Genomic DNA, 70,731 nt, shown 5'->3' with positions numbered 1-70,731 from the left:
GTTCACTGCCAGAAGTATGGCCCTATAGGTGCAAGCAGAATAACGCGTCTCATGAAAAACTGAATGATGCCCTGAAGAAATTCAAAGGTGCGGTGCTTATGCTAGGAAAGTGAACGTAGGCGCCGACCGTTGGATAATAGTACCTGATTCCCGGCGGCGTATGGGTATCGTTGTCATACTTGATAGCTAAGGATCGTCGATGGTGCTCGTGTTGCGGTTGAGTTTGGGCCGGCTGTCGCCGTCGCTGAAGCGGCTCTGGTACTACGGTTGTGGCGCCTGTCGACATACCAGAAAGCTCATCTGTGGTAAGTGAACAGTTGCACGATAAAGAGAAAAACCGAAGGAGTACAAATCAAAATAACCTAATGAGGCTACGGCATCGGTAAAGCAGGGCCGGTGGAGTTGAATATGGCGTCCGTGGAGCGGGTCCGGTGCAGTGGACGAAGGCTTCGGCGGGCGCGTTGTATAGTGCTTTCGGTGAGGTGGATCTGTTGCGGCAGACAAGGGCTTGTATGAAGGGCCATCGAAGGGGTGGACGAGGGAGTCAGTGAAGGGCCTACGCTGTGGTGGACGAGGGCGCCGGTTAAAAAGATCCGGTGTGGTGGACCATGATGGCGGTCAAGGAGATCTGGAGCGGTGGACAAGCCATTCGCTGAAGCGGCTCCGGTGAAGTGGTGAGTTGGCAGTTGGGGGTTCCAAGGTGCGGAAGGTAGATCCGGCGGGGTGTGAGGTCCATCGCTGCGGTGGAGGACTAGATTCGGCGGCTTGCCGTTGTTTGGGGGTCGGGGAGGGTAAGGGGAGGGGCTCTGGGGAAGAATGTTGGGGGCAAAGAGGGGAAAACAATGGAGTTACCAAAGCAGACCTTTTCCGTTTAGGTGGCAAGGGTAAAACAGGAATATTGTAGGGCTAAACTTTCGAGCGCGTGATATTTCGATGTGAGCGGGAAGTTTGAAAGCTTTTGGCGCCTAAAATTATAAGTATTCTGCTCTCGTACGGCCGACTATGATATCATGGCCGACAATTTGTTTGTTTTGCACGCAAAAAAATGTGCAAGTTTTGAAAATCAATGTCTCCAACTCGAAACTTAGATTGTTCATTCAATTCAAATATGGATCATTGAGCTACTATAAGCAAATACCATCATATGGTCCAATTCAAATGAAATTCCAAATGTGTTTATCCTAAATATGATGACAAAAGCAAAAATGTGTATGTGTATGAATAAAGTGGATGATTATAAAGTTTGAACATGCCCGTATGTGTATATCTCTAGGTTTGATATATGAATTTGAAATCACGAAATCTCGGCTTAAAAAATGTACCTTCGTTTAAATGAATTACAAAAGCTAATGATGGAGTCGAATTCCAAAATTCCAATATTAGGTTTGTAATTCTGGTACATCAAGGTGTATCACGCATGTTCAAAAGTATCGTTATCTCATAGTACAAACTGTGAAACAAATTGATCGACCATGAGTACACAATATCTCAATTATGCTAAAGTCCCTCAAATATAGACACCTCACTCTTTATCTGAAGTCAAGCTCCCCCCCCCCACCACCACCACACACACACACACATAGAGAGAAGTCGTTCTCTCCCTCAAACACCAACACACGAGCACATTAACACCCCTCTCTCTTGTAAAGTCCGGACCCCAACATAGGTCTCTATCACTTTGTCTCTCGGGCATGCACACATCTCTTCCCTCACTCTCTAGGTCTCCCGCTATATCTCTTACCCAAGCACACGCACTATGTAGAGTGTATATTTCCCATACACACAAAACGTCGCCCCCAAACGTCTATCTCCCTAGTTATGTGGTTCTCGCACACTCACCTCACACACCACCCCCACTGCAAACAAGCACACTTTGTCTCCTTGTGCACCACTCTCCTCTTTCTATCTCTCCCACATGCGGACCCGCCCCACCACCTTCCCTGTATACATATATGTCGTGACTCTTTGCGTAGCTCCCTAATGTATAATCGTTCTTGATTTCGCACATTGTTCTCTACACCATCTATTCTATATCTCTCATGAAGTCCCTATCACACACACGATGACTCGCTTCCCTTGCGTCTCCGTTCATAAGCCAATTTCGGACAACATCAACATTGTCTCCCTATCTATACGCCATTTATGGACACAAACGACCCCTCTCGCCCCCTCTCTTCCTCTCTCTCTCTCTCCGTCGCTAGCTCTCTCTTTCTCTCACTCTCACACCCCTCTCCCACACACACACTCGATGTCTCTTCCAAATAGTCTGCTCCCCCCGCCCGCACCCGTGCTATCTCACTACTACACATGTCACACCATTCCCCTTCCCTTATACTAGGTTTACATCATCAGTGGTCTCTCTACTCCACATAAACTCTCTCCCTCTCACACACAAACGCGTGCACAAACACACACAGACACGCACAAACACCCATTTATCTGGATCCTCATCTCCCCTCATGTCCGCATGTGTATCTCACACACTCACTCTCTAATTATGTATATGTGTCTCCATGTTACACAACACAAAGCCCCATGTACATGTCTCTCTATCCTCCACACACATAGACACAAAGAATCTATTATCATTGCCTCAGTCTCTAACATATCACACACGCACTCTCTCTCTCTCTCTCGCAAACACGCTCAACAAGGGTTTCCCCGTGAATAACTTACTGTCTATTCATCAACAGTCGTGGCAGTACGGCAAACACGAGACGTGAAAAAGAATAAATCTACACGTGCTTAGACCACCTAGTATGACTACTAGGACTAGAGCAAGCCAAAAAGTGCGCCGCCGTCACCCCCTCCTTGTCGGCGACGGGAAAATCTTTGTTTTACACAGTCGAGAAGTCATTGTGCTAAGGCCCCACATGCCGAGGCATTGAATAGAATGTAGATGCTATTTTGCGGAAGCAAGTATCGATAATACGTTTGTATCTCCATACTTATATTTCTTCTCTTATAAAAAACTGAGTTGGTGATGATGGTACGTGTGCCATCTTGCAATATAGACCATCCGATCTATATATGACGGATGGAAATTAAACTAAAAGATACCCGCACCCCTCTCCATATTTGCAGACAAGGCCTTCCCTCATTCATGCTTATCTCCAACAAACCTCATTGTTGAGCAATTAAGAAAGGAAGCCTCTGGAACAAACTGGCCTGGTGGCCGCTGTCGGCGTCGTCAATCCTCATGCCTCCGCTCAGTCCAACCACCACCACACCCCACTCCTCTTCACCTTATCTCATATTTCTCGAGATATCATTAGTTTTTACACATGGGATTACTCCCGCAAGGGTCAATCACAACAAGTGTTTTATAAAAGAAAAACTTACATCCAGGATAAAAGAAAAACTTACGTAACATAGATTGTTCCGTACGTCCAAAAAAGGCATCTGACACGTTCAAGGTAGTTGTATACAAAAAAAACTTTGATCTGTTGTCTCCAGAAAGAAAAATGAAAAAGGCTAACAAAAAGGGAAAGAAATCAATGTGGAAAATTGTATCTCACGAAACGTGGGGATGTTGGAATCTCACGTAATTATTCACAAATACAATCCCATAACTTACCCCTAAGATATCTCCACGAACTACTCCCTCGGTGACTCGACAACCAAAATCCCCATGCCCAACCTCTGATTGCCTTTTTGTTCCAGCGAACATGCCCAGGCGCCGGCTACCCGGACGAGGGACTTCTCTACGTGGGTGATTTCCTATTGGTCTAGGCTGATGAGGCTCACATGATGGAGACTGAGAAGATGGGGCTGCGCTAGAGGCTGGAGGGAGAGTACCAACGGCCCTTCCGTTGTGGAACCAGGGCGTACCGCATGCATCCTGCTGAAGTCTGGTGAGAGAGAGGTTGTCAAGATGGTGAAGAAGTAGGGAACGTGAGCACCAGGTTGCTACAGATAGATCAGGGACCATGTGCAGAGGTGCACTATGATGAGGGATTATATCTGTGTGCAGGAAGATGGTCATCATTGGGAATCAAGATGCCAGGGAGATCGCTGAGGGAGAGGTTTAGTTCCAAGACAAGCTTGACAATGTCGTTTAGGGGAACACCTAATTACAACATGGCCCTACCCAGCAGGTATACGTACTGGAACCAGAAACACTAATTTAGTAGCTACGTGAAACAAATATACAACATGCAGCTACCAGTTTAATTAGTTTGTGTTCGACTCTGATTTTCTGCTTCTCGGTAGACGCAATAAAATTATGAATGCATTTGATATGATGCATCTAACTCAGATTTGTAATCTCAAGGATGATACGGTGTGGTGTGGATCAAGTTGTTTAATTTGCTTTCCTTTTAATTACTAATTTCCTCTTGCAGGATTATTCACATGTGGTCTGCTAAATAATAAAGAATATTTGTGGATCTATGGAGTTCTCGCTATTCCATAAAATAGAATAAAAAGGAATATATACCAGTAAATATCGACGAAAACATCTATTGTGTTGTATTTTCAACACACAGATTCTGTTGTTTCTTTCAATTTCAAAGAATGTGTCTACCTGGAAATATTGTCCGGCTTATGTGTGCGACATGCACGCCAACAGCAGAACTCCACAATAACTAACAAACTTATGCTAAGTTACAAGTTCAACCTTATTCGATTGGCAAAAAAATTAGTTCTACATACTCACATTTAGGACCACAAAGTTGTAGGTAACGTCTCCCTTCTTTTGCGGGTACCCTTTTTTGCATGGATAAGGTAACACTACTCTGTCAATAAAATGGAAGTTAATCTAGATCTTTCAATTGACAAATTCTTTAGGATACCTCTGAAGTTGGGACTTATATACACTAATTCTCCAATAATTCCGTAGTTACATGGTTTGCTTAATTTTTGAACTCCCAATACTTTATTAAGTGGTTGATGAAAATATGGATTGTCATTTATATTAAAAGATGGGTTGATCTTATGGTATTTTTGTGGTGGACTAGCATTACCTCTCGCATGTTCATCCCGTATTGCCACTGGCTGCATACTGCTATAAGGTATTTTACATTTGAACTGATCGGTTTTAATATATTTGCACAAGAATGACCAGTACTAGAAAATCATTCTGCCCACTTGCTTATATGGGTGTGATTGTTATTGCAACTATCTTCTAATGTCACACATAATTTCAGCTATTAGATGCATCTGAAACCAAATGATCCTCAACTTTCAGTTGTATCAATCTCATGATAATTTTTTGTTTCTGATTTATATTTTCTTATCTACAGCCGTTGGATAAGCTACTTTAAGAGTCCTAGGCTGTTATCCCACATGTATCTCTTTAAGCCAAAAAACACTCGGCTGTTGTTCCACGTGCAACTCTTTTAGCAAATAAAGTAAAAAAATTCCTTGCATTGTAGACTTCTTCCTCCGTCAATCCCGTCCACCGAGCAACAGAACCCTAGCGCTCCTCTTCCTCCTCCTCCTCCTCCTCAGCATATTTGCATCATCCATGCCATCCTAAACTTCTAAGCTCCATTGACGCTGGATTATGTGAAGAAAATCCATGACCCTCTCTCTTTCCCCACAAAAAAAACAAGATCCATTCAGCTTCTCCTAGATCACTTCCTCTCAAACCTTTGAATCTTGAAAGCTTCAAGTTCGTGCAGCACCTCCATGCATGGTTCATCCAAGCAGCAGCAGCAAGATGAGCTTAACCTCACCGTCTTAAGGATGTGTTCTTGAGAAAGTTCGCAAGATGTTCTCCTTTTTACTAATATTTTTTTAGTTACATGTATAAAACTGATTGATAGAATCTCGGCGTTTGAAAGAAGAAATCATTTTGTTTTGAGCAGGCCAAGTTAGTATTTGTAGGACTGTATGAATCAATTGGTCATGGAATTTTTCCTTTCACTATGCCAGCGGCAAGGCTCTATCGTCCACTACATCAACCCCATCAACATTATTGCATGCATATACGTGCAATGTTAACCATGAGTTTAGATGCTTCTACATGATTAAATGAGTTCACACTGTTATTTTGGTGAGTAATTTTGTACTAAATTGTTTTGGTGTTTTTCCTGATAGATTACAAATCAAAATGCATCCGAGAAGAAAAAAGAAAGCCAACTTAGTAAAAAAAATGAGTAGGTGTACACTTTATTCTATTTCTTGCCTTTATATGAGAATTATTATAATTGTATATACCTATTTTGTTAACAAAGTGATCCTTCCTTGCAAATATATATTAGCCTGATGGTATATATTCTTCATTTACGAATTGGAATGTAAAACTAAAGAAATAGGCAATGGAGCATTAAAACTCTGCGTATTAATCAATGGTTTGGTTCAAATTCAGATAATGGTCACTATTTCAAATCTATTGAGATTTATTGTTCGTATTCCAAGTTTGATAAAAAAAACTTTGGTGCTGATATAAACTTCACTGTCTTTTCTATTTGAAACAAAGAATCATGTGATACTGATGAGGGAAAAATATTGAAATATATGACACCTTTTGTAATATTTTGATTTCAGATGTTTCTTTCCGCACTATATATTTGGACAACACCATAATGTTGAAACTATGTAAAAATCCCTAGCCCGTGCATATGCACGAGATGATGACTAGTTATTCTAATTATGATTCGTTACAACGGACATGAACATTGCTAGTATTTCCAACCATGCATTTTTTTCCTAGTATTCCATAGTTTCGAGTTTTTCATCAAGATATTATTCACTCATGGTTGATATTTACTTTCAATCATGTACACATATGCACTATGTAACTAGCCTTGCTTATTGGCTTCCAAAGCTTAACTTTCACTCCTACTTACAATATGTAGAGTATTTAACAAAAATACTACCACTTTCAACCAGCCCTAGGAAGAATCTATTGTACAAAAAATAGCAAAAACATACACAAAATTTCCTAATCCACGCCAAAAACTACCTAGTACTCCTACCGATTAGGTTCATTTAAACCCATTTATGATAGGGTTGGCCCACACGTCCGTGCTGACGAGGCAGCTTAAACCAACACATTTTGTTTGACCGTTGACACGAGGGACCCACATCTGACCTTCTATCCTGTTATTCCCCCTTAAATCATTATTTTTCATGAACATTACTTCAAACAGTATTGATGTGTGTTCGTCGGTGGCGCTGGTGATGAACGAGTTGGCCGCTGCTCCACCGGACGGGCCGGACGCCACGCTGGCCTCCGCACGGGTTGGCAGGCTGGCCCGAGCGTGACTCACGAGCGAGCAAGCCGCCGCGTTGGCCTTCGCTCGAGCCAGATGGCTGGCCTTAGCGCGGCGCGCGCGAGCAAGCCGCCGTGCTGCCGTGCCAATCTAGCTAGCAAACCTTATAGACAAGCAGCTGGACGAAGCTATCTTGGCTACCTAGTGGCCGCGAGCGCCGGACGGAGCTGGCATCCGGGCTTCCGCAACATGGGCTCCGCACGGCCGGTGGTTTTGACCTGGCCTTCTGCCGGCGGTGGTAGCTGCGTCCCATGGCCGAGGATGACTAGGTGGACGGGCCGGAGGTAGGAGGTCACTCGAGGATTTTTGTTGGTAAGAGCATGTACAATGGTTGATAAGGTAGTCTTATCTTAAGTCTGCCACGTATGCAAGTGGTAGTAGTTTCTTGGCATTTTAGTGGTTTCTTGCATTATTAGAGCAAGTACAATAGAGCTGAGTCAGCGGGCTATAAGAAATAAACTAGTATATTTCTGCTTAGTTGGAGGAAAGAGAAGAGGAGAGAGAAGGTAAGCGGGCTCTTCGTGAAGAGCCAGCTCTAGCACGTGCTCCTAGGAACTTTGTGAGAATGAGAAGTGGGCCATATAATAAAAAAGTAGTACACTCTTTTGATCTATTATCGTACATGTTGGCTATAAGATGGGCTGTAGATGACATGGCACTGGCTTATAGCCAGCAGCAGATGATAGGGGTTTCTTGTAAGGAACAATGTACGTACTACTAGCGACAAAAGGCGATTCTAGGTTGCATTGTACTCCAACGAGTACTACTAGTGGTCGCGGGAGTGTATACCTCGTTTTGTGGGTTCGATCCCGGCCGAACGCACGGCGGTCTTTTTTTTAAAATAGTACTACTACACTTCGCTGCGAGCCAATATTTTACATGGATAGTTTGAGTTTTGAAGTCAAACGGACGTGCGGCCCCACAATCTGGGTGCACTGGACAGCCTAGCCACGTGAACGGGTTTTTCTTCCTAGCATCCCGTGGCTCGCGTGCTCGCCCTAGCCGCACCTCGCTTGCACCTTCCTCATTAGCTAGTAGCATATTTAAACTAGCGCCTCCTAATTAAGTCCGAGGAGCCGGAAAAGTCTGGCGGGGCATTGGGAACTGTGCAATATGGCTCTGTACGTAAAGTGCTCTACTACTACTCTATAGCTTGTGGCGTTGCACACATGGACTTCACTCCATTATCGGCTCTACTATAAAAGAAATTCCTCATGACGTGTTTTTTAAACGGAGGCAAAAGCTTTGCTTCATCTCATTCATAAAGAAGGAACTACTAACAAAGTTCCACAAGATCCATTACACCTCCACAAATGGAAGCGAAAAGTCTAGTCTCGTTGTATCAAATAACTCAAATGGTCTGCCCCCGCAGTAACCATCGCTGATAAATAGGTTGCTAGTGTGTGCGTGAGAGGAGCGGCTGAGTAGGCCAGCTATGTGAGAGGAGCGGCTGAATAGAGCACCGAGAGTACCCACTAGGCCACTACGCAGGTGTACTTCCCCTGCATTAATAGTACAGCGATGGTTCTAGAGAACAGTAATACCCTCCACTTCCAACTGTAGCTCCTTGGCCTGAGATTCAAGAGTTCAAAACTGGTGCACTATACTAGACTAGACTAGAAGTACAGTACATCGCACTACTAGTTGAGAAAAGTAGTACTAGTACTGCTATAGTACGAGTACGTACTCCTCCGTCACATAATGTAAGACGTTTTTTGACACTAGTTGGCGTGTACAAAAAATGGCAAAAACATACCCAAAATTTCTTAATCCACGCCAAAAACTACTACCTAGTGTCAAAAATTTCTTACTAGTGCTATTATTTACAGTATAATGCAATCCCATAACGTTCCATAATGCTAGTACTCCCTCTGTCCAGGTGCATAAGGCACCTAAGAGAATTTAGGATTTTCAAGTATATTAGTCACCCTTCATTAGTTAGCACTAATGACTCGTATGCCTACCCCAATGCACTTAGCGTTTTCAGCTTCACATTTATCTCTCTTCCATATGCAAACCAATCAGCCGCCTCTACCATTTACTTTTTCTTTGCATGCATGCAAGCTGGACCTAAAGAATTGTAACATCCCAAATTTTCAATTTGGAATGTTATACACTAGATCATCATGCATATAATATTTTATTTTGCATTTTGGTTGATCCTAGAAATTCTACACAACTCAATGACCCACGGAGAGAGTTGGGGATTTCGTTATTTTCATATTTGAGTTCTCTCAAATTTTGAGATTAGGATCATTTGATTTTATTTATTTTATCATCAATTATTTCTATTACAAAATATGAGAGAGGGAATAAAATGACTTTCCCAAAATAAAGAAATATTGAGGATTTAATAAAAAATCAAATAAGATTTTATTTCGGAGTTTTTCGGTATTTTATTTGAATTTAGGAAAAATGTGCGTTTTTCAAAATAGCATTTAGGGCCCAAATAAATGTTCACCTTGTGCGGCTTGATTTTAGAAGCCCATGAAAATTTATTTCGGAATTTTTGGAGTCCGTTTAGTATTTCTTTTTATTTTCCTTCCGAGCGGAATAATAAAAAAACGAACCGACTTCGGGCCGTACCCGAGCGGGACACCGCCCGGGGGCAGCCTTTAAATAGCGTCGCCCCGAGCCGCCCCAGCCCATCAGCCCCGCCTCGATCCACGGGCGCCGCCGCCGCCGCCGCCGACGATCCCGCCGCCCGAGGTTCGTCGCGCCTTGTTTTCCGTGCCGAAAAAAAAATCGGTGTTCGTCGTTTTTCTTTTTCTCGGATTAAATCCGCGATTTTTCTGATCACGATTCCTGATCCGATTTTCGTTTTAGTTTAACTTTTCGCTCGTTTATCGGAATCAAGTGATTCAAGCGCCTAGAGTTTCGTCTCGAAACCCTCTTTTCATTTAACCAACTTAAACAAGATTTTGCTACTGTAAAATTTGCCCTAGATCCAAATTACTAGAACGAAGTTGTTTTATTTCGTCGTTTGATTTTCGTTGCTTCGTTCGATTTGATTCTTTTTGCCAACCGGAGTTCTTAAGTTGAACCTTCTGGTTAGATCTCTTATTTGAGTTTTACCTGTGCATTAGATGAGTACTTATTGTATATTTGTTTGTTTGTCTGCGATAGAATACCCGGAGTGCGCCGCCTGTTACTTCGAATCATTAGGTTTCGCGGATCATCAGCAAGGCAAGTAACACTTTGATCATACATTTTCTACTACCCAGTTTTATTGCATTAGATCAATCCTCACGCATTGCATGACTAGGATCTAATTAAATTGTGGGATGGGAAGTAGATGAGGTAGTACCTATTACCTGTTTATTTTCAAACCTTTGGGAGTTACTTCTACGTTTGCCATTATGCCATGCTATGCTAGTAGACGTGGATTGGGTGAGTGATATCCATGACAGATGTGAGTTTTGTTAATTAATGGTTTATCTAAGGTGGCCACTTAAACACACATCTGGGTGGATTGAGGCACCTGGGTATTCCAGGACTTGCCTATTTTTCTTTTGGACCGCCACCCAGGCTCAAAGGGATCATGAGACTATTCATGCTAGAAACTTCCGTGTGCATCCACAAGCTATTATGGGCTCTAGCATAGTTGAGTAAGTTGTGCAAACTCTTACAGTGGTAGACTAGCAGATGTAGGGGATGTAGGTGGTACGGTTTACTCGATCGTAAGGTGCTAGCGCTTCTGAAAGACTATGTCTCGGTCATCCGTCTTCTCAAACACCATGTAGTGCGAGAAACCAAACGGAGGCGATCGAGTCTTGTGGGGAAAAGTGTGCAAACCTCTGCAGAGTGTAATAAACTAATCATGGTTAGCCGTGTCCCCGGTTATGGACATCTTGAGTATCTAGTACTTGGATTTTCATGTGAATCTCAACATGTTACCCTAAATTAATTTTGTTGGGTTATGTTTAATGATGATGCTTAATTGGGATTGAGAATGCTGTCAACCATTCTCAATGTTTAACAACCACCATGATAGTAATTAAATTTTATTCCTTTGAAATGGGGAAAATTGGCTTTACGCAAAACTGTAACCATAGAGCTTTCCACTAGCCAAATATGCATATAGTATAGCTGTTTCATTCCATTACTCTCTATGTGTTACCTTGCCAGCATATTCCATGTGCTGACCCGTTTCGGGCTGCAACATTAATGTTGCAGACTTTTCAGACAACGATTAAGGAGTTTTTAGGTCGTGGTTCAATACTCAGTGATTCCGTTGGAGTTGATGGACTCACTTATCTTCCAAGCCTTCCGCTGTTATCGTTATTAGATGGCCTTAAGCCATACTTATTGTAATAAGTTCTCTTTTGAGACACTCGATGTAATAAGTGTGTGATTGCTACTTTGTTATAAATCCTCCGAGTACCGTGTGGTGTCAGCATTACTGATCCAGGGATGACACCGGAGCACAGAGAACAGACTGTTTGAGGTCTGGTCGCTACAAGAATTGTGTGAAACAATCCATTAGCCTATGCATGGTTAGTCCTACCTTCATTACACTTAATGCGGGATTAACTAGAGGGAGAGAAAAACATGATGAGTGTCCAATCAACATATGCCTAGTTCACGGTGCCATTTCTTAGGTGCCCTATGCACCTGGACGGAGGGAGTACTAGTAGTAAATAATAGCCTCACCCCTTCGCTGAGGAACGATCTACAGTTGGAAGGGACGAGGCCTTGCGGTTACTACGCTCTTATCTCCTCCTCGCCAGTTCCCCTCCACCCGAAGAGAAGGCAGTTCATCGCTGCTCTCATGGATTCGCCAGGTGGTTCTCCTCCTCATCGGGGCTGGGAGACCTTGGACGACGATCCTGTGGGAGAAATCACACGTCGCTCCGACGTCCTCACCGCCGCAAGACTTGGTGCTTCCTGCACCAACTTTTTCAAGATGCTACTTAAACAGGCCATGCTTGTTGGTCTTCCATGCGTCCTCGAGGAGAAGGTTCTTCTATGGGACAATCCTTCGAACAGTCCACCGCTCCCTGGTCATGGTTGCGCGTTGACTCCGCTAGAGTTGCCGACGTTGAGAGGTAGTCGGATTTTGTCCGATGAGCAGGTCAGTAATGGATTTTGATCATGTAGTACTCAGTTATTCCATTTCCATCCCGTAATTTCTCCACTGCCCACCGTCTTATATATAGGTCCGGGTCGGTGCCAACAAAGATTGGCTTGCATACCTCCGGCCGGATACCACCATCATTTTGCACAACATCCACAGCAGTGCGGCCGTTCTGGTAGACCCCTTCTCCACCATTGGGGTCGGCCTTCCGGACTGGCTGGGCTTGAATACGTATGATGATGCCTACATGAGATTGAAGAAGATAGCAATTGCGAACCCGCCGACAAAGCGACGCGGCTACGACAATTACTATCGCATCACAGTGTTCGACATAAGGATTTCCATCAATGCAAGAGGCAGTAATGGCAGAGGCTGGCGCATGTTGGCGGCGGCAGATTTGTACCCCTACACGTTCGAAGACACCGTGCGCCATCTAGGCCGCGTCTTCGCGGTGACAAGCCAGGGGACTTGTTTCATCTAGTTGCCATCCTACGGTACGGGAGATTACAAACGGAATGCACAAACCATCATTTGCATCCTTAACGGTACTCCATTATTTTGCAGGGACCAGTCATCCCCCGATCAAAATAAGATCGCCGATCCTGGATGTGCATTTGCATCCGCGATTCGGTCTAACATGGAACCTTGTAGCTGACTTTGGCATATTGGGATCAACTATCTTAGCAGTCGTTACCCATGGTACCACTGATGTGCAACATGGTCACACAATCTACCATGATCGGACCGTCACCATCTACCCAGGTATTCCATTTTTTAACTCTCTCGCCTTCTCTTTCATTGTTGTACTAGTAGTATACTTTGTAGTACTGGTAGGAGTACTTTTTACCTTGGAGGACGCGTATAGCTAGCTAGTCCCTTGAAGACTTGAACCCACTAGCTGCCACCATTTTTTTCCATGTCTTACTATCTCATCCATGTAGCCAAGAGTGGCTATATATAATAAGCCGGTTATTTTACTTCCTCTATACCGGAGTAGTACTATTTGCTGCACAGTATTACTGACCGCCATATTTGAGCACAACATTATTATGCATGGACCTTGACTATGTACGTCACCATGTGTCCAGATCTGGGATGTCGCGTGTACCAGATGAACGGTGCCGAGTTCGACCCCCGTGATGCTACATGGGTGCCGAGGAACACTCTTGGAGAGTACTCGCTTTTCATCGGGGACAGCTACCCCATTGTGAAGCGGATGCCACCTTTCGTGCACGACATGGAAGGCCTGCCGTTCATGAAGCATGGTTGTGTCTTCAGTGCGCACCGCCGGATGAACGACATGCTGGGACACGCTATCCCTGATTTATGCGGCTTCAGCTTGGATGAGTCTCCATCGTGTGGAACCGGACTAGAAAGCTGTGACAATGAATCCCGTTGCCCACCGCTATGGATCGTGTCATCCATGAAGAACACCTGGGACTGGAACCTGGAGGAGTACATGTAGCCCATCTATAACGTGTAAGTGGAGTACGGTAATTGTGAACGGTAGCGCTGTGAATATATGTAGACTAGTCATGCACAAATTAATCACATGAATTGGAGATGAACTTGTGTGGCATACTGGCATTTGTCCTTTAGAATTTATTACTAGTAAATGTGTTATGTGTACATGCAACTTGTGTGGTTTTTGCACGGGCTCCAACACGCTCTTTGAGAAAAAAAAGGTGGCACAGTTTTGGATATACGTGACGTGGCGGCATCATACAGTAGCATCGTTCGCTATAGTTGTAGTACACTCCTACTAGGACGACAACTTCTATAAAACCTTGCGCTTGGCTCTTTGCCTCTTCGGGAGGTTCAACAGTGCGTACTCTTGTGAACCTTGCACTTGGCTCTTCGCCTCTTCGGAAGGTCCAACAATGATGATACTACAGTACAATATGCTTCTGGCAATCTGACACCGATTGAACTGCTGCACGTCCACCGCGAGGGCGAGGGCGAGGGAGAGGGAGAGGGAGAAGGCGCTGTAGTCAAAACCCTCTCCTCGTCCTGCGAACCACCGCGCGCGTGGGCGGGGGAGAGGCGTAGTAAGCAAGCTTCTCCTCATTCGGCGAGTTGACGGGACACATCAAAGCAGTACTAGTAGTAGTAGTAGTAGTCCATACTATGTCCTTGCCGATTAATATGGCTTAATTTGAAACGAGAAAATACACTGGCGGTCAACGTATGTAACAATACGCTCTTTACGGTCATTATATATAGTTTTGCGACGATTATAGATCACTAGCTCATCGTAGAGCACCTTATTGCACCCTACTGACCGTCCACATAGTCGACGTGGCACTTTGTTGACTGATTAAATTGTCACCTGGTTTCTGGGTCCCACCTGTCAGTTGGCAGAGCAAAGAAATCAGTTAAATAAAACTTTACGCAGGCGCGACACGAGTCCAACCCTTGCGCGTGAACCGCCCTGGCTGTGTATGTGAGTGCATGCACGTGTCCTCCCTCGGTCTTCCAACAAATAGTGTACATCGGCTATAAAACAAAGAGTGTAGTACATGATGTACATCTACACTTCCAATGCATTTAGCCTTTAATCTAAATCGATATTGATTGACTAATGCACCAACTTGTGCTGTAGGTATAGGCTACATATCTATCCTTAATTACAGCATGCAACGGCTTTCATTTAATCTTCTTATCTCAATGGTCGCATGCACACATAAGTCTGCTACTTTTGGGCGTTAATTATGCCCTGGTCAATGTGTAAATCTCTAAATGTACAGTCTTTCACGGACGTAGGGAGTAGGTTGAGCACTTGAGCGTGAGCGTGTGTGTTGCATCGTGTGCTGTGTGCCGCATGGGTGCGTGAGTGTTGCGTGCGTCCATGTGTACTTGTGAGTGTTGCATGTTGCATGCATGCATGCATGCATGGGGCTTACTCCCTCCCATTGACATGTTCATATTTCAAGTTTCCTCTGTTCCCTCCATATGGTGATACTCCCTCTGTTCCCAAATAGTACGGAGTAAAAGCCTCCCTCTATTCCCAAAATTTGTCTTTCTACATATTTCAACAAGTGACTAGGTACGGAGCAAAATGAGTGAAGTGAGCATAGAGGCATAGGGATACTGTAGAAAGGAAGTCCTCGCGATCCATTATTCCCCATCTCGGTCAGAGAGAACTATTCAACTAGTCTTCGCAATGAAGTGACAATACACGCTGCAGCAGATGGGACACGTAATTAATAAGCTGAACCAGCGTGTTGGTGTTACTAAATCAGCCTTACCCAGTACTGCCATCTCTTCTTCTTCCTCCTCTCTTCTTCTTCCTCCTCTCTTCCCCATCGTCGGCCGCACACCATTTACCCCCGCTCACTGCTCACCCGCCCGCGCCATCTTCCTTGGTAGCTCGCGCGTACCATATCCCCCCGCTAACTGCTCGGCCACACGAGGAGAAGCTTCTTCGCTCGCCCGCCCGAATCCACTTCCCCGCTGGCTCATAGGCACCGAAAACCCCAATGGCAGAACCAACTGACACGCAGAGCCACGATTGGAATTCCCTCCCCGATGTTCTCTTGGAGCAGATCTGTAGTCGTATGGACCTACTCAGCACCGTCCGTCTGGCCGCATGCTCGGTGTCTTTGTACCGTCTAGTTGTCTGCAACCGGCCGGCTCTTTTCAAGACACCCTGCTTGCTGATGCCCGATCCTCGCAGGTGGCCCAGACACTGACTTGACGATCCTACGGAGGTTGTTGTGGTGCCCCTCGACATGCTACCACTACCCGTCCACCTGTCCTTCATGTGCGGCCACTACTGGGCGGGCATGAAGGCCAACTGGATTGTCCTCATCCACCACACCGGTAGTCCGTGGCGTCTCCTGGATATCTACACCCAGCGAGAGATCACCCTTCCATCATCGGATACCGCCGCCATCGAGCCTCGCGGCCCGCCGGACACTCCTGCCTACTACGCATGAGACGCGTCAAGCTTTTAGCTCGACCTCTATTTGCATAAAGTTGTAATCTGCGAAGTGCCCACACCATCAGAAGACTACATGGATTACAAGCTCATTGCCTTATTCAACATGGGATTAGTCTATCTGGAATCCGGTCACCATACATGGTTATGGCTCATCATCAATCCTGTTGAGGCAACATTTCTGTCTGATGCTATAGTGCACGATGGCATCGTTTACGCGGTCGATGCACAGATTGGCTGCCTATACTGGTGGAATCTATCGTCGTGTAATTGTTCTATCCCATCTCATCTTTACCTTATGAATATGATTGCCTGTTCATTTGTTACAAATTTAGAATGCATAGCATGTCTATAACCACATCATTGCTATATGTTCCTCTCATTTCCTAGATTTTTATGACCACACATGTTATTGTTAGAGTTGATATGAGAACAATTGGCATCTAATGATTGTTAGAATACATATTATGAGCATAACATCATGATTGCTATATATTACTCTCGTTTACAAGATTTTTATAACAACGCATGTTATTGCTTAGAGTTGATATGAGAACAGTAGTAGTAAGTGCTATGGTAGAATATGAGTAGGCGCTGTCATAGCTGTTTTCCTCTCATTGTTACATGATGTTTGCACCATGACATATTACTAGAATATGAAAGTCATTGGCTTATCTTTTTAACTTGGGGTATGATTATGACCACGGCATTGCAATTCTCTGTCTATGATATGTGTCACTGTTATAATAATCTTAATTCCACACATATTTTGAACATGATTGTTTATTTTTGTCCTTTTGGTCTCCAATTTGAATTGTTGCAGCAGACGCAAATGCGCTGGCCTTCATGATTCCTGGACCTGGAATCATACCAGCCGATGGGTGGTGGTTTATCGCTCGTTCAGCTGACGGCGGTCATTTGATACTCATTCGCACGTACCAAATTGACCAAAACATTACATCAAACCACATGCAGTACAATGCGTGGGGCATTCGTGACATTGATGGCTATGGCTGCTTCCTGTTCGAGAAAGATCCCAGCTCCATTGGGCCAGGCGTATTCAATTGGAGGCGGATTTACAGCCTCGGCAACCACTCCTTGTTCCTCGGGCTCAATTATCCGATCATCCAACCAATCATCGATCATATCACCGGCGATGATTACTGTGCTATGCAACTTCCATTCGCAAGGGGGCTATGTTTACACATCATACCATGGGTTTCATGAATCATCATATCCAGAGATTCGTCGACACAGCTTGTTGCCAGATAATCTTCAGTGTGTGAAAGGCATCAAGCTTCCATGCGATGGATGGTTTTTGCAAACCCGACATGCAGCGATGTGGTTCATGCCAACAGCAAATATGTACAACTTGATTCGTGCTGATATCTAGACTGAGCCATGTATTCTGTTGATGTAGCACGACCCTCTTTTGTTGGATATTATGTACTGTTGTTAGTTTGAAGCACTCCTCTGGTTTGAAGGATAGATACCTTCCTGGGATCAAGTGCATCCTAACTCACCTACGTAGGATGTACTGATAATGATGACGGAGATGTTGTTATATATATATATATCAGTTAGGCTTCAAGTGTGTACTTGTTAGTTAAACCTATGTATACATTGTGACACTAAATACGACTAGTAAGTAGTATGGTAGCAGTACTAGTATACATCAGTCAAATTATTCATCATGTCCACACATTGAATTGACATGACAACACGCTGCGCGTGAGGTGACACAAGAATCCCGACGGCGTGTTCGGGTATTCTGGACTTCAGATTTGGAGTACCACTTATCTGTCGAAATCTTTCATCATTCACTTAAAACAGTCGATTGATCATACATTGAATACCATATAACTGGAATTACTGATGCAAGTCGAAGAAGGATTGGCCGGTGCTGCCGGCTGGCGTCAAGTTCGATCCCACGGATCAGGAGCTGATCGAGCACCTTGAGGCCAAAGTGAGTGCTGACAGCGCGAGATTTCAGTCTCTTATCGATTTGTTCATACCAACCATCGACAGCGAGCACGGCATATGCTACACCCAACCTGAGAAACTTCCAGGTAAGACACCGATCGGCCGTCTACTTGCACAAACATATTCCTTTGTTTATAGCTCTATTTTTTCTTTTTAGACGCAGACCTGGTGAAGCAATTACAATTTGACAGTTAATAAAAAGTGAAACAAGTGACTGCAACATGCCAAAGATGTTATGAAAATGCCAACTAGGTACACTAAAACCTGTATTCCACGATACTGCACGTATCACATTGAGTGGCCTAAGGAAGCATTTCTTCCAGCGCAATTCCAAACCGTTCAAAAGGGGCACGTGGATGCGTCGCAAGATATAGTTGGAGTGCGGCATGCACGCGATGTGGCACAAGACCGCAATACCTTGCCGGTGATGGTCAACGGCCGGCAGACGGGCAGCAAAAAAGGTTCTGGTGCTGCACACCAACAAGAACTTCGACCAGCAGAGGACCAACTGGGTGATGCACCAGTACCACCTCGCGGATCTGGAGCAAGAGAAGGAGCGGGAGCTGGTCCTCTACAAGTTTTCTACCAGACGAACACTAGGGCCAGGAGTAAAAAGATTATAAGTTAGTTTAGTATTGGTAGTTGTACTACCTTGTCGTTCATAAGTTGGTATTGTTGTTAATGATCTTTTGGTATGAACTTGCATTTGCTTCCAACCATCATGCCGAGGGTCGACATGGATATAAAGCTGAATCATTTGTTTCGAAACAAATTTTCAGGCACCTGATTTTTATTTGATGGGTAGCATAAGCACCCGCCGTTCGAATTTCCAATTCTCCAATTTTTTCGAAACAAGTGCATGCACTTATTATCACGATAAAAAAATATCCGTGCTGCATCCCAGTTATCAGTCTGTACTTGCAGAATTCTCTTGTTTATTGAGCACGTATATTATTTTTTCAGGTCGAGCAAGTTTCAACTGGGCTGTAGACTGCCCGGGGTTGATTTTGTTTTTAACAGGCCCAGCCCATGACGACAACGGGGCACAAAGATCCAGCAGGTATCTACTGGCCTCTGGCCCGCCAGTGTTAGTTATATTTTGTCTTACAACATCCGCAGGTAGTTTTTTTTTACTGAATCAAACACACAGCCCAGTTCTATTATCCTCTTGAAACACATGTCCTACATCCATTTTCTAATCTCTATATATAGTTTTACTAGTTTATATACACGTATTATTATATTGAAAACACATAAAATTTCATTTTCATATTTACATCCTTATTTTTGTTGTTTTTTTTCACCCAGCGCTGATTTTTTTACCATCGGTTTTCCCTTAAACCAATTCAATTGTCCCACTCTTATTTACTTACAAAAACAAAATGATTTTTTGGCAAATCAATAAGTTCTTAGAAAAATGTTTATCATTTCGGGATTACAACAGTTCGGACTCCACCGAAATATGCAAAATAAGGTTGAACTTTTTGACCATGGTCCTAGGCAGAAAATGGGTTGTAATAAATTACTTAAGAATTAGTAAATGGGCTGCAAATTATAAAAAATAGCAAATGGGCGTTATGTTGTATGCCACAGATTTAGAGGCTGACTTGTGGGCCTACTAAGTTCATGCGTACATAAGGTTTCTCAAAAAGGAAACTTAGTCAACAATCGACTCTACCAGCGTCACATCGTTAGATGTCAATCTAACGGTAACCGTGCTTCTTCAGTCTCTAATCTTCCTGCCCCAGCCGCCCAAACCAGCGCCGTCGGAACCACCTGCTCCCGCCTCCCGTGGCCGGCAGTGCTGCCGGGAAGGCCTCACGGCCCCATCATACTTGCATCCCTGGCCTATCTATCCCTCTACTCACCTACACCTCCTGTTATTTTCTGGCGACGGCAGCCGAACCAGTCAACCCTCGTACTCTCCACCGCGTGGGCAGCCACTGCCGTGTCTTCCCCGGCTCCATGTCATTCCCTTCGTAGGCCTCGCCGTCGTCCACGGCCCTGGTGCTCTCGGCGCGGCGTGGTCAACGATGTCCATCCAACGGCCGTAGTGCTTCAACCTCTCGTCTTCTTGCCCCAGCCGCCCAAAGCAGCGCCGGTCGTGCCACATGCTCCTGCCTCCCGTGGCCGGCTGTGCTGCCGCGGAGGCCTCACCGTCCCCATACTACTCCCACCGTTGGCCAGGTCATCCCTCCACTCACCCACTCCCCCTGTTATTCTGCGGCGACGGCAGCCTCACACCGCAGCCGAATCAGTGAACCCTCGTACTCCTCTCCGCGTGGTCATCCACTGCCGCGTCTTCCCCGGCTCCGCGTCATCCCCTTCCTAGGCCTCGCCGTCGTCCACCGCCTTGGTGCTCTTGGCGCAGCGTGGTCAATGTGGTCAACGACCGACTTCCATCGGAAGAGTACTGTAGGTGGAGAGGCTGACAGCTGGGTCCACGGCAGCTGCAAGGAAATGCCTCCTTATTGCGCGCAAAATAATTATTCCTCCACCTGACAGCAGGGACCCACCGTACGGGCCACCAGTATTTCGCGGAAACAACGTTTCCCCCCTAACTGCTGGGACCCACCGGACGGGCCACCGTATTTCATGAAAAAAATGTTTGCCCCTGACTACTGGGATCCACCGGACGGACCACCGTATTTCGCGAAAAAACGTTCCCCCCGCTGTCAGCTCGGACCCACCGGAAGTGCCTCCTTATTACGCACAGAAAAATGAATACTCCCCTGCTAGGTGGGACCCACCATGGTGGGAGGCTGACTTGTGGGCCTACTAAGTTGACGGGGACGGTTGGCTTTGTCAACTTAGTCAATATGAACGATTCTAGCTCCAGTGACCGTAAGATGTCCATCCAACGGCCGTCGTGCTTCTTCAATCTCTGCTCTTCCTGCTCCGGCCGCTCAAACAAGCGTCGGCGGGACTGCCTGCTCCCTCCTTCCCGCGGTCGGCTCTGCTGTCGCGCAGGCCTCACCGCCCCACCGTACTCCCATCGCTGGCCTAGCCATCCCTCTACTCACCCACACCTGTTGTTATTCTCCGGCGACGGCAGACGAACCAGTAAACCCTCGTACAGTCATACTCCCGTCCGCGTGGGAAACAACTGTCGAGTCTTCCCTGCCTCCGTGTCATTCCCTTCCTAGGCCTCACCATCGCCCATCACCCTGGTGCTCTCGGTGCGGCCTGGTCAACGTGGTCAACGACCGACATGCATCTGAAGTGGACTGTACGTGGAGAGGCCGACAGCTGGGTCCACGGCCGCACGCAAGGAAATGCCTCCTTATTACGCGCAAAATAATGATTCCTCCACCTGACATCAGAGACCCACCGAAAGGGCCTTTGTATTTCGCGAAAAAAATGTTACCGACGCTGACAGCTCGGACCCACCAGCTATATCTTCGCACGCAAGGAAGTGCCTCCTTATTACGCACAAAAAAATGAATACTCCCCCTATTAGCTGGGACCAGTATAGTGGCAGGCTGACTTGTGGGCCTACTAACTTGACGGGGACGGAGGGCTTTGTCAACTTAGTCAATATGCACGATTCTAACTCCAGTGACCGTACTATGTCCATCCAACGGCCATAGTGCTTCTTCAACCTCTGGTCTTCTTACTCCAGCCGCCAAAACCAGCACCGGTCGTGCCTCGTGCTCCTGCCTCCCGTGGCCGGCTGCGATGCGGCGGAGGCCTCACCGCCCCCTACTAATCCCACCGTTGGCTAGGTCATCCCTCTACTTACCCACACCCCTTGTTATTCTGCGGCGATGGCAGCCTCACACCGCAGCGAACAAGTGAACCCTCGTACTCATCTACGCGTGGGCATCCACTGCCGCGTCTTCCACCTGACAGCGGGGACCCACCGGACAGGCCACCATATTTCACGAAAAAAACGTTTCCCCCCTGACTGCTGGGACCCACCAGCTACATCTTCGCACGCAAGGAAGTGCCTGACAGTCGGGACCCACCTGGTCGAAGCGTATGTAGCGTTGTCATTCTGGTTGCGAACGTGTACGTACATATATACTGGTGGATGTAGAGGCGCGCACGTGTCGTAGTAGAGGCGCGTACGTGTCGTACTAGAGGCGCGCACGTAGCATGTACACGTACGTACAGCGGCCGGGGTGCAAGAAAGAAAACACGGCCACATATGTGTACATACGGGCGGGGTCTCGAATGCCTACTCGCGCATACGTACGGCCAGGGCTCGTGTACATGGCTGGGTCGGAACGGACAAACAACGTCGTCGTCGTGTTCATGGGGAGGCAACGGAATGCGCCGTGTTCATGGGGAGGCAACGGAATGCGTCGTGTTCATCGGGAGGCAACGGAACGCGTGGGAACCAACCGGCTGGGTCGGAACGGAATGCGTGGTCGTGTTCATCAGGAAGGCTTGGACGGAACAGGCGATGGAAACGAGGTCTGGCATATCGCACAACGGAGGAAACGGACCTCCTATGTTCGAAACGGGGTCCTGTTGATCGGGAGGGGTGTGGCGTACCGCAAAACGGACGAAACGGGCCTCCTACGGTCGAAACGGGGGTCCTGTTGATCGAGAGGGGTGTGGCGTATCGCAAAACGGACGAAACGGACTTGTGTTGGAGCACTACGGTCGAAACGGGGGTCATGTTCATCGGGAGGGGTGTGGCGTACCGCAAAACGGGACTCCACGGGATACTGTTCATCTCCACCGTCGACCTCCTCCAGCCTCCACGGGCTACCGTCGACCTCCTCCAGCCTCCACGGGCTCCTGTTCATCCAGCCTCCACCGCGCGCTACTCCACCGGCTACTGTTCAACCACCCCTCCACGGGCACCCCTCCACCGTCTACTATTCATCCAGCCCTCCACACCATGGGGTCATGTTCAACCACCCCTCCACAGGCACCCCTCCATCGTCTACTGTTCATCCAGCCCTCCACCACACCACGGGGTCCTGTTCATCCAGAGGCAACGCCACCGCTCACTGTTCATCCAACCCCCCCCCCCCCGTGCAACGCTCACTGTTCATCCAACCCCCCCCCCGTGCAACGCTCACTGTTCATCCAATCGATCGGCTTCAGTTAGCAGCAGTAGCGAAGGAATCGCTCGATCGGGTTCAGTTAACAGCCATCGATCGATCGCTCGGGTTCAGTAACGCGTAGCCTGCAGTGCAATCGCTCGGGTTCAGTTAGAGCCCAACGCCTCGCTCGGGTTCAGTTAGAGTCAACGCCTCGCACACACGCGCGTACGTGTACGAGAGAAACGCGCATCACTCGGCCCCCGACCTCTCATCGTAACCGGGAACTCCCCGAAATTTTCCTCCCCCTCGCTTCTACCACGATTTTTACCGTCATGGACGGCCCAAAGAATGTCATGCAGCTGCGTCTCCGGCCCGTCCAGGACGAAAAGCCCATTTTCTATCATGATTTTTTGTCATAGAAGTAGGAGCCCACCACATCTATGATGATACCGGGTTTTGTCACAATTATCGTCGTAGAAGTGTCATATGTATGACAGAAAAAAAAATCGTTCGGCCCAAAATGTCACGGATGTGTCTTTTTTGTAGTGAGAGCACCTTTATAATCACCCAGTTACGTTGTGACGTTTGGTAGCACACAAAGTGTTCCTCCGGTATTCGGGAGTTGCATAATCTCATAGTCATAGGAACGTGTATAAGTCATGAAGAAAACAATAGCAATATACTAAACAATCAAATGCTAAGCTAACGGAATGGGTCGAGTCAATCACATCATTCTCTAATGATGTGATCCCGTTAATCAAATGACAGCTCATGTCTATGGCTAGGAAACTTAACCATCTTTGATTCAACGAGCTAGTCAAGTAGAGGCATATTAGTGACACTCTGTTTGTCTATGTATTCACACACGTACTAAGTTTCCGGTTAATACAATTCTAGCATGAACAATAAACATTTATCATGATATAAGGAAATAAATTTATTTATTATTGCCTCTAGGGCATATATCCATCACCTCCATCGTGGCGGATCCAGCCTCCGCGCCCAGCGCCACCACCAGTGCCACCAATCGGCCTGACTCCGGCGCCGGCACGCACGGCCACTCCTCCGCAGAGACCGTCAGACCGCCCGAGGCGATGAGCGTAGCCGCCACTTGCGCCCTAATCACCACCGCTGCCCCGCCAGGTGTCGTCGAGCCCCTGCCTGGAGACGACGAGGGCTACCATGTGCGGGCAGCGACGGCACGCGGCCCCCGGCCACCCGGAGCAAAACGGCGACGCGCCCCAGCGGCTCCGCTCCCCTCGGCCTGCGCGAAGGTGATGAAATCGCCAAGCGAAGGCCCCGCGGGCACCGGGCGCCGCACACCTCGCAGGTGTTGTGCCGTCGCTACTATTCTGCCCATTTGTCTCCTTGTTGTCCTGAAGCTGAAGGTATCCCCATCACTTTCTTGTGTTCTCGCTCAATGTTCCGCGATTTAGGCAGCTAACTCCATGCGGTGCTTACGCCTCTTCTGTTGTACATCCATTTTGGCTTCCTCTTTGGCTCTTTGAAAAATATAGATTATCGATCTACATTGAGATGACCAAATATGAATCCCTTAAGTCTCTGCCTTTAGAACATCTTCAATAGATGATGTGGATACAAAAATGACTAATTTTTGCATCACCGAGACCCTAAATCCATCTCCAACAGATGATGTAGATGCAAAAATAATTGCATCTCCAACTAGAAAATATGTAAAATACAACACTTGAAGATACAAATTTGCATCTCCACCTACTGAAGATGTAAAATCAGCAGCCGCGCGCCAACCGCTCAACTACCTTCACTTTACTTCTGCCCGCCCGACCCCCACCCGCCGCATAGCCGCCGCCCCATTCGCCCTCAGAACTCCGCCGCCCGCCCGCCACCGCTGCCCCTCCTCCGTCCCTCTGCCGCTCCTCCTCCTCTATCTGTCTCGAATCGCCGCTCCTCCGCCGATGCACCGCCGCCCCGATTTGCCACCCCCGCCGCCCCGATTTGCCACCCCCGCCGCCCCGTCACCGCTCCTCCTTCTCTTTTCGCCTTGAATCGCTGCTGCTTCGCTGCCGCCCTGATTCGCCATCCCCGCCGCCCCTCTGACGCTCTTCCGTCGCCCCTACGCCGCTCATCCTCTCTCCGCCTTGAATCACCGCTCCTCTGCAGCTGCACCGCCGCCCTGATTCGCCAGCCCCGCCGCCCCTCTGACGCTCCTCCATCGTCCCCCCCCCACACACACACACAGCCGCCGCCGCCCGGAATCATGTTGTGCCACCGCCGTCCCCACTGCCGCCGCCCACTAGTTTTTACATCTCCATTTTGCATCATCTATTGGAGTTGCTATTTTACATCTCTAATATACATCACCTGTTGGAGTTGCCTCTTTTTTTGGAGATGTAAAATGCACTTTTTGGTGATGTAAATTTTACATTTCCTAGTTTTACATCTCCAAATTTGTATCATGTAATGGAGCTGCTCTTATTCAGATCATATATCCGTCAAGATTTGTGTCGATTATTATATGATGTAATGACCTTCTAGCTAAGCCTCGGGTTTTTTTCTTCTAGGTTCCCCACTGCCGTGGTGCTGATCCACGGGCACCTATGGGACCGGCGGACCGGGTCCCTTTCGGTTCGGCGGGGGCGGAGGTCGTGCAAAGAGCGGATCGAGGCAAAGCACGCGAGCGATTTACCCAGGTTCGGGCCGCACGGATGCGTAAAACCCTACTCCTGCTTTGTGGTTTGTATTGATTTCTAGCTCGGGAGCGCGGAGTGCTACAGTGCACTTCAGCAGCTAACGAGACCGAGCGTGAATGTTCGAACCCCCCACTACGTTGCACACAGGCCTCCTTTTATATGCTCAAGGGGTTACCGACAGGTGGCAACGGAGGTAAAGGGCAAAAATGGAAAGGTGCTGTGGTAGGCACAGCTACCTGCTACAGTATATCATACCTAACCCTGACGGCAGGGGACAAGGGCCTTAAATGCCCGTCTGTGTCGCCTAAACAGTGCGAAAAGGGACCGCCAGGGACGCCACCGTTCGCCACGATGGCGATCTTGTCAGCGCCGCTTGCCACCGCACGCCGCTGGCTGCACAGCCTCCCGCCACGTACGCCTGGAAGGGCCCCAGAGCGACACGTTGGTGGATGTGCTGGAGCGCGAGCCCAGGGAGGTGGTTTGCCGCGGCAAGCGCCTTGCCGCTGTCGTTTTCTTGTCGCGTCCGGGAGCTTGTCGCTCACCGGGCCTTGCCGGGGCGCGTGGTGCGCCGCGGCAAGTTCCTTGAAATGCCTTGGGTGGTCTTCCCGGCAAGCTCCTCTTGCCGGGGTCTTGGGATGCTTTTGTTAGCCTTCCCGGCAAGCTCCTCTTGCCGGGGTCTTGTCTTCTTGGCTTGGACACTTTGTTCTTGAATGGCTCCAAAGGAACCACGGAGGACCTTGGCGGTCACCCGGCAAGCCTTGCCGCGGGGCGCTGCGACTGCCCGTGCACAAGTTCGGGATACTAGGGTACCCCTACTCTAGTACACCGATAGGAGCCCCCGGGCCTGGGCCATACACGGTGCCGAGCGCTGTTGGGCCAGGCCCAAAACAGGGCACGGGCACGCGCGGCCTAGGTTACGCCGTATCTTACTCCGTATCCACCGCGCCCTCCCCGAACAGCACGCGTTGAATGTGGCGTCGTGGGAGAGATCGTGGGGGTTTCTTTATTCGGAAATGCGGAACGTCCGCCCCCTCCCCCTTTATAAGCAGGGGAAACAGGGGCAGTTCGCCCACTCGCCCGTTGCCGTTCCAATCTCAGAAATCTCCGCCGCTCCCTCGCCTTCCCAAAGCTGAGAGAGAGAGAGCAGCGCTCCGCCCCCACATCGCCACCAGCACCACCGACGCCGTCGACCTCCTCCACTGCTTCCGCCATGGCTCCAAAAGCCGACAAGGGGAAGGCCGTGAAGTCGACCGAGGCGCAGCGGCTCGCAGCGCTGCGGAAGGAGCGGGTCGTCTTCCCCCCCCCCCCCAAGCTTGGCGCGAAGGAGCTGAGGGAAAACTACTACCTTTTCTGGTCGGCGGAGACGTGCGCGCATCCACGAACGAAGGTACTCCCCGCCGCCGCTTGGAAGAAAGCCCCAAACGGATATCCCTTCTTTGCTCTGTTCTTCTACTGCAGGCTCTGCCCGCCTTTCTCTGATTTCTTTTGCGACATCATGAATACCTATGGATTCCACCTCCTTGACTTCACTCCCAATGCCGTTCTGACGATGGCAGTTTTCGCACATCTCTGCGAAAACTTTGTCGGAGTCCTTCCCAACATAGCCCTCTTCTGCCACTTCTTCATACCCCGAGTAGAGAGAGGAGAGCCTCTATCCGGCGGAATCGCCTGGGTCTCAAGGACCGGCAGGAAGGAAACGTATCTGGAGGGAGAATTCCACGGCAAGTGGGAGGAGTGGAGAGCTGATTGGTGCTGGATTGACGAGGAGAGCCCGCAGCCATTCACCACCCGGCGCCGAACCCCAGTAGCACGCGGCAGTGATTGGAGCGACGTGGCCCCAGAAGACAACAGGCTGAAGATTGCCGTCACCAGGATCCTGCGCCTCAGGCTTGCCGGGCTTACTGTTGGCGCTGTTGGCGCAGACTTCCTTCACCGCCGCATCACCCCCCTGCAGGAACGGGGGAAGCCCACTTGGGAGTTCAAGAACGCGGCAGACATCATGAGGCTGCGGCCGGGCCTCAACTATAACTTCACAGTCCTGGAGCTCAACGCAATGCTGCAGGAGCTCTTCAAGTATGACCCCCAACATCCTGAGGTTTTCAGGTTGCCGGGGGGCGTCGTTCCGTTGTGCAACAATTCCTCGCTCGACCGCATCCGCGTAATGATGCCGGAGTGCGACTCGCATGGAATTGTGCCAACTTGGCAGGAGCCTGCAGACGAGGTCGTGCAACAGTTCTTCGACGACTTGGTAGAAGTGCCAATCCGCTCCGACGAGAAGGATGGCCTCACCCGCGACACCACCGACGCAGAGATGGTGCTCATCGCCACTAGGCTGGAGGAGGCAGCCGCAGCCACAGCCGCGGGAGAGTTTGGGTTCACTGTGGAGGAGGCAGACGCAGCAGAGGCGGCAAGCCGTGCCGAGCGAGGGGAGCCCGCCGGCAAGAAGGAGCTTGCCGGGCGTGGCGCCGAGCCGAGCGAGCCCGCCAAGGACACGAGCGGCTCGTTGGAAATCAACTCCTCTTTCACCTCGTCTTCAACAGCCCACCGCGAGCAGAGCCTCCATCCCCACCAAGAAGGCGTCTCCGCAAGGTCGATGACGTGGCGGAGCGGCAAGCGGGTCAACAGTCGCCACGCCGCGTGACACGCTCCACCGCGGCAAACACCGTTGCCGCGGGAGCGCCTCATGCTGCGACGGCAACTGGAGCGGAGTCTAGCCGGACCACCGCTTCAGTTCCTGCCGCTGCTCACGCCGTGCCAACAGCCGGAGCGGGGTCGTCTCAGACCGCCGCCACTGCTCCCGCCAAGCGGCCAAGGGAAGCTTCTCCTCCGCCTCCTCCCGCCGGGCGCGCGCCGGGCTTCGACTTCTCCGCGTTAAGCTCCGACGAGGAAGAAGAAGAAGAGTAAGCTTCTCTTGCTGTACTTGTAGTTCTTCAGTTCTTGTTGTTTGTCTTGTTTCTCACTTGCTTTTCTCTGAACTTGTTCCTCTTTAGGACTCTGGCCCAGAAAGCGGCAAAGAGAGCCAAGGTCCCAATGATCGTCATCGAGGACGAGCCTACTGCGACAGCAGGTGGCGCGCCCGAGACAACCTTGCCGGACCCGACGAATTTTCTCCAGGGCAGCCCCCAGCGTAAGTGTTTGATTTGCTTTCCACTGCGAGGCGCGCATGGGTACTTGTCTTTGCTGATATCTGCTTGTTAACTTGTGTAGGAGCCGAGCAGCCCCACCAGGAGCCAAGGGAGAATTCCTCGACAAGGGAGAACTCTCCGGCAAGGGAGGGCTTCCCGGTAAGGGAGAAGTCTCCGGCAAGGGAGGGTTCTCCGGCAAGGGACAGCACCAGCGGCCCCCCGACGGCGGAGACCACTACTGCAGAGCCTGGTGCAGGTACTCCTCTTGCTTCAAAACTCCCCTTGGGTTCTTCTTCTTTTGATCTTCTTGAGTTTTTGCTAGATTTTGCTTGACTCTTCCCCCTTTTCCGGCCGTCAGATCCATCCGCTGCGGAGCAGATGGAAACCGAGGTCGCCGCCGACGAGGCAACCGGTGCTGGAGATGCCGCCGGCGCAGAGGCCGCCAAGGCCGCCGCCGCTGCAACTGGCGAGGGGTCTGGCGATCGTACTGACGGCCCGGAGGCCGCAGGAGCGCCAGGCGCTACGCCGACCGCCGACCCGTCCGCCGAAACCGCAGCGCCAAGCTCTGAGGAGCCCCAACCGGGCATCTATTTGAAGGCCGGCGACGACGTTTTCATCAATCTTCCCTGGGCATCAAGCTCCAGAGCGCCGGTCGAGGGGGAGATCTTCGACGGAGAAGTGCTTGCCTCCGCGGGGTTGACGTTGGTCGACGCGCCAAGCAGCAGTAGCAACGAGCCCGAAGAAGAGCGGCTGCTGCGGAAGTTGATGTCGCTCTACCGCGCGCGGCAAGCCAAGATGGAATCCCGCGAGGCACTTGTCGCGAAGGCGGGAGCTGACATCAAAAAGCGCGCGGAAGAGCTCGGGGGTTTCCACCGGGAAGCCCTCCGGTCCCTGGCGGAGGAGCGGGAGCAGCTTGGTGAAGCGCAGAAGGCCTTCCTCCTCGAGAAGGCCGAAGCCGAAGAGCGGCAGCGACTTGCCGCTGTGAAGCTAGCCGCGGAGGAGGGCGAGCTGGCGCAGTGGAAGGTCAATCTTGACGCCCACGAGGAGGAGCTTGCCTCGCGCGAGGAGAAACTTGGCGGAGCCCTCAAGCAAGCGGAGGACGCCGCCGCCGCCGCCGAGGCTGCCAAGGAGGAGTTGAAGACGAAGGTGGCGCGGCTGGAAGCCGATCTCTCTGAGAGGGGAAAGGAGCTTAGCGCCGCCAAGGTCTCCAACGTGGATCTTGAGTTGAAGCTAACCACTTTGACCAAGACTCTAGACAGCGCCAAGAGGCGGGAGGCGGCCTTGAAGGAGGAAATCAAGGCCGACAAGGCGCTGCTGGAGAGCGCTGCCACCGCCCAGAACGCCTTCAGGGAGACCGTGACGCACTGGACGGAGAGTCTTGTGAACGCCGCCACGGACATCGACAAGGAGCTGGCGCAACTGGGGATGGAGGATCTTGGGTATCCCTCCGACGACAACCTCCAACCCAGCGCCAAGCTCGTCCTGTTCTTCAAGGGCGTGGCGACGGCCCTCCAGCGACTCCGGGAGAGGATCCCCAAGCAACTGGCTGACGAGTCGCGCAAGATCTGCGCAGGAGCCCTCCAGAAAGTGTTGATGAAGGTGGCCTTCCGCAATTCGGGCCTCCGCCTCACCAACATCCTCAGGACCTTGCCGCCAGAAGCTGATCTGGAGGAGCTCAAGGCCCTTGTCGCACCCATTGTGGACAAGGTGAGCGGGATCAAGAGGGTCGAAGGCGATCGCGTAGATTAGGCCGCCCATTTCTTCTTTCCTTGTCGCTGTTTATCTTGTCATGAAAACAATCTGTTAGAGCCGCGACAAGCTATTTTTGTAATATAACTCTATTCTGGGCAATGATCGCAACGTTATTCCCTTTACTTAATTCCCCCCTTTGTATGTTTTTGCCCTACGCTTTTAGGGAACTTGCCGGTGCAGGCACCTGAGCCGCGAGCACTGAGTGCGAAACGTCAGCAGCCTGCTGGCGGTGCCGCTACCGGCAAGAAACCTTGTCGCAACTAGTCGCAGCTCACTTAAGTTGTTGAGCGGACTCGAAACAAAATAAGGGCGCAACTAGCTACGAGTTGGTTCCTCCGCGCACAGGTTTTCCATACAAAGTGTGGTCGTTCAAGGGAGATAACTTTAAAATTTAAAAAATTTGATTGCTCAAACTTTGGCAACTTAGCTTTTCTGTTGTTTGCTTTCCGGCAACGTGAAACTTTCTTGAACGACGCCTGGTCCATACCATCGTCTTCTCCTTCCCCCCCCCCCCCCGGCAAACTTGTGGGCGAGGGAACCTTCTTTTCCTTGAGAGAAAAGAAAGAAGAGAAAATAAAGATATGGAGCCTTACGGCTCGTTGTTGCTTACCGGGGAGTTGGTGCTGCACAGTGTCAGATCATATATGCCAGAAAATAGAAAGCATGAAATCGACAAAATGTGCGGAGCACATGAGCTTTACTTATGCACGGGGTCTGCGCCCGGCTTTGTACAAAGGATTACATGCAACAGTGGCAAGACTTGTACAAAAGGTGGTTGCCGGAATAGGTTCCGGCAACCGCGCCTTACGGGTAAAACTTACGAAGATGCTCTATGTTCCAGGAGTTGCTCACCGGAATTCCATCTTCGGTCTCAAGGCGGACAGCGCCAGGCCTAGTGACTCGTTTCACCCGGTAAGGGCCTTCCCACTTCGGTGTCAACTTGTTGGAATTCTTGGCGGACTGAACGCGCCGAAGAACAAGGTCGCCTTCCTCGAGACTTCTGGCATTAACTTTGCGGCTATGGTAGCGGCGCAAAGCTTGCTGGTAGCGAGCAGCTCGCACAGCAGCCTGAAGACGGTCTTCCTCAAGGAGCAGCGCGTCATTTTGTCGCAGCTGCTCTTGCTCGAGCTCATCATAAGCGAGCACTCGAGGTGACCCGTATACGAGTTCCGTGGGGAGAACTGCCTCTGCTCCATAGACTAGAGCGAAAGGTGTCTGGCCAGTGGCTCGATTTGGCGTCCTCCTGATCGACCAAAGAACCACCGGCAGCTCCTCAATCCAGTTTCTTCCGCACTTGTGCAGTCTGTCGAAAGTTCTGGTCTTGAGCCCGCGCAGCACTTCAGCATTCGCCCTCTCCGCTTGACCGTTGCTTCTCGGGTGAGCAACAGAAGCGAAGCAGACCTTGGCGCCAAGATCTTGGACGTACTGCATGAAGGTGCGGCTCGTGAATTGTGTACCGTTGTCGGTGATTATCCTGTTAGGGATCCCGAAGCGGCAAACAATCGACCTGAAGAACTTGACTGCTGATTGTGCTGTCACCTTCCTCACTGGTTCCACCTCCGGCCACTTTGTGAACTTGTCGATTGCAACGTACAAGTACTCAAAGCCCCCGACAGCTCGGGGAAAGGGGCCGAGGATGTCGAGCCCCCAGACCAAAAATGGCCAGGATAAAGGGATCGTCTGGAGAGCTTGAGCTGGTTGGTGTATCTGCTTGGAATGAAACTGGCATGCTTCACACTTGGTTACTTGTGCAGTTGCATCCTGGAGGGCTGTTGGCCAGAAGAAACCTTGCCGGAATGCTTTGCCGACAAGTGCTCTTGCGCCAATGTGGTGACCACATATGCCTCCATGTATCTCTGCCAACAGCTTTTGTCCATCTTCCCGGTGAATACACTTCAATTTCACACCGTTCAGTCTTCTTCTGTACAGTGTCTTGTCGACAAACTGGTACATACTTGACTGCCGGGTTACTCTTTCCGCTTCTTCTTGCTCTTCGGGAAGTCCTCCTGTCTGAAGGAAACGGACAATCTGCTGCGCCCATGTTGGAGCTTGTGGCTCGACAACAAGGACTAAAGGCAAATCTGCCGTTGCGGGAACATCTGCTTCTACGGCAAGAACCTACGGGTCTGCCGGAGCTTGACGTTCCCCGGCAAGCTTGCCGGAGCAAAACTTGTCGGGAGCTTCTGCTTCAATGGAACAAACCCTAGGGCTTGCAGGAGCAGACTGCTCCTCAGCGCTTTTGGCGTTGATCTTGGGGACTGATGTGGGAACATCCGCTTCTACGGCGAGAACCTGCGGCTCTGCCGGAGCGTGACGTTCCCCGGCAAGCTTGCCGGAGCAAAACTTGTCGGGAGCTTCTGCTTCAACGGAACAAACCTTGGGGTTTGCCGGAGCAGACTGCTCCTCAGCGTTCTTAGCGTTGATCTTGGGGACCTTCTTGGCGGCGGCTTCGGGAAGCTCTGCCGGCAAATAGTCACCAGAAATCAACTTCCTCTTTTTGCTCTGTCCAGTTGATGGCGTTACGGACGGCTGAGTCAGCTTGAGCACAAAGATCCCTGGTTCCACAGGTAACTTAAGTGCGGCGCACTTTGACAGGCCATCTGCAATGGCGTTTTGAGCTCTTGGAACATGCTCCATCTGTAGGCCCTCAAAGTGCTCTTCTAGCTTTCTCACTTCGTCAACGTAAGCTTCCATCAACGGACTCTGATAGCTCTTGTTTACTTGGCGGACGACAAGCTGTGAGTCACCCCTGACAATGAGCTTCTTGATCCCAAGGTCTGCTGCGATCCTGAGACCGGCAAGCAAGCCTTCATACTCTGAAGTATTATTTGTTGCTTGCTCCTTGGGAAAGTGCATCTGGACTACGTACTTGAGGTGCTCTCCGGTGGGTGCGACAAGCAGCACGCCAACACCGGCGCCTTGCAGCGAAAAGGCACCATCAAAGTACATCAGCCACTCTTTGCTTACTTCCTTGACGGGGATGCTCGTCTCTGGGATTTCTTCATCTGGTGTTGGCGTCCATTCTGCTATAAATTCTGCCAATGCTCTGCTTTGGATAGTTGAAGTACTTTCAAACTTGAGGCCAAAGCTTGACAGTTCCAGTGCCCACTCAACAATCCTGCCTGTCGCTTCTGGATTCTGCAGTATCCTCTTCAGCGGAAAGCGAGTGACAACTGTGATCTCATGTGCTTGGAAATAATGGCGCAGCTTTCTCGAGGCCATGAGAAGGCCGAAAAGCAATTTCTGCACGCCAGAGTACCTTGACCTAGCCCCCTGCAGAAGGGAGCTGACGAAGTAAACTGGCGCTGCACCATTTTCTTCTGTATCTCCTCTTGCATCTGCGCAGATTTATCTTTGTCGGGACCAGAGCTTGTCGGGGAAGCCCCCTGCTTGTCGCTGGATGTGCTTGCCGTGGTTGCGGGCTCGTCATCTGCTTCCCTCTCTGCTACTAACGCAGCACTAACCACTTGATTGGTTGCCGCTATATACAGCAGCAACTTCTCTTGTGGCTTAGGTGCGACAAGTATTGGAGGGGAGGACAGGTATCTCTTCAAGTCTTGCAGCGCAGCCTCCGCTTCCAGAGTCCATCTCATTGGACCTGCCTTTTTCAATAATTTGAAAAAGGGCAGGGCACGCTCAGCAGACCTAGAGATAAATCTGCTGAGAGCAGCCACGCAACCGGCAAGTCTTTGTACATCCTTGACGCGCTTGGGTGCTTCAATCTGCTCAATGGCCTTGATCTTGTCGGGATTGGCTTCAATTCCCCGCTGAGACACGAAGAACCCGAGAAGCTTGCCGGAGGGGACTCCAAACACACACTTCTCTGGGTTGAGCTTGAGGCTGATCTTGCGCAGATTTGCAAAGGTCTCGTCTAAATCTTGTATCAGGGTTGCTCTGTCCTTACTCTTGACCACTATATCATCCATGTAGGCTTCCACATTTCTGTGTATTTGCAGCTCAAGAGCGACATGGACTACTCTTGCAAATGTTGAACCAGCATTTTTTAATCTGAAAGGCATCCGTATGAAGCAATACGTGCCACATGGAGTAATAAATGCGGTTTTCTCCTCATCCTCTTCTGCCATGAAGATCTGATGATATCCTGAGTATGCGTCAAGAAATGAAAGCAAATCACATCCGGCTGTGGAGTCAACAATCTGGTCAATGCGCGGAAAAGGAAATGGGTCTTTGGGACAAGCTTTGTTAACATCGGTAAAATCGATACAAAGTCTCCATTTCCCGTTTGCCTTGCGCACGACTACAGGATTGGCCAACCACGTGGGATGGAGCACTCCTCTGACAAGGCCTGCTACTTCCAATTTCTTGATCTCTTCTGCAATGAACTCTTGGCGCTCCACTGCCTGCTTCCTGACCTTCTGCTTGATGGGCCGCGCATGAGGACAAACGGCAAGGTGGTGCTCAATCACTTTCCTGGGAACACCGGGGATGTCAGACGGTTGCCACGCAAACACGTCGACATTCGCCCGCAGGAAAGCAACGAGCGCGCTTTCCTATTTAGGGTCGAGAGTGACACTGATGGTGAAGGTACCACCAGTGTCGTCCTCCTTGGCGGACACCTTTTTCGTCTCTGGCGGAGCTGCCATCGTCTTCTTACACTTGCCGGTGGAGCTCGATGGTGCGTCCTCGACGGCAGCGCAGCACTCCGAAGAGGTGCGCTTGCCGGAGTGGGCATCAGAACTCTTGCCGGACTTGGTCTTCTTCCCCCCGGGAGCTTCAGCGGCAAGTGATTTGTGATCTGCTGCGGCTGCTACTTCCCGGTAGATCTTGTCGGCGCAGATAAGAGCATCCTTCTTGTCGCCAGGGACAGAGATGACGCTTATCGGGCCTGGCATCTTCAGCATGTTGTATGCATAATGAGAGGCTGCCATGAACTTGGCGAGTGCTGGACGGCCAAGTATCCCATTGTAAGGCAATGGAATATCGGCAACGTCAAAAGTGACCCTCTCAGTCCTGAAGTTCAGCTCACTGCCAAATGTTACCGGCAGCGTGACTTTCCCCTTCGGCTTGCTCCTTCCCGGGTTGATTCCTTGGAATGTGCCGGTCTCTTCGAGCTCGCTGTCAGGGATCTGGAGTTTCTGGAGTACTGCGGAGGAGATCAGGTTCAAGCCGGCCCCGCCGTCAACTAGCATCTTGGTGACCTTGAGGTTGCGGATAGTTGGTGAAACCAACATCGGCAAGCACCCGACCGCGGTTGTGCGATCAGGGTGGTCCTCAATGTCAAAGATGATAGGGTGCTGGACCATTTCAGAAGTTTGCGCGATTCGACAGGTGGTTCCGCTGCATTGACTTCCCGCACCCATAGCTTGAGTTGGCGGTGCGAAGTATGCAAGGAAGCACCGCCGTCAACGCACAAGACCTCTGTGGCTTTCTGAAACTCCTGCTCACTGGTCTCAACATCATCCATGTCTTCGTCGTCGTCTTCATCGTTATCGCGGCCGCGGGGAGGTCTATCTCCTTGCCGCTGCTTGGCCTTGCCGCGGCGTCCTCCCCGGCCGGCGCGCTTCTTGCCGGATTCTCCAGCACCTCCTTGGGCCCTCTCCTTGTCGCGTCGCTCGTACTCAGCCTTCTACTGCTGGACAAGCTGCTCGACCTTCTTGCAGCTCTGGAGGTCATGGCCCTTGGTGCGGTGAATCTTGCAGTACTGCTTGTCGGAGCCGTCCTGCTTGTCGGCGACCGCCACAGCCTGGCAGTTGGCGCACGCGGCAACCTCCTTGCCGGAGCTACCAACTTTGGCGTGCTTGGCGCCACCTTTGTTGCCGGACTGCTCGACGACTAGCACCTCTTTGCCTTTCTTCTTCCTGTTCCGCCGCCGGTTCTTCTTTGCCGGGGCAGTATCCTCGCTGTCAGATCCTCCTGCTCCTGCATTCTCTCCGGGGAGTCTCCTCCCTTCCTCAGCGCGTGCACACTTGTCGGCCAGGGCATATAGCTCACTGACGTCTCTGACCCTGCACATCGCCATCTCCTCCCGCATCCTGCGGTTACGCACGTTCTGATGAAACGCGCTGATGACCGCGGCGGGGTGGACGTCTGGGATGTTGTACTGTACACGGCTGAACCTCTGAATGTACTTGCGCAGGGGCTCTCCTTCCTTCTGGGCGAGCAGGTGAAGGTCGCTCTCTTGGCCATGAGGTTTGTGGCCGCCTATAAAGGCGCCGACAAACTGATGGCATAGGTCAGCCCAGGAGGATATGGAGTTGTCCGGCAAGTGCATGAGCCAGGACCTGACGTTGGGCTTGAGCACCAGCGGGAAGTAGTTGGCAAGGATCTTGTCATCCCACCCCCCGGCAGCCTGCACCGCGATGGTGTAGATGCTGAGGAACTCCGACGGATGCGTCTTGCCATCGTACTTCTCTGGTACGTCTGGTTTGAAATTCTTCGTGCTGGGCCACTGGACTTGCCGCAGCTCATGAGTGAACGCAGGGCAACCTACCGCGTACGGCAAGTCGCCTGGTTCCCCTGGCGCATGCATGTCAACAGAGGGCCCAGCGCGCTGGTCTGACTGACGTCGCGCTTCTCTTCGGCGCTCGATGCGAGTACAAGCGTCTTCTTGTTGTCGTTCTTGAAGAACTTGGCGCTGATCGCGACGAGCTCGCGGATCTGACGACGCGGTGGAGTCGCTGTCAAGGTGGATCCGGCGAGTCGGCGATCTTGGCCTTCGGGGCGGAGAGTGCACAGTAGTTGCACCCCCACCAGTCTTGTCGTCTCCGGCTCGTGCCTGGCTGGCTTGCCGCGGATGGCGCGGTGTGTCGCCGTTGGCGAAGCCGATAAGACTCTGGATGGTGGCCCTCCAATCGTCGATCTTGTCCGCCGTTGGAGGGTAGTCTAGGAGCAGCTGAGCTCGCGCCAAAACTTCTGCTGCAGTGGCGGGTGGTGGTGGCGAACGGTGCAAGGAGCGGGATATGCTCGGACTTCTAACTATGTTAGAAGGAGCAATATCCTGTCCAGGCGACCGTGCCTCGCTCGTGCCAGCATGTTGGCGTACATGGTGGTCCTGAGCGCTCCGAGACCCACCAGCTCGATCTTGGTCTAGCAAACGCATGGTACCGTGAGTACCATGACGCTGCCGGTCCCACGCCTCCTGAGACGGGCGCGGTGCATGTACGGACGCCGAGGTCTTGGAGTGCGCCCGGTCGTTGTGGGAGCCGGCCACGCCGCCGATGGGCAGCGCAGCCGTGTCCTTGGACCTGGCAGCACCGTGAGCTCCCTCGTCGACGCGCGTTCTTCCGCCGGCGCCCGCCCCATCAGCCGTCTGCTCCAGCGATGGTGGGTTCGGCGCGGACGGAGCAGCCGCCTCCGAAACCTTCTTCTTCGGCGGCATGTTGATGAAGATGATGAAGATCTAGCTCGCGAGAACGCCGGATCTGGTTCACACAACTTCGACGCCCCCTACCTGGCGCGCCAAAGATGCCGTGGTGCTGATCCACGGGCACCTATGGGACCGGCGGACCGGGTCCCTTTCGGTTCGGCGGGGGCGGAGGTCGTGCAAAGAGCTGATCGAGGCGAAGCACGCGAGCGATTTACCCAGGTTCGGGCCGCACGGATGCGTAAAACCCTACTCCTGCTTTGTGGTTTGTATTGATTTCTAGCTCGGGAGCGCGGAGTGCTACAGTGCACTTCAGCAGCTAACGAGACCGAGCGTGAATGTTCGAACCCCCCTCTACGTTGCACACGGGCCTCCTTTTATATGCTCAAGGGGTTACCGACAGGTGGCAACGGAGGTAAAGGGCAAAAATGAAAAGGTGCTGTGGTAGGCACAGCTACCTGCTATAGTATATCATACCTAACCCTGACGGCAGGGGACAAGGGCCTTAAATGCCCGTCTATGTCGCCTAAACAGTGCGAAAAGGGACCGCCAGGGACGCCACCGTTCGCCACGATGGCGATCTTGTTAGCGCCGCTTGCCACCGCACGCCGCTGGCTGCACAGCCTCCCGCCACGTACGCCTGGAAGGGCCCCAGAGCGACACGTTGGTGGATGTGCTGGAGCGCAAGCCCAGGGAGGTGGTTTGCCGCGGCAAGCGCCTTGCCGCTGTCGTTGTCTTGTCGCGTCCGGGAGCTTGTCGCTCACCGGGCCTTGCCGGGGCGCGTGGTGCGCCGCGGCAAGTTCCTTGAAATGCCTTGGGTGGTCTTCCCGGCAAGCTCCTCTTGCCGGGGTCTTGGAATGCTTTTGTTAGCCTTCCCGGCAAGCTCCTCTTGCCGGGGTCTTGTCTTCTTGGCTTGGACACTTTGTTCTTGAATGGCTCCAAAGGAACCACGGAGGACCTTGGCGGTCACCCGGCAAGCCTTGCCGCGGAGCGCTGTGACTGCACATGCACAAGTTCGGAATACTAGGGTACCCCTACTCTAGTACACCGACACCCACACTGTATTTCTCTCTTTCATTTTTTTTTGCGGGGGTATTTCTCTCTTTCATTGCTTGTTCTATCCGCGCGACTTCTCTATTGTGGGTAGCTTGAGAGGTTTCCTGGCGTGCTCATTTACTTGTAACCGTTCATGAATCTCAGACGAGCATCAGTCACAAATGCATATGCTTGCATACACACATACATGGATATAGATCTACTATTATTTATTCAATTTTTATTACACAAAAGCATGTACGCAATAGACAAATCAGGGCCATCTAGCAATCCTTGTAGCAGGAACATGCAAAGCCCTTGCACTTGCCTCTGGGGAAACCCTCGGTCAGGCAAACACTTGCACAATTGTCATTGCGCACGCACATCCCCTTGAACTTGTAGCTCTGTGACTTGCAGTCCCTCGCCAAAGCTACTTGCACTGGTCCCTGGTCCTCTACATGCACGGGGCAAAATTAATAAAGCAAATCAGTCATCTCACATATGTAATTTTAGCAGTATTGTGAATTATCTCAAACAATAACATACATACCAATAGCCACAAGAAGCAGGAGGACGACCACAAAGACTTTCATGGAGAGATCCATGAGATTTCTTATGGAGGACTAAGAGGATGGTATGACAGATTTAAGACCTTCAAGACGAATTGTATAATAGCTGGATGTACAGGAGGGAGGGGGCTTGTTATATACTTTCATCAACACATAGATTTCTCTCTTACTTCGAGTCTAAGCGAGCAGAGTTTTGTAGGGCAGTGTAACTAATCACCAATTTTTATATGGTAGCCTAACAAATTACCCACTTTTGTAGGGTAGTGTAACTGACTGCTCGCAAGAAAAAATATGTGAAAATAGAAAGAGTGGCCATGCCATGCCCACGTGGCAGCAACGGGACCCACTTAAGGTTAATGATGAACTCTCATGCTCTTCAAGTCCTCTTGGCATGGGAATTAAATAGCATGGTGAATTCGTTGTTGATTCTCGATTGTTTTGAATGTTGCTGTAACACCCCACAACTACATATGCGCTCACATAACACATGTATCTATCTATATCCATATCCATATCCATATCCATATCCATATCTATACTTCTATATTTATATCTATCTATATCTACATTTATATATTTATATCCATCTATACTTATACTTGTTAGAGTTGTGTCAAATATTTTGTATAAGGTAGGTTACAGTTGGACTCTAAGTCGTATGGTGTATAGATAGGGTACTGAGTTGTGTTCTAATAGGACATTTCTATTCTATGCCTCTTATATAATGTATATGTGGAGGTAGACACACGATATAATCTATGTCAATATAATAGCACATGCACGCAGGGGGGGGGGGGGGGGGGGGGGTTGCCGGCACCCGGTGGCTGGTGTGCGGTATTGTGACGGTGTCACGTTGAGGAGCGCATGTACTCATGTCCCAGGTGTAACCATGTTTGGTGAAGCTCGTTAACAAATCTTGGTGTTGTGTCACGTATAATTGCTTGGTCCTCAGATGATCGACGATGCAACTAAGATTATTCTAACAAGTGGTATCAAAACTAGTTGTTCGAAGGTCGTTGGTTGTTGATATAAAGGAAGGAGTTGAGCGAAATAATTATAGATTATCTATCTACATTGAGATGATCTAATATGGATCCCTCAAGTCTCTACCTTTCTTCAGATCATATATCCGTCAAGCTTTGTTCTGATTATTATACGATGTAATGGCTTGCCAGCTAAGCCTTGTCTTCTTTTGGGTTCCCCGCACTATATTCCGCTCTTTCATGGCTCATTCTATCCGTGCGACATCTCTATCGTAGTTAGCTCGAGAGGCATCCTAGGCGTGCTCGTTTACTTGTATTAGTTCACGAATCTCAGACGAGCATCACTCACAGAGGCATGCATAGATACATAGATATAGATCTATTATTCTGTTATTAGTTATTACACGGAAGCATACATGCAATAGACAAATCAGGGCCATCTAGCAGTCCTTGGTGCAGTAACAACGGTGCCAAAAGCCCTTGCACCTGCCTCCGGTGAAACCCTCGACCAGGCAAACACTTGCACAGTTATCATCGCGCGCACACATCCCCTTGAACTTGAAGCTCTTTGACTGACAGTCCCTCGCCAAAGCTAGCTGCACTGGTCCCTGGTCCTCTACACGGGGCAAAATTAATAAAGCAAATCAGTAATCTCACACATATAATTTTAGCAGTATTGTTAATTATCTCAAATAATAGCATACGTGCCTGCGGTCACAAGAAGCAGGAGAACAACCACAACAACCTTCATGGAGAGATCCATGAGATTTCGTATGAAAGTCTAAGAGGGTTGTATGACAGATTAAGACCTTCAAGATGGATTGTATTGACAGGTGGATGTAGAGGAGGGAGGGGGACTTGTTATATACTTGCAGCAAACACATAATTTTCTCTCTTGCTTCCAGCCTAAGCGAACATATTTTTGTAGGGTAGTGTAACTAATTATCAATTTTTGTATAGTAGCGCGACAAATTGCCCACTTTTGTAGGGTAGTGTAACTGACCGTCCAAAAGAAAAATCAAGGGCGGTGTAACTAACATGTGGAAATAGGAAGGTTGTCAAAAAAAACATGTGAAAATAGAAAGAGTGGCCACGCCATGTCCACATGGCAGCAAGTAGACCCACTTAAGGTTAATGATGAACTCTGATGCCCTGCAAGTCCTTTTGGCATGGAAATTAAATAACATGGTGAATTTGCTGGGAATTAAATAGCACGGTGAATTCGTTGTTGATTCTCTTGTCAATTTGGTTGTTGGTGACACCGAGTCCAACACACCACCACCACTATGCGCTCACGCAACACATCTATCTATCTATCTCTATCTCTATCTCTATCTCTATCTCTATCTATATCTATACCTATTAATATCCATATCTATCTATCTATTCTATATCTATGTATGCTTATACTAACTAGAGATTCCCTAGAAATTCTCATGTTAATCAAAAATGAAGAGTCATTCATCTATTGGGACCGATTTACTGCATGGAGATTAGCCTGTATGATTCTCAGCCAAAATTCCCATGCTAATTAGAAAATTTAACGAAATCGCCCATTGAATCTGTGTGTTATGTAGCTGTAGCCATCAGACGGAATCCCTGATGAAGCCCCCATGAATATTGCACATGCACGCCTCTTTACAAAAGAACCCTCTCTACCCCATTGTCCCGTTTTCCTCCCATGTTGCCTCTCCATGCCCTAGAGACTCTCGTCCTTGACCTCAGTGTTCCATTTGTGTTGCAATCCAATCTCTCCTCAGTCCCCTTCCTCCCCAACCTTTAGACCTCCTCTTATTTCAAGTTTTCAAGTCCAGGATGGTTGATGCATCTAATGAGGTGGTGTATACACGATAGTTTGAAGAAAGGAGGCCAACCATTGATACTTGAGGCTGCCGAGTTGAGGAATACTTTAATTGATTCTTGAGGATATTGAGTTGAGGAATTACGTTGGACCGGTGGTATGAAAACTCACACTTTGAAATCCCAACCCACCGGTAAGTAACCCCGCATCGTTAAACCCTCCTCTCTAGATGCATGTGGTCACAAGAAGCAGGAGAACGACCACAAACAACTTTCATGGACAGATCCATGAGATTTCTTATGAAAGACTAAGAGGATTGTATGACAGTTTAAGACCTTCAAGATGGATTGTATGAAAGATGGATATAGAGGAGGGAGGGGGCTTCTTATATACTTGCAGCAGCACATGGATTTCTCTCTTGCTTCGAGGCTAAACATCTCACTTTTTTAGGGTAGTGGAACTAATTACCCACTTTTGTAGGGTAGTGTAACTGACCGCCTACAAAAAAATTCAAAGGCAGTGTAACTGGCATGTGAAAATAGGAAGGTTGTCAGAAAAAAATATGAAAATAGAAAGAGTGGCCACACCATGTCCACGTGGCAACAACTAGACCTTTTTAAGTATTCACAAAAAACAACTAGACCCACTTAAGGTTAATGATGAAGTCTCATGCCCTGCAGATCCTCCTGGCATGGGAATTAAATAGCATGGTGGATTTGCTGGAAATTAAACACCACTATCTATCACTGTTAATTCTCGTTGTTCTGGATGTTTGTGTAACACCAAGTGCAACACCGCACCACCACATCCGCGGTCATGCAACACATGTGTACTACTCTACTAAAGATTGAAATGGTTAAGTTTAAAGATTGATGAAATTATCATAGACGTCTCGTTGTCCATAGATACACTGCGTGTCATTGAAAGAATAATCTGTTTTTAACAAGATAAATAGAATGTCAAAACATCCGGCGTAGAGCTAAGAAAAACTCCACTAACCACTCGAGTAGAGCTTGGTTGTGCAACTCCCCAAACCCCCATGCAAGTACTGGCAAATCAGCACAAGAAACAATACTAGCTGAGAAGGCTGCTGCTTACCAAATCTGAGGATAAAATTTAACCTGAAAAGGCGAACTAACAAAGGGGGAGTCCACCAAATTACATAATTACTATGCCCTTTATGGACCAGACCACACACACAATCAAAATACGAAGGCACGAAACATTCTGATTGACAAGTCATGAATTACAAAGACAGTAGCTACATAGCGAATTGAAGAGACAGATGATGAAGGACGTGCTACAAGGAAGCAACTAACATGAGCATGTAGAACAGCAAAGCTAGTCATGCTGAAAGACCTGAAGATATATAAGAACTGGCTCAACCAGTGGCAGATTTAAGAAGCAAAACCAGAGCTACATGGCCGTGGTTGTCCCTTGGAATTTGCCCCCGTCATCTCCAGCTCCTCCCTGCTTGCCTTGTCTGCTCTTCTTGGCCCTGACGAAGCAGAAGCACGCGCAGCAGGGGCACTGGAACAGGAGCTTCATACCGATGATCCGCAGCCTATGATGAACGACTTTGCAACTGGCAGATCGAAGCTGGGGCGATCTCCCTCACGCACTCTCACCCAAGCAAAATTATGAATGTAGATGGATCTGAATCTGATCTGCCTCACTCAGACTCACAGTCACACTCCAGCTATATAGCCGCCTCGAGCCTTGGCACTCACACGCTCCGGCAGCTGCTGCCTTGAGCCTTGGCACACACCACACACACTCTGATCGATGTGGTTCCATTTTAAATGGACGCAAATGGATCCTGCCCATGTGCCCCTTTTTTCCTCCGTGGAAGAAGATGGCCCAGTCATAGACAGACAGGTAGTACATCTGTTTGTTAGCCCCCTAGCCCATGGTTGAACATTCATATGTTCCTCTGTACGTAGCATTCCCTGACTCACTTTTCTATGTAGGTTACTGTTGGGCAACATGAGCTAGCTAGCTAGCTTGCTAGCTGCTTTTCGTGAGTGGACGGCACGTACGTCAAGCAAGATGGCTTGCTAGTTACTGTACTTGCCATCAGTTACTAAGTGTGCATTAGTATAAGCTGAGGGGTCTGCCGTGCATGTTGCTGCATGTGCCATGCATGCATGCCTGTCCCTGGCGTTGATGAAGGCAAAATCAAGCTAGGCAGGAGACTGAGCAAATATATAATCTAGTCCCTCCGTTCCTAAATACTTATCTTTCTAGACATTTCAACAAGTGACTACATACGGAGCAAAATGAGTGAATCTACACTTTAAAAAATATCTACATACATCCGTATGTAGTAGTCATTTGAAATGTCTAGGAAGACAAGTATTTAAGAATCGGAGGGAGTAGGAGAGAGAGAGGGCGATTGCTCAGATCAAAGCAAAGCAGCAGACATGCCAATTGCAAAGCAGTACTACAACTGCACGTTGCCGGTCAAAAAGGCTGTGTGCGCGCACCACATGGATACCAAACTATTGCACGGAGGCTGACAGACGGTGTGACCGGCCCTGTGATGGTTACCTGTATATATCGACTTCGGCTAGCTGTAGGTCCGTCGGTGGCCAATCTAATTGGTCCGCAGTCTCTGCAAAGGCGACGCTGCATGCCTGCTGCATGCAGCACGAGAATGCAGGTGGCAATGATCGAGCCCGTCCCGTGTATGGCGTGACCGTTTTGGCGGGTAACGAGCTATGATACACGGGCGAGCGATCAATCGGAGATTACATGATAAGTACTACAGGCTAATCTTGTGTATGTACCTAGCTCGCTGATTGGTGGCGGTTAATCAATCGGCCGGCCGTGTGGTTCGATGCGCATGCATGCATGTACTGTAGCACCATGGACGGAGAGGATGGGGGCGTTGGAACCACCGTCTACTTGCGATCGGTCGAATGGCCGGCCGATCACGCGCGCACATGGCCAGCCTAGCCACCACGCGCGGCCCACTCCGGCCCCTGTGGCTGTGGCGCGTACGGTCGTGCAGACGTGCAGCGTGCGCGCGTCCGTCCACCCCGTGTCCCCCGCGCGCGAGCGCGCTCTGCTCTCCGCATGTGTGTACGTGCATGGGGTGCCCCTCGCAGCGCAAGCAACGAATACGTCGCCGCGGATCTGGTCTCGCTCAATCATCGGATCGATCGGTTAGAAGCGGTTGGTTGCCTCGTCCATACGGTACGTACACACATGCATCTTTAACCAACTGGTGATTGAGCCAGTACGATACGATCCATATGCTCTTTTATACGAGGAATATTGTTTTTTTTTTGCGTTCAGAGGAATATTGTTGTTGTTGTTGCCGCATCGTCATCGTACCACTCCCTCTACAGAGGGAGTGCTTACGAACGAACGAGAGTGGATGATGACGATGTTATGCGAAATGTGTGGCCTAATTAAGCATGCCAACGATTTCATGCGTGGTGCAATTTCATCACCCCTCATCTACTTGCCGGAAATTTTGGATAGGGAGCCAAGCGCCCAAGCCCTGATCGTCGTGGCAGCTGGAGCCCCTCCACCTTCCAAACTTTATGACAAGCAGAGATGTACTTTAAGGGCGTGTTTGGTTCCTGTTTGGAACAGTAGCTGCATTGCATACACATCTCAACCCAGTTTGGCTCTGAAAAAACAACCTCATATGCAACATCTGCGAGTTGTTTGGTTGCCTGCATATGGGCTTCCTGCATTAGGGGATCAACTTTGGCATGTTGTTTGGTTGCCTGCATTGTCTCAGCGCATGCAACTACACGTTGTTTGGTTGCCCCGCATGGGGTATGATTAAGAGTTAGCACTTGCAGTTAGCACACAGGGCTAAGAGCTAGCAGAGGAAGGAGGAGAAGAAATGCAGTGTGCTCGGACCATGGCGACTGCGGTGGATAGTGGCCGTGGCGCCGTGTCCGACATGACGAGCATGGAGTCGTGGACGAGCGACCCCGCCGGCGGCACGGCGAGCGACACCGTCGGTGAACTAGTTGCGGTGCTCGCGCAAAGACAGTGGGCAAAGAAGGAGAATGCAGTGCTCGAGCCATGGTATCGTCAGTGCAGTCGACGAGAGAGGAGGCCGAGATGATCGATGCTGGAAACGACTCCAGTGTAGTAGGGCGAGAGAGAGGAGGCGAAGATGATCGACCCCGTCGGCGGCGCGGCGAACTGCGGTGTGCGCGAAGGCAGAGGACACAAGAAAGCAGTGTGCGCGCCATTGCAGCGTCAGTGCAGTAGGAGGACGACAGAGAGTAGGCCGAGATGAGCGACGTCGGAAACGACTCTACTGTAGTAGCACGCGGGCAAGGAGATCAAGGGGAAGGGCTTTGGCGTCGAGAGGTACGAATAGGAGGGCTCGGGGCAGAGGACAGAGGAGCTTGACATGGCGGCGTCAGTGCAATAGACTGCTGTTGAAAGAGAGATTAAGCTACGATCGTCGAAACCAAAAACTTAAAACACGAATGTTGTGAGGGACTGCGAGATTATGCTGCTCGTCAAAGGAAATTTCAAATGATCGATCGTGCGCGACAAATCTGACAAAATTCGTCCAGAATAGCTCCAAAAGGGAACACGAGATTAAGAACTTACGGCCGACGAAACTACGAACCGATCGCCTGAATGGAACCGTAGCATCGAGGTGCATCTTTTTCGTGTAGAGCTTACCTCGAATCGAAGCACCGTAGTGTAGATCAGAGGGAGGAGATTAGTCAGGAGCTTACTGGAGGTTGAAGAAGAACTCAAGTAATCACCTCGCATCCCTCCCGTCTCCACTCGTGCAAGGGCCCACCGGCTTGCGCTCGCCTTGGCCTGGCTCGCGAAAAACTGCCGATTCCTTGGTTTCCAATGAGCCAGGCCTATAGGTGCTTTAAGTTTCATGCTATGCAGGCCCAACAGGAAAACCAGGCAACCAAACAGCCCGTTCCTTTCCCGCGCGGGTCTGGTTGGGCCTCATGCCAGCAACCAAACACGCCCTAAGTGCATCTCCAAAATGGACCCTCAAACCATTCGTAATCATCTGGGCTGCATGATTCAGACGTGTTTCGTCATCCAACGCGGTCCTGTATCGATCCGCCAAGCGATCTGGATGCACCTTTTTCCACAAAACCAAGACAAACTTAGGGCCTTTGTGAGAGTTCGGACAGCACACACATAGGACTCCGACACCCTAGACCCGTCCAAAAACCCACCAAAATCCCTCTTAGACCCCGTGCTTCCATCTTTGCATTTTCTCTCCTTCCCATTTTCTCTCTTGTCTTCGCTGCCGCTCCATCACCACGCCCGCCACACCACACCCCTTCCGAAACTCGATGTGTCTGCCACCTCCAATGGTACACCCGGGCTCCAAGCCGCTTCTCCTCCGCCGCCGTTCCACATCTCTCATTCGACCACCGCACATGTACCATCAGCTCCTACGATACTCACCACGCCTGGCAACTAATCAGTGAAATGTCAGTGCTGAAAAAATTGCCCCTTCTTCGTTGAAGCAATAGATTCAGATATGAAGTACATATACGAGCACTATGTTGAATCGCCCGATGGCTCGTCCGACAAGGAGGACTACACGGATGAGACGACGATGATGCAGGCGGTCCTTACAGATGCGGAGCGTGCAGAGGAGCAAGTTCTCAGTTTCAAAGGATCGATCAAGGGTCATCGAGTGCTCAACCGCAACAGGGTGCACGACCACTTGACGTTGATGGACGACAACTTTGCCCCCAAAGCCCTCTTCACTGACAATTTTTGTTGGCGCTTTCAAATGCACAAAAATGTCTTCGATCGTCACTACCATGGTGTTCGGTCCTTTGATAACTACTTCATCATTGAACCTCTCTGTCATTTTGGCCACCACACCTTCTCTCTTTACCCTCTCCTCCTCACACTTGTTTCCCCAGAACCCTCTTCTAACCTTATTGTGCAGTTCTTTTGTTGGGTCGGTTCGGTAACTGGTTTCTACCTTAGTGCCTTGGGCGACAGTCTTAACAATATATATGTTTCACTTGGGTTGTCCATTCAACTTCAACCAACAATGCGTGAGGGTGAAGTTTTTCTTCTCCAACTTCTTAAACACACTACACGAATAAAAACATCTCCAATAGCCGCGCCAAAAGACGCGTGTGCGCGGTAAACTGGCATTTTAGCGCGCGCGGGACGTTTTCGTGCGCTTCAGCGGAGGCGGGAAACTAGCACGAGGGAAAAGGCGGCAACTCGCGTGCTAGATTTGGCGCATCGCGTCCGGCGTGCCTATAAAATTGCAGCGCCCTCTGCCGCTTTCTCTACTCGCCGCCGACACGCCACCACCGCACCACCATGCCGCCTCGCCGCCGGGAAGCTTCGGGCTACCGCGGCGTCCACGTGCGTCCGTCCGGCATCTACTCCGCCAAGATTTGGTCGGGCGACATGCGCCTCGGCCTCGGACGTACGACGCTGCGGCGTGGCGCCTCCGGCGGTCCCGTTGGGACATGAACTTCACAGACGTGGCAACGCGGGAGTAGGCACAGGAGTTGGCGCCTCCCCCGCGGATTATCACCTACGAGGATCGTCACGAGAACCGGAGGCGGGAGCGCCGTCTCAATTTGGCCAAGATGGACGAGGAAGCCATGGCGCTGTGGAGCCAACGCTTCCCGCAAGACATCATCAACAAGGAACAGTTCTTCGTCGAGAGGAGAGCGGAGAGGGAGGAGAGGAGGGAGGAGCGAGCTGCCTATCGCGAGGACAAATGAACGCGGAAGGCAATCGCTAAATTGAACATTGCGCTAGGAGATGCGTCTTCCTGGGACTCCAGCGACGAGCAGTTCCTTGACGCCTACGCTCAGACGTCGGAGGAGGGCATCACCGAGGCAGAGTCCGAGTCGAAGAATGACGAGTAGTAGTAGCTTTTCGTTTTATCTATCTATCATAGGAGAAGACTATGAACTATTTATGCACTATTTTATATCGTAGAAGCAGGCTATGTGATGAACTATCTCACAGTTGTACTATCGGAATCAAATGTGTATCAAATCGTAGTTTACATAGTAGGCGTCAAGAAAAAAAAGATGAAATATAGCGCGTCCGCTGGAGCGGCTCGGACGCGCTTTATTTTGCGGCAGCCGCTAGAGCCAGCGCACCGCCGCACGCAAAAGCTGGCTCATCCGGCGCTGTATTCTGATTTTTAGCGCGCCGCGTGTTGGACGAATGTTGAAGATGCTTTAAGAAGGCTACAAAATAAAACATTGTCAATAATGTGTATCCGGCAACAAAACTATGATATCCGGCTACAAACTATACATATTCAACTAGAAAACTATACAAATCCGGCTACGAAAATTTGCATACATGTCCCGATACAAAACTATGCATATTCGGCAAGTAATCTACACAACTATGCATGCTCGGCTACAAAACAATGCAAATCCTGCTACAAATGATCTACATAATAATGCATGCATATCCGGCTACAAATTATCAACAAAACAATGCATATCCAGCTATAAATGATCTACACGACAATGAATATCTAGCAAGTGATGTACACACATTAACAACTTACTCGCTCAGTGATTTGCGCACCACTATGGCACCGTGCGACGAGTTGCCTTAAGTGCCTGCAATACTTCGATACGGCCTTTTGGATGGTGTACCATCGATGGTTGAGAGACTTTGATTCATGGTTGCGAATGATCGCGTCGGAGTAGGGCGTGAAATGCTTGTGCTCATGGAGCCAAGTGTGAATGTGGGCCCAAAACCTTTTGCTCAGTGACATGGATCGGATCGAGGCTGCATCGCACAACAGCTCGTCCTCTCACATGTTAAAACTTTCTCCTATACCCCTTTTCTTTGGATCGCCACCGAAATCATTCGGATCATCGTCCTCGTCGTCGTCCTCCTTCTTCCCCTGTTGTCCGGTGGCCCAATACTGTTGTTGTGTATCTGCGCCCAGATGGGTGTAGGTGCCAAACTGGTCCTGCTACGTGCCCGACTGGGTGTAGGTGCCGAAATGGGTGTAGCCCTGTTGCGTGCCCGGATGGGTGTAGGTGTCTGACTGGGTGGGCTCCGAGTCATCCACTTGCCCGCCCTCATAGCAACCTCCTCATCCGCCCCCTCATGGCTAATCTCGTACATCTCCCTATCCACGTCATCGTACGTGGGATCTCCCGCTTTAGGCATACCAGCGAGCAGCGAGCGGGCACCCATCTGCTCCATGCCCGTCGTCCTCGTCCAGACAAGCTGCGGTGATGAACTCTTCGAGAAAAGTAGCGGTGCCGCGTTGATGTCGACGATGAAATGCACTTGCCCGATGGCGGTTGCCGTGGACTACCTACCGAGCTACTTGGCGGCGTAAAAGTACGGAGCCTTGTAATGCTCCAGCCATGGCGGCGTCTGCACGGTCGGCAACAGCCGCGGGGCACCGCGCCCCAGGCCCTGACCTTCACCACGTCTGCCACCAGCACGCCCACCACCACGTCTGCCACCAGCACGCCCTTCGCCGACCTTCTGCTTTATCAGTGTTTTCGCCTTTTGCGGCCTTCGCTTTGACGCAACGATTTTTGCCGTGTTGCCGAGTTGATCTTCCGGACAAGCGTGATGCTTGGATCCTCTACCACCTCCGTCTTCCGGTAGGGTCTCATCCGGTTCCATGCGTCGGCGGTGGGAGGGAAGAGGGTGGGGGAAAAGGGCGGGAACTGGGTGGACATCGGCGGGAGGGAAGAAGAGAGTGCGGGATTTTGTTGCCGAAACAGTGCGGCCAGCTACAAAAAGCGCGAGCTGTGTCTTAGTTTTGGGTGGGCCTAGGATGTTGAGTCCTACATGGCTCGTGTCCGAACTCCCTCAAAGCCCCCTCAGGTTTGGTTCCGTTTTGTGGAGAAATTATGGCCCAGACTGCTCCCCGGAAGGACAGGGGTCAGTGTTGGATGGCTTGCGGGACTCGAACAGCTGCATCCGGACGGATATGGGCGGTTTGAGGGTTGGTATTGGAGATGCCCTTAGTTGTATCACACTACTCAATTTTGTCACTAGAAGTTTCAACTACTCCTTTCGATCCATATAACCCACTAGATACATTCATTTCAACGAAGTAATATGAATCAGAGAGAGTACTTGAAAATGTCATCTTTTCGCTAAGTGTGTTTCGTTGTTGTGGAAAGAAGCCCTCGGCACCAGTCCTACATTTTTTTCTTTGTGGACCGAGGAGAAAGGGGGCTCGGCAGGAAGAGGATTGTACCATGAGAGAAGCACAGACGTCAACCCGCTTCAAATATGGAGCATCACACCTTAATGAAGGAAAAATCGTAGTTTTCATAATTAGGCAAACGATGACAATCATGATACTATATCACAATGCTAGCCATCGTATCCGATTTTTTAAAATACGCATAACAAGACATAATTGGGTAACCGCAAATTGAGACATTGAGTCCTAGACTCCTAGTGATGCTACCGTGTGTAGCACTGAAACTTCGTTTTCTTTTATCCACTGATGAGACTTCTCTGGGTAACTAGGGGTGTGGTCTTCCCTACGCCACCGAGTCTCATCATCGACATTGCTCTCCCTCTGAGGTACACCATGGAGCCCGCTTTCTTCAGTCCGTTAGTTTTGTGTCCTCCCGCAGCAATCCTGACGGGATGCCGATATTCCTCAAGCACCTGCGGATCTGCCGCGCGGCCGCGTGCTCAAGCCCCATGCGGAGGCGACGTACGGTCCGTCGGATCAGACCGGCTCAGGCAACCAACGGTGGAAGAGGGACAAACAGATGTGTTCCGTTCGAGCGCGCCGCGCAGCGGATCGATCGGGGCGCACGCGGCGCCAGCGCGCACCGAGAACATCGCTCTCGGCCCCTGCGGCTAGAGATGTGGAAAACCAGACTGGAAATTCGCTCCGCGATTGTTGCACCCCGTTTCACTTTGCACGATACCCCCTGACCTTTCATGGTATTTGTTTATTAGTTTCCTTGCACTATTCGGCTGTAGAATGTTTGTGCTTTTGTTTTCAGATGTGTATATCACATGTGGATACAGTTGATAGAAAGAAGGCTAGGCTCTTTCTGTTTGCACATTATTTATATGCCGTATGTACGCAATGCACGCAAATTATAGTTGCTTTTCCGATGAAAAACATGGTTGCCAACAAGTGTTCGTTCGGGCCGGCCTTTCCATTATTCGCTAGATCTAGTTCCTTTAGATCAAGGTGTCTGATGATACGAACTTGTCATTCGGGATCGAGGTGCTTTTCATCTCATGTTTTGGTACTGTTTCACTTTTTTGGGGGCTATGTTCCACTTTCTAATTTTATGCACCAAACCAAGGTACCCTTAGAGCTATTGACCATGTGCCATTCTTTCATGCTTCAATTCCACTTCAACCTCCATTGGAGGCCTCGTCTCAGGTCCCGGGCTAGGCAGGTAATTGTGGAGACATGGAGTTCGGAGCTTTCTCGGCGTCTTTTGCCTATTTTAAAGGGCATGTTTTTTTATCGAATGCTTCGACTTTGTCTTCAACCTCCTCATATCCTCTTCGGGTAAAAAGAGGAACCTCTTTTCAAGTGACGTCTCTTTACTATGCTGGTGGGATCGTCACATGTTTCTAGTTGTAGGTGTGATTGGTACTAATCAACGGCGGACATAGCACCTCATATATAACGCCTCATGTGTGCTGACCTGGCATCCTCAGGTGTCACGCAAGGACATGTGGAGGTTCCCTCGAGGGTGATTCTACACGTGTGCAGTGGTGATTGGCGAACCTACGTGTAGCTCGTGGGGCCAACCAGCCACAACTTTTCTATAACAACCCCTTGGTTATCTCGTTTTAATGTATTACTTCTTGTAACTTCAAAAGATTACCCATCCCCCTTGCGCAAGGTTTCCTGCTAGTGCCGCCATCTCACGTGAGTATAATACTTTATGAGGTGCATTTGGCCTCACTTGGAATATTATATGTAAAACAAGCTCTTATATTTATCAAAAAAGCAATCACATGCAATTATATAATGTCTCGCATTATAAACTCATTATAAACTCACTGTTGAAGATCACCCAAAAAGATAAATGACCTTGCAAAACCTTATTTTGAAACATGCGCAGCTGCTAAAAATGACTAAGACGAGGGGCTAAAATGCGAGAAGGCAAAACCCGAAAAACTCTACCGGAATCGCGAGCGTACTCTGCCCCACTACTACCTTCCACCACTTGCCGCCCCTGCCCCTGCCCGCCTCGCCATCTCCGCGTCGTGCTGCCGCGCGGCCTCCCCCCGTACCGCGCGCTCCCGGCGGCCCAGATCCCTCCCCGCTCCGGCGAGCCCGGGCCCGCCATGGACCGTCTCCGGGCGGGGAGCCCCGTCTACGGGCGGCAGCGCAGCGGGAGCAGCACGGGCTCCACCTCCCCGGGCGGCGTCTCCCCCTCGCACCACCGCTCCTCCTCCACCTCCTCCGCGGCCTCCCTCCCGGGCGGCGCCGCCGGCGGCGTCGGGGGCATCTCCAACGTGCGACGCACGCAGAACGTCGCCGCGCGCGCCGCGGCCGCCAGGCTCGCGCAGGTCATGGCCTCCCAGAGCGCCGCCGCGGCCGCCGGGGACGACGACGAAGAGGACGACTACGCCAACGACCACCCGCCCCCGCCCCCCGCCAGGTTCGGCAGCGGCGCCCGCGCGGGGCACGGCAGCAACGGCGTCTCCCTGCTCGGCCGCACCGCGAGATCTCCCTCCCCTGCGGTAATTCTGCTCCCCGGATCTCTCACTGGTCTCGCTAGAGCCTGCGTCCCTGCTTCGGATTCGGCTGTTTTGAGCTCGAGCTATGGGTGAATTTAGTCATGGCTGGTCAAATCGTGGTCAAATCGGTGTCAGAGCATGCGTCATTAGTTGAATTTGCGAATGAAGCTAGTTCCCATTGTCTAATGCCATGCGTATTTCTAGTCCCTTTTCATCGGGAGTGTTCGGCAGACTGATGAGTGATTACGATTTTTGAATTGGTGTCTCTGATCTGCTCAATTTGCTTGCTCTGTGTGTGGCCTTCTGCTAATTTGATCTCCTCGTGTTTTCATTAGTTAGGTCGGAACATTGTAGAGCCGCCTCCTACAGTCCGCTCAGCATCAGCCGGGAGGACAGCTGCCGTCGCATCACGACCGACCGCCACAGTGGTTCCACCGATCAAAACCAGCACTACGATCCGAACCCCATCTCCTATTCCGCCTGTGGCTGTGGAGTCTCCAGTGGAGCGCCCTCGACAGAAAAGGTACATGCAGTGACATACCCTCTGATCTGCAGAATGTGCATGTATGCTGGAGCTTTTACATAATGAACACATGATACCAGTGTGCGTCCGAGCAATAGCGAGTGAATTTTACTTCCTTGTGCCACTTATATTAGAATAAGTGATGATACTAGCTTACTGAATTAATCAACTCTTCCTATGGCCTTAATTTGAGTTGACTTGTCATTAGGTCTTTTTACATGTTGTAGTTAATGAAGTTCTGGTATGGCCAATGTTTATTTAATATTACCCAGCATGATGATGTAACAATGAAATGTAGCATTAACATATGATCCAACCCTTATGTGTCCGTTAACCAACAGGTAAGCTTCTGGGATGTTATTTGTAAATGATGTCATTGCCACATCAGTATCATAAGTTGGAACATCTGTTACAGCAGAGAGCTTTTGATCTTCTTCTACCTAATAAATTGAAGCATTGAGTCCAGTTATGCATGCATGCTAGCCTACTAGGTGTTGCAGTGGTTACTGATGTGACTGAAATGAAAAAAAATATCTCATCCAAATTGTGAATCTGATTTTAGATTAGGTCAACATCATGGCTATGTGAGTAGTATGCCTCGTGTGCAGTAAGACATTACTGTGCTTTGCTGACTCGTGCTGCATAATCTATTTAGTTGCCGGAAGTATTACCAGTTATAGCAAATCATTGGTTTTGACGCCCTAAAATGGAGGTTACCGATTAGTTAATACATCTACAGGCATCACATCATTTGAAATGCAGTACCACCTCGGATGTAGAAAATAATATAGGTGAAAAAACTGAAAGCGTAAATTCATGGGAAGAAGCGTATTGTGACGGTGAACCCGACAAAGTCAATCCGTGCTTTATTATTAGGGAGATTTAAATAATTCAACATCATGTGAAATTCACTCCTACATTTTCTGTATGTTACCATGGGCACTGCATTTCTTGTTGCATTTGCGCATCGAAATTTTTGAATTACCACATTATTAAATTCTTTTTCTAGCTTGAGTTTCCCTGCACCCCTTTTCTATATATCCTAATTGAAAGAGCAACATGTACATGTTTTGACCTTTCCTGCTCCAGGTTTGATACAGCGCCAATTAACTCTAGAGAATCAGCGCCACGGAGAGAGTCATCTACGCTTCAAGACGAGGTTTTCTTTTTTCTATGGAAACTACTCCATCCGTTTCTAACCAGATACATTCTAATTCTTTTGCACAGAAACCAAGGAACATATGCAAATATCCCTATTTCTCACTCAAGACATTCATTAGGACACCTATTCTCGTCTGGGTTACTAGTCTGTAGTAGTAAATGACTTCGGAATAACAATTTAGACAATGAAGATGAGGGGCATCCCAGGGAAAAGAGATGGTACAGAAGGTCACATTGATATTGTGCAATCTCATGTTTCTAGGAACAAATTTGAAAGCTGGAATGGCATGTTTTGGGGAACAGAGGAAGTAGTATTTGAATTTATTCATAGTTTCTGGTTTAGCTGTTAGATTTTTTTTACTAGAGAACTGAATAGTTGAAAAGTGCATAAGCTATAAGAAGACTAATGCACTGATGTCTTACAGCTTGATATGCTACAAGAGGAGAATGAAAGTGTTCTAGACAAGGTAATGACAAACACCATTATTATAGTGCGATGCACTAATATTTTCTATGACGGGCTTATCTGAGCTTATTCTGAATCTGGAACAACAGTTACGGCGTGCTGAAGAAAAATGCGAGGAAGCTGAAGCTAGGGCCAAGGAGCTTGAGAAACAGGTGAAATTAGGATCCACTAGTCAAAAAAATCTCCTGATATGTTTTATATTTTGACATGTTTGCTCATTTGTGAAACATATTTTGAGTCCATCTCAACTATAGAGTTCTGAAATATTGGAATAGATCAATCCTTCTGTGTCAAGAGAATGCTCGTGTTCCTTGCAAAAATGAGCTCTACGCACCTTATGTTCGCTAATATCATAATTTATTAATATACGAAGGTAGCTGCTCTTGGAGACGGGGTATCCTTAGAAGCTCGCCTCTTGAGCAGGTTTGTTTCATGCCTCAATATGCCAATTTCACAAGTCCAGAACTGGTCATAGCATAACATTTACATGAATGCTGGCAGGAAGGAAGCGGCACTTAAACAGCGGGAGGTTAGTTATTCTTGTGTTCTACTCATGGTTGCTGCCAAGTCACCTTTTCATTCGTTTATTTAGCCAGGATCTTGATGTGTATGGTGAAATTGCCTCTAAAATATCGTCTATTATTCAAACAAGAGGACAAATCCTCTGCAGAACTCCCATGCCATCGTTTCATAGTTGTTGTTGTGTCGAAATGCATATCGCCATGCTAGATCCTTACTCCAAAATTTTGCCGAATGAGTGATCTTCTGTATGCATTTAACAGTTGAAGAGTTGGTCAACACTTGAGTGATCTTCTGTATTTTATTTGTATATATGTGTCCATAGGCTGCACTAAAGGCTGCAAGGGAATCAAATGATGGTAGAAATGGAGAAGTATCAACAATAAAGCATGAACTTGAGGTAATGATACTCAACATCCGGCAGCTTTTGTTGGTTTGTATATGGTCTTATATTTAACTCATTTGTGTTCATCCATGCATTAAACAGTCTGCCAAAGAGGAGGTTGCAGCTGTTATGGACCAGCTAAAGGAGGCAGAGTCCGAAACAAAGGCCCTCCGATCCATGACTCAGAGAATGATCTTAACCCAAGAAGAAATGGTTGGTCTGATTTATGTATGATCGTAATCACTTTGTTTGTTTTTGACATGGATTTTGATCTATTTGGAACTTTATGCTAGGAAGAGGTCGTCCTGAAAAGGTGCTGGCTTGCACGTTATTGGGGCTTAGCGGTTCAATATGGTAAGTTGCCTAAGAAACCATTTTAGTGGAATATTGTTCAACATGATGCCATTGTCCAGTTGCCCAGTATGATCTATTCTCTAATGATGCTCCCTAGGCATTTACTGAAATCAAAGATTATGTGCATTCATGATGCGAATAATCTCTGGAGAAATGTTACCTACTGCCCTCTCTTGAAATGATGTTGACTGGCTTGGCTTATTAAACTGAGAACTGTAGGGGAGGCCTTGACACTAAATTATCAATACATTGATGATACATATGCACAAGAGTCTTTTTGTGTGTGTGTGTTGGGGTGGGGGGGTGGGCTAAGCTAAAAATGTGCATATTTTATAACTATCGTGAAAAGCCAAATCTAGTTAAAGTTGGATAAATTTATATCCAATGGTTTTGCTCTCACATCTTATCTCGTATATTTTGGAACACAACAATATGTCTCTCTGCAACTGATGAGAAAAAGAACAGCTATCCAAATGCCCTCACGTATCTACAAGCAGCTCAACCAAACACAATTGCCATGATTTACCACAATGCCAATGGAGCTATAGATTACAAAACAAAGTCTTGAAAACAGTAGGAATGCATAGGATATCACCCTGTTACAGAATAAAATAAAGGAAAGTAAAATAAGCTAAGCACCAACAGGAAGGGCGCCGAAGAGGAATATAGAGGCAATTTTACATGGATGGGATGCTTCCTTAGATAGCTAGCTTCCATGGATATTCAGCAGGTATTTTGACTGCATGGTTGATGTTTTAGCCTTGTTAGGCTGGCCTGATGTCCTAGAGACTCTTTTGCACCTTGCTCCATGGCTGACAAAAGATTAAGTGTCATGTGGACTGTGGTAGGATCAAATGAGAGCTAATTAGTTATAAGGACTTTGTAATTTTGTGCTATCTATTTTTTAAGTGCAAAAGTGGTCATAGATTATAGTTTGCCTGTGGATACTAATAATCTGTGGTGTCAGTAGGGTAGTCACATTAGACTAGTGGAGCTAACCAGCCAATTGCCAACCAGTCCAGGCCAGCCCAACTATGTGTAGGGCTGGATCTGTGCCTTAGATTAGGGGACCGAAAGGAACATGACCTGGCAAAGGCTCTGCCTGGAAAAATGCTTAAGTCTAGTTCACACGAGCAACGGAGCAAGCAAGGCTATTTTTTGCATGTATTTCTATTCCTATCCTGGTTTTTGGTTATCTGATGGCCTCCTTATAAACTTGAAGGAGTTTATCCCGAGATCGCGGTGTCAAAGCATGAACATTGGTCATCTTTAGCCCCTCTTCCTCTCGAGGTTGTTCTCTCTGCTGGTCAAAAGGCTATTAAGGAGGAGCCTCGTAAGCAAGGTAAGTCTGCACTTTTATACTGTATAAGTTGTAGATCCCAGTTTATTCCATGCACACTCCAATGAACTTTTCTTAGAATTCATTCAAGCAGGTGAGGATGATGCTCAGAGGAGAAATAGGCTTGTGCGAGATATGAGTGATGTAATGGGAGAAGGCAACATCGAGAGCATGCTCTCAGTTGAAATGGGACTTAGGGAGCTTTCATCTTTGAAGGTACCCGTCTTCTCTTGTACCAACTTATGTTAACTTTCTATTTTGTATTTTCTAGATTTCTCAATTGCCAAACTGCAGCTGTACACTTGCAAACTTAAAATGTAGGAACAAGCTTCTGCAGCAAAACTGGCTGGGCATTAGCTGGCTTGCACGTTATTGGGCAAACTAATTATGCTCGCTAGGCAGTTAATAGCTCTTCTAATATTCTGCGAAGTTTATCTTAGCCTCTCCTGATTTAGCACAATGGAATGCGGAAACATAATCTAGTTTGTTGGCAGAATTTTCCTTCTGCCAAAAGTAGGAAGGGATCGATGGGAATTCTAATGCAACCGTGGGGCTCAAAAGTATCATTTGTATGGGGACTCTTTCAACTATTGTACAAATGACACAGGCCATATGTGCACTTTTGCTCTTTTATAACCGTACAGTTCCTCTCCTTTCTGCAACTGCTCACTGGCTTTGCTTAGCCGTCACTGTGGTCCTCATTTTAGTTATTGTCATGTAGGTGGAAGATGCTGTTGTGGTTGCACTTGGTCAGCACCGGAGACCTAGCATAGTTCGGCAATTCACATCAGGTTTGCTTTTTTTTTTTTCCGATTAGTTCAATCATGCAGAACTGCTTCCTTACTATGCATGGTGGTGGTACAGCTTTATTATTAGGCTTGACTTTAATTAACAAATTGTAATCCAATTTATTTGCTTCTTCCTTTATCTGCTTTTAAGTCTACACTGTAGTGGCAGGGTGACCTGTGACGCTTAATTTTTTTAACATAACTATTTTTAAGGCTCATCAGCAAAACTTTGTATGGTATGATTAAAAGGGAAAACACCTTATTAACAATCAATAGTGTCTCGTGCCGAAGTTTGAGATTTCCATGTCCTATAATGTGGTGTCCATTTGAAACATTACACATCCCTCACATAATCAATGGTCTTTCCAATAACTGTTTCACTAATATCCAGACTTGGTAGTGGTCATTACTCATTACATGAAACAAAGAAGTGTTGATTGTAGGGGAATCATCTGCAGGTGCATGCACTATATTTTTTCCGTAGGAAATAATGATTTCCCAGTGAGTCAATTCAAATGCAATTACGTGTCCTTGCTTGCATTCGAACTAAGCAAGTTAAAATTCCTTTTCAGATTATAAATCACCTGGCGAACCTAAATTCTTGGAGGCATTTGGTAATACATCCTTCTTTTTTCTTATAGATTATCTTTCTGAACTTTCCTTTTACAGTTTGACATTGTATTATATGTATATTATATGTATACATTTAACTTGATTTTAATTCCGTTAAACTGAAACTACTTGACATATTGCAGACCTTAGCAACGAGGAGGCGGAGGATGTTAGCTTCAAGCATGTAAGCCTTCAGTAATGTGAATTGTCGACTTTTTTTTGTCTTCCAAATATTACTTGTTATTTATGGACTCCATACCACCAAATGCAGGCATGGCTTATATACTTCTGGAGAAGAGCCAAAACTCATGGTATCGAGGAAGATATTGCTGACGAACGGCTTCAGTTTTGGATTGCTCGCAACGCGGTTGCTCCAAATTCTCATGATGCGATAGATGGTATGATGCTTGTTCCCTATTACTGTTGAAAAACTAACCATTGGCAGGTACCTGTGTTAAACGCTTAGTTTATCTCAATATTTAATTAGATTGTTCTTAGAAGCCATTTCATGATTTCAGTAGTGATTTGAAGGGAACCAAAAGAATGTTGTAATTTTATTTATGCATAAACCAGATAAGTTTCCTGTACAGAAGCATTTTCAGCGTTCCCTGCTGTATTATATGTTCTCCGACTGTTGTATTTTTCTATTGATTTGTAGCTGGTTTCATGCATGCCATCCAACTTTTCTGGGTCAATAAATATATGCCATGATTTCCATTCTCTGTTTTACTGAACAATGTGAGCCTTGTCACTGCAGTGGAGCGAGGTCTGACGGAGCTCAGGAAGTTGGGCATAGAGCAGCAGTTGTGGGAGGGCACGCGTGCAGACATCGACGAAGCAGCCTCAGCGGCGATGGAGGACGAATAGGGAGGGCACGCGTCATGAATTCATGATCGATTGTCTATGCTAGTGTATCATCCCAGTTTTGGACAAACGGGAGCTCCGGTTCCCAGCAGGTCTTCAGGCCCTTGGTATACCATCAAATCGAATGAGTCTCCGAGCACGCAGCGATGCGTCAGTCCTACAGCGTCGAGCAATGGACTTTGTCCAGATTCCGAAGATGTTTGTGTAGCCGATTTTATCTCTTTGTTGCATTAGTTCCGTGAAATGTGTAATTGGCTTTGTCCTGGCAAAGACGATGATGACCTCACCTCAGCTGGTAATTGTGAATTTCTGTGATTACTCCGTCTCCCATGCTTACTCAGCTATCTGGCCTCACGAACTGAACGGATAAAAGTGCAAGCTATCTTGTGTACGTGCTTCACCGAGAGAGAAAAAAAAGAGATGGGCCACCTGTTAAACTAGCGTTGGTTATCCACTTGTCCTGCGGAGCTTCAGCTGTGATCTGTGTGGTAAAGACTGGCCTTATCATGAAATCTGAATCCTTCTTCGATGCACAGTGAGCTGACTTTCTCCGCGGATTGATGCAGGGTATGAAGTTGAGATGGGAACGCGACTATTTGCAGTCCATGCTACGGAGACGGTTGGACGGGCGCGTCGTCAAAAGGAAGAAAGAAAGCTACGTTCCGCTCTGCTGTCTCACCGTCCGTCCCTCTCGCTAGTCACATGACCTGCGATTTCCATACACCCCTGGAATGGACAGAGCCCAACTCAAACTCGTCCTGCACGGACGCCACATTGCGAAACCCAGTACGTTTTCGGTCGAGGCTCTTATCGTGTTTGCTTGTTTCTCCGTCATGATTACCAAAGACCCTGTCTACACACACCACGACCGCGACGGATTCTCCTCGACGGCGTGCTTCGTCGGGGTGGAGTGGCGGGTGGTTCTCCACCGGTTTCCTGGCGACGAGGGCAGAGCCCGCGGCGCGTCGCTGGCCGGCGGCGATTGGCGTGGATGACGGACGGTCCGGTCCGGTCCACACCATACGCGCTGGGAATTGATCGCCTTGTCGATCCATCCATCGATCGCTGGACGCATCCATCTCTTCTTCTTTTTGGGGGGTGGAGGGTCAAGAATGGTTTAGGGGCTTCACGGGAAGCCTGGGACGCGCTGCCGCTCTCCGGCGCTCGCCTTTGCTGCCTCCTATTTATTCCCCACTCCCTTTCATACCTCGCGCCCCTGGGCATTCATTCGTCCATCCATGGTGGCCGTGGACGCTCATTCCCTCGCCTACACGTTAAAGCCAGCCAGCCAGCCAGCGATCCATCGACCGATCGATCGGGCCTCGCTGTCGTACCGTCGCCGTCTCATACGGTTGGCGTTCGCCACTGCTTGCTAGCTAGCCAGTGCTTTCTACTATACCTTAGACCGCAGTTAGGTAGAGCTATGTATCTACACTGTATGCGTGCGTACGTGCAGGGAAAAATACATGCATGCATGCTTGCTTGTATGCATGCATGAAGAACCAAACATCATTTCTCGTCCGCCGAGCGCACGCAGAATAACTGATCATGATACCGCATGCATGCCTGCCTCCTGGATATACCACGACATATATTTATCTGCTTCTTTATGTGTTATGTATACTTGCGCACAATGGCCTCGGCATGGCATGTATCTATGTATGATGATGTGCATTGCGTAGATGTTGATGTAGTTCTGACTTCTGAATGATGTTGGTACGTACTACAGGGTATAGACGACGGACGACAGTTCTACTGCTTGTATGCAGCTGGCTCCTCCAAGTTGCACCTACAAGTGGCCCTCTCAAACCAATCAATGGTTTCGATCTAATCAAATCTTGCTAGCTGTAGCTGTACAAAGTTGCAACCGACCTTTCAGCGGCACGTATCTGAGATGTACAGGGAGTTTAAACAGCGGCGATCACATTCATGCCCCTTCAACGGCTGAATCGCATTAACTAATTCAGTGGCGCATTCATTTGTACTTCTATCTGAGGGAGGTACGTTCCTACTAAAACAACATTAATTTGTTCTAAAGAAAGTACTCCAAAAATATGAATATTAGTATTAAAACTGCACCTAATATTTTGTAAGGGAGGTAGTAATCTGCACAAATAATAGTCTCCTTGTTTATCCTGTCTTTACTGACTTCTATTTTTTCTTTGTTTAGACAAACCTCAAAGAATTTTATTTTTGCAACGAAGACTTATTAACCTATAGAGTTTTTTACATGAACCCTATCCTGCCATACCTGTCTAAGAGGTAATAATACTATTAGCCATCATATGACAAAAAAGGTACAATTTGGGCGTGTCCAAACATTTCTCACGATAGGAATCCAATGAACTTGTGACTTGGTCATACATAACAGCTAATCGAATTGGCGTCTCGTGTGTGCTCTAGAAAATGACCACCTATGCATGATAAATATCAAATCAACTTGCAACTTATCGTACGACAACAAATTGCTTTACGATAGTTGAACTCGTAAATTCACTTATACCGTATCACAAGTTGTCGCAGCGGACCGATTAACAATGAGCTGCTTTAGTGTGTGAACTTGTCGGCTTGTGATTTAGTTCTTCAATCATATATCAAGTAGTCGCATCAGATTGATATTTATTTTAAACAATGGAAGATAAACTCGTGGTCTCTGTAGGTACGATGCACATAACCAACCTGGCATCGCGTAATTTCTCCGATGGTAGTAGCTCGCATAGTGTCCACATCAAATTAGGCCGGCGAACGACAAGAAAAATTGAATTCCCTTCCTCTCGCTTTGCACACATGTGAGTCCTGGCGGGGAGGGCAAACCTTTTTGAGTTTTTCTCTCCAATAATTCCATTCCATTGTGTTGCATCCGATGATGTTCTCTTTCTCAGCTCCGGCAGGGTCACAAGATGCATGGGAGAGCTTGTAATTGGCATTGTGCACATACACACTCACTCACACACTCGAGGGGCTGAGGAGGAATTCAATCATGTACCCTTCCCTCATTCTCAAACCGTGAACAGAATGATCTCCCTTTTTTACCACATTTTTTTAGAGAAGCATGCAACCATTGAACTATCATGTGAATAAAGATAATGCAAGCAAATAACCCAAACTATGGCTAATATATCATATCCGGCGGCAGCCGCACTCAGAGGAAAGCTAGAGTTGGATTATGTTGAATAGGTGGAGGCCAGGAACTACATTTTTCGTAGTTATGCAGCAACAACTATACCTATCGAGTTCCCTCAAAAAAACTATACCTATCGAGTTGGTTGATGATTATCTATACGTCTGGAACACCACATAAATACGTTCTGTTAACCGACTTTCGTGCCATACACAAAATTGAAACAAATTTTGTTACACAATTTAGCCAAAGCCGAGACAAGTTAGTTTTGCAAAGTGAGTGGCAAAGCATTTCTTGCTTCTTTTCGTGGTTCGAAGTAAGCCTCTCTTTTTTGTTTGCAGTACGCTTCTCTTTTTTTTTTGTTTGTTTGAAGGTTATCTTGTGGGCAAACACTACAAGAAAAACCAACAGAGAGCATTTGATTTTTTGCACAACACCCTTCAAAGATAATGAGAAAACAAAAAGGCCAGCTCATTCTCCATCCGTGGCACCGCACACGTGTCGCCCTGCCAGCAAAACCTTTCTTGTAAAAACTTGCGATGTTTAATCTCCTCCCGTCCTTCCATCTTAGCTCACCCACAGGAAACCTTCATGCCAACTCACTATTTGATCCTTCGATTAGGTGCAACAACTTTCATTTGCTACAAGACGGCGCAAACGTTGCGTAAAAACAAAACTCATGTTTTTTTATGTTGAAGAAGACAAAAGCTTACTGTTCCCAAGTGATTCATACACGCACTCCATCTCCATGTAAGAAACCACGGCGCAGGGCACACAGAATTCTCATGCTTTTCGTGTCCGCCGAATCTTTCACTACTTTTACATGTCACATACATACGTGTGCCTAGCCACCGACAAACATATCCTTGGCTATGGTCCGTATATCACTCTTCCAAGAAGAACCATACTTCTCCGCAAGAAAACGGGCTATACTTGCAAAACTAAAAATAAATCACACCTCAGGTTTCCGGTGGAGTGGCGGAGTTGGGGACGAGGCAATGGCCCTAGTCACCACGGTTCAAATTTCGCGCCAAAATGCATCTAACAAGGAGGAATTTTGCGAGTTTCATAGAATTACATTTTATCTCTTTTAAACATAGAAATGTGTTAAGGAGGCATACTCGTGTCATCGCGCGATGTATCGGCGGTGTTGTTTTCACCCGTTGCCTTGACGGTCGGATGTGCCTTTGAGATTCGCGCGACGGTGCATCGGACGGCCATGATTTCCAAAAGCGTCTGGATGTAACATATTTTAGCTGTACACGTTGCCACTGGCCTCTGCGTGCCTATAAGAAGGGAAGGTAGCAGCCCGAACCCAGTACCCAAGGAGGGCTGGAGTTGCAGAGATAAGTTGTAGTAACTGACCGTGCGAACTTGCCAAGAATCCGTGGAAGGGGAGGGCGTGATGGAGAACTCGGCGGCGGCGGTGGGGGTGGAGAAGGAGGACGAGCTGGTGGGGGGCGGCGGGGGCGACTGGGGGTACCTCACGTCGGAGGCGATGGCGACGGCCGGGTTCCCGGCGTTCGGGTTCCCCTGCGGCGCCAGGGGCGGCGTCACGCCCGCGCCGACCTCGGCGTCGCTGCTCATGTCCATGGAGCACGCCGCGCTGTTCGACTACAACGCCGCCTTCCCGTCGTCGTCGTCCTCCGCCGCCGCCGCGCCCCCGGCCTACCACGACTTCGGCTCCGGCGGCAACCCCTTCAACGTCGACGCTCCGCCGTTCCTTCTTGAGCCCCCGCCGCCGCTGACGGCGGCGCCGGGAGGGCAGAAAGGGGGGTTCTTGGCGCCCCCGCTGTCGGCGTTCGGCGACGGCATGGGGTGGGACGACGAGGACGAGCTGGATCAGCAGAGCGTGGACGCCTCCTCCTTGGGGGTCTCGGCCTCGCTGGAGAATGCCGTGGTCGGCGCGCCGGGGGGAGGTGGCGGCGGCGGCGGCGGCGGAAACGGCAAGGGCAAGAAGAAGGGGATGCCGGCCAAGAACCTGATGGCGGAGCGGCGGCGCAGGAAGAAGCTCAACGACCGCCTCTACATGCTGCGCTCCGTGGTGCCCAAGATCAGCAAGGTGAGGAACGCTCCCGCCGTCAGTTCTCTGGAAATTAATCACCTACTTGTTCCTATACATATTATTGTCAATTTACAAGTATTAGTTCATGATGTGAGTATATTAGGATGGATTGTTACTGCACTTGATGGTGAATTTTGGTGATGAATTCTTGAATTGGGATGAATTTATGTCACAAAAATACCCATTTTTAGTAGTAGATCTATGGTACTCTTAGTGTCATGTTGGTTCTTATCTAGGGCCATGTCCAGGAAGTAATAAAAATTGGTACATTATCTGAAAAGAAAAATCTATAGCGGTTTTTCGAGCGCGGGAAATTTTCTTATGTCTTGCAGGAATTGAACTTATTCACGTGAAATGGGAGTGATAAAACTATTCCATTGTCCGCAAAATCTCTTGGCCCTGTTCGGAGCGCGGGAATTTTCTTGTTGAACTTGTTCACGTGAAACGGGGAGCAATAAAACCCTTCCGTTATCTAAATAATCTTGAGGCTCCGTGAAATTCACGCGTTGCAAAACATTTTTTGTCATTACAAATTCATGGAAATTTAGCACCATGAATCCCTTCTCAGCTTGTTGAAGGTTTGTCTTACTGTTCTGCCTTGGTAGATTTCAGTACTGAACCTACTACCAGCCAAGTGTGTTTCTTGGTGATTTTTTCTTTTGATGTTTGCTTATGATGGTGCAAACTGAACACAGTGCCATGCACAAGGTGTTATCTAAAGCCACCTGCCGCTGGATAACCCACAAAGCTCCTTTTCCCCCTTGTGTACTTGACAGTTGTTCAAGCGTTGGAGGTTTCTGTTTTTTGTTTGTTTCCTTGGAAAAGTCCAATTTCTGCATGTTTTGGCGTGTAAAGTGCATTTTCCTGCAGTTGTTCCATGTAATCAGCTTACTTTTCTTCGCAATCATCAGCATAGTTTTGAACAGTAAACAAGGATCTTCTCTGAAGTAAATCTCATGGTGCATATGACATGTTACAGTCTAGCCATTTTCCTAGTGTATCAGCAGAACATGATTATGTCAAGATGTTAATAATTCTAAGTTTCTAACAGTGTTTGCATGGTTGTATGCTACATCCTCTGTTCCTAAATACAACAGTGTTTGCATAGTTATAACCGAGGTAGTAATTTGTAGTAGTTGATCGGCAGCTCATGACCACTTATGTTTTCCTGTGCAATCCAACAATTTTCCTAGCATATCGACAGAACGTAGTTATTATGTCTAAAAATGCTGTTAATTCTAACAGTCTTTGCACTGTTGCATGATACTAATTTGTAGTTGCTGATCAGCAGCTCATCACCTGTTTCCTTCTCCTGTGTCATCAGATGGACAGGGCTTCAATCCTTGGTGATGCAATTGACTACCTGAAGGAGCTCCTGCAGAGGATCAGTGATCTTCACAGCGAGCTCGAGTCTGCTCCCAGCTCTGCTGCACTGGGTGGACCATCGACAGCTAATAGCTTCCTCCCGTCGACGCCCACCCTGCAGCCGTTCCCCGGCCGCATCAAGGAGGAGCGGTGCCCGCCGGCCCCGTTCCCTAGCCCCAGCGGCCAGCAGGCCACGGTCAGTCCATTTTCTTTCTTCCATGCCATGGAGCTTGATGCTCCTTTTCCATTGTGTCATTGTGTATGAACTATGAACAGAGCAGTGGAACTCAACTGTGTTTGATTGGTTGCTTGTGTTTTCAGGTTGAGGTGAGGATGAGGGAGGGGCAGGCGGTGAACATCCACATGTTCTGCGCGCGCAGGCCGGGCATCCTGCTGTCCACCATGAGGGCGCTGGACAGCCTCGGCCTCGACATCGAGCAGGCCGTCATCAGCTGCTTCGACGGCTTCGCCATGGACGTCTTCCGCGCCGAGGTTCGTTTGTAATTCCCGCCCAAAACCCCTCTCCTCTGCTCCACTGTGCAGCTGTGGCGACGCATGCTGATTCTGTCGCCTGTCGGTGACAGCGCCCATTTCGATCAAGTGAAACCTTACCGTTGCTTGCTGTTCGCCATCTTTATGGTCTGGTCTGATCCGTTCTGTTGTTCTGGGTGTCCAGCAATGCAGGGACGGCCCTGGGCTCCTGCCGGAGGAAATTAAGGCCGTGCTCCTGCACTGCGCCGGTCTCCAGAACGCGATGTAGGCGAGTGAACCCCGGGAGACAAGACCGCCAGGACGGTGATGATGATGATCATGGGCGCTGGATGGTCTCTATCTCCTCTCCGTCTCGCCAGGATGATGCTAGATGTACAAAACTTTGTGCTGCTCCTTGTTTTTTACCAGTTTCTTGGACAACTTCATGGGATGAGGCTCGCCATCTCCCTCCCCGCAGACATGAGACCGGGATCTCGGTCGATCTTCTCTCCCTCTGGTGCTGTGAACCTGTGTGATGTAATGGTTATCTTTTCCTACCGTTGAACTATCTCCGGTCAGTCAGTCGGTCCTCCATGGACCATGGTGAAATGAGATGATGCGAAATATGAGGCGAGCGCACACCCCACGGCCATGGCGTCGTCATGGTCGTGCCCGCATGTTTCCAAGAGAGTCAGCCTGTCAGGGGACAATGATTGCATGCATGGCTGCAGCTCGTAGCACGCTGCAGACGAGCTGCGGCCGGACCGAATTGATTTCTCTGGCCGCTTGTGATTACTACTGCTTTTTGAATGAACTATGGCCTCTTGTGGTTTATTATGCAGTGCGAAGTGTTTCTGTAGCATTTGCAGGCTGGCCGGCTGAACTGGTCATCATACATAGCCCATGTGCGACCCTGAGGCGAATGGGGGATTAGTTGGGGATCGGATTGGCTGCTTCCCTGCGGTGCATGAATGCTGAATTTGGCAGGATTATGCGTGTGTGTGTGTGCGTACGTACTTGAATGCATGCAGCCATGCAGGCAGCAGAGGGCGGTTCTTGAATTCTGCCGTCCCTATATGCCAGTGCCACAGGCGGCGGCAAGATTTGCAGGTGCAGCAATGCCGCAGTCGTGGCTTGGCTTCACTGTAAGTTGAGTGGATTTGACCGTTCGTCCTGCCACATGGAAAACAGGAGGAGACTGGACATGAGTTTTAAAAAATATATATCAAAGTTTGGCTCATTCGTTAACATAAGCATAGTATTATTCAGAGTTTGCGACATTCTGGATGCAACCAGGGGTAAACTGTTGGAAGGCTGAGTAGGCAACAAGCTCGCTCGCCATTGCTAACAAATGAGTATACCTTATTAGCACAACGGCCTACATGAATGAATGGAAAACGAAGCAAAGTTGCTCGCTAAAGATTTGATATCAGCAACACCAGGACTTGTGAACCAGCGACCCCTATCCGGAGCATTCACCTTCTTGATCAGCGTGAGGCAGTCGGAGTGCAAGATGAGATTGTGAAAACTTTCATCCCACATGAGAATGACTACAACAATGAAGAGCTAGAGCTTCTGTAAATTCCGGGGTTGGGCTGACATGGAAGGTTGGCGGCAGCCCACCAAACACCTGCCCTTATGGTCCGCACAAACACTCGCCGTCGAACTAAATGAAGATGTGAAGATTGGTCCCATCAACATCCAGGCAACCCAAGCCAATAAGAGGGGAGTCCGTTACTCAACTTGCCTCAGAACTACACACCTTGGTGAATGATTCGGCTTCAAACAATGCAAAGGAGCCATATCTACATAAGCTTGAATCTTCTTGATTGTCACATTAGGGTTCACCATAGAGTCTGAATTCCACATCTCATTTCGGGTGTCCCAAATATGCCAATATATCACTGCCACACTTTGCACCACATTGCTACGGTTAAGAAGGTCAAACAACCTTTGCTTAGCATTAGGAAAATATTTCCGTTGCAAGTGAATACCAAACTGCTCCTTAATCACATTCTAGATAGCCATATCAAGGAGGCACATAAAAAATGGTCAAGATGCCTCTCTGGACCACATAAAAACACAAAGGGCATGTTTGAATGCCTGCCTCATTTTTTGCCTCTTTGCATGTGTGTCTCAGTTGGGCCTGACTGGGGCAATACAGTCCAAAACCCAACATCTGCACGTTGTTTGGTTACCTGCATGAAGGCTGGTTGCATCAGGGCATCAATTTTCACCTGGTGTTTGGTTGTCTGCATTGCACTGGGTTGCCACACTACATGGTGTTTGGTTGCACACGTCATAAGGTGTGATCACCCCTTCTCACTAGTGGTGACCTTACCACACACAATTGAAACATTGTTTTGGTCCTAGCTAGAAAACAAATGGCAGTTCACCCTAGCTACTAACAAATAGCAGTACAAATTTAACAATCATATGACTCAATAGGGGAAAGTTAATCGATGCTGAACTAGGTGGAAGTCCATCCTCGTCCTCTTCTTCTGTTGATGTTGTTTCTTCTTCTATTGCTACCGCTTC

The 70,731-nt window shown here is 48.9% G+C and overlaps 4 protein-coding genes across 5 annotated transcripts; 2 read left to right on the top strand and 2 right to left on the bottom strand.

The window, feature by feature from the left end:
* Nucleotides 1-39,337: 39,337 nt before the first annotated feature.
* Nucleotides 39,338-39,861, bottom strand: LOC125549050 (defensin Tk-AMP-D3-like). The gene is made up of 2 exons (XM_048712546.2): nucleotides 39,679-39,861; nucleotides 39,338-39,582 (listed from the first exon to the last, which is right to left on the bottom strand). The coding sequence occupies exons 1-2, from the start codon at nucleotides 39,731-39,733 to the stop codon at nucleotides 39,413-39,415; spliced, it is 225 nt and encodes a 74-aa protein (XP_048568503.1). The 5' UTR covers nucleotides 39,734-39,861; the 3' UTR covers nucleotides 39,338-39,412.
* Nucleotides 39,862-41,042: 1,181 nt separating this feature from the next.
* On the bottom strand, nucleotides 41,043-41,545 carry LOC125549048 (defensin Ec-AMP-D1-like). The gene is made up of 2 exons (XM_048712545.2): nucleotides 41,389-41,545; nucleotides 41,043-41,296 (listed from the first exon to the last, which is right to left on the bottom strand). The coding sequence occupies exons 1-2, from the start codon at nucleotides 41,441-41,443 to the stop codon at nucleotides 41,121-41,123; spliced, it is 231 nt and encodes a 76-aa protein (XP_048568502.2). The 5' UTR covers nucleotides 41,444-41,545; the 3' UTR covers nucleotides 41,043-41,120.
* Nucleotides 41,546-53,626: 12,081 nt separating this feature from the next.
* Nucleotides 53,627-61,489, top strand: LOC125545831 (coiled-coil domain-containing protein SCD2). Of its 2 annotated transcripts, none has more exons than XM_048709870.2 (17): nucleotides 53,627-54,163; nucleotides 54,496-54,683; nucleotides 55,773-55,842; nucleotides 56,270-56,311; nucleotides 56,400-56,462; nucleotides 56,684-56,733; nucleotides 56,812-56,839; nucleotides 57,155-57,229; nucleotides 57,317-57,427; nucleotides 57,508-57,568; nucleotides 58,791-58,910; nucleotides 59,002-59,123; nucleotides 59,629-59,698; nucleotides 60,268-60,309; nucleotides 60,451-60,491; nucleotides 60,579-60,705; nucleotides 61,065-61,489. In XM_048709870.2, the coding sequence occupies exons 1-17, from the start codon at nucleotides 53,765-53,767 to the stop codon at nucleotides 61,172-61,174; spliced, it is 1,719 nt and encodes a 572-aa protein (XP_048565827.1). In that variant the 5' UTR covers nucleotides 53,627-53,764; the 3' UTR covers nucleotides 61,175-61,489. The 2 variants fall into 2 exon arrangements, with proteins under 2 accessions (XP_048565827.1, XP_048565826.1); XM_048709869.2 differs by having other exon boundaries at nucleotides 58,987-59,123.
* A 4,105-nt stretch (nucleotides 61,490-65,594) lies between these two features.
* Nucleotides 65,595-68,819, top strand: LOC125545830 (uncharacterized). Its single transcript, XM_048709868.2, has 4 exons — nucleotides 65,595-66,354; nucleotides 67,682-67,918; nucleotides 68,044-68,214; nucleotides 68,399-68,819. The coding sequence occupies exons 1-4, from the start codon at nucleotides 65,698-65,700 to the stop codon at nucleotides 68,480-68,482; spliced, it is 1,149 nt and encodes a 382-aa protein (XP_048565825.1). The 5' UTR covers nucleotides 65,595-65,697; the 3' UTR covers nucleotides 68,483-68,819.
* Nucleotides 68,820-70,731: the final 1,912 nt, after the last annotated feature.

Source organism: Triticum urartu, chromosome 3A, assembly GCF_056163025.1.
Source record: "Triticum urartu cultivar PI428250 chromosome 3A, HENAU_Tu73, whole genome shotgun sequence".
In the NCBI taxonomy this organism is placed as follows: Eukaryota; Viridiplantae; Streptophyta; class Magnoliopsida; order Poales; family Poaceae; genus Triticum; species Triticum urartu.
The sequence above is the reverse complement of the archived record's forward strand: the minus strand, read 5'-3'. Positions and strand labels throughout refer to the sequence as shown.

Excerpts from the sequence above, each read along its gene's own strand:
- LOC125545830 (XM_048709868.2), top strand. The coding sequence starts at position 65,698 with ATGGAGAACTCGGCGGCGGCGGTGGGGGTGGAGAAGGAGGACGAGCTG. Across the intron at positions 67,919-68,043 it reads CCAGCGGCCAGCAGGCCACG|GTTGAGGTGAGGATGAGGGA; the intron begins GTCAGTCCATTT and ends TTGTGTTTTCAG. Across the intron at positions 68,215-68,398 it reads TGGACGTCTTCCGCGCCGAG|CAATGCAGGGACGGCCCTGG; the intron begins GTTCGTTTGTAA and ends CTGGGTGTCCAG.
- LOC125549050 (XM_048712546.2), bottom strand. The coding sequence starts at position 39,733 with ATGGATCTCTCCATGAAAGTCTTTGTGGTCGTCCTCCTGCTTCTTGTG. Across the intron at positions 39,583-39,678 it reads CCTGCTTCTTGTGGCTATTG|AGGACCAGGGACCAGTGCAA; the intron begins GTATGTATGTTA and ends CCGTGCATGTAG.
- LOC125549048 (XM_048712545.2), bottom strand. The coding sequence starts at position 41,443 with ATGGATCTCTCCATGAAGGTTGTTGTGGTTGTTCTCCTGCTTCTTGTG. Across the intron at positions 41,297-41,388 it reads CCTGCTTCTTGTGACCGCAG|AGGACCAGGGACCAGTGCAG; the intron begins GCACGTATGCTA and ends TGCCCCGTGTAG.
- LOC125545831 (XM_048709869.2), top strand. The coding sequence starts at position 53,765 with ATGGACCGTCTCCGGGCGGGGAGCCCCGTCTACGGGCGGCAGCGCAGC. Across the intron at positions 58,911-58,986 it reads GGAGGAGCCTCGTAAGCAAG|AATTCATTCAAGCAGGTGAG; the intron begins GTAAGTCTGCAC and ends AACTTTTCTTAG. Across the intron at positions 59,124-59,628 it reads GGGAGCTTTCATCTTTGAAG|GTGGAAGATGCTGTTGTGGT; the intron begins GTACCCGTCTTC and ends ATTGTCATGTAG.